The following is a 71316-nucleotide window of genomic DNA, read 5'->3' as shown; positions in this document are numbered from 1 at the left end:
ATCCAAGGAAGAACTTCAGCTCACTCATCATGGACATCTCAAATCTCTTTGTCATAATCCTACTAAACTCATCACAATACACATGATTAGTACTACCAAATATTATGTCATTAACATATATTTGGCACACAAATATATCATTTCCAATTTTGTGAGTAAAGAGTGTAGGGTCGGCTTTGCCTATTTCAAAGCCTTGTTTGAGCAAGAATTCCTTAAGGCATTCATACCATGCTCTTGGTGCTTGCTTAAGCCCATAGAGCGCCTTTTGGAGTTTATAGACATGGTTTGGGAACTTGGGATCTTCAAACCCCGGTGGCTGCTCCACATACACCAACTCTTGTATTGGGCCATTGAGGAATGCACTCTTGACATCCATTTGGTACAGCTTGAAGTCATGATGGGCAGCAAAGGCTAGAAGCATTTGAATTGCTTCAAGTCTTGCCACCAGTGCATATGTTTCTTCAAAGTCCAAGCCCTATACTTGAGTGAAGCCTTGGGCCACCAATCTTGCCTTGTTCCTTGTCACCACACCATTTTCATCTTGCTTATTATGGAAGACCCACTTGGTACCAATGACATTGGTATTTGGCCTTTCCACCAAGTTCCACACTTGGTTTCTCTTAAAGTTATTGAGCTCTTCTTGCATGGCCATGACCCAATCCGGATCTCCAAGTGCTTGTTCTACCTTGAGAGGTTCCAAAGAGGAAACAAACGAGTAATATTGACAAAAATTTGCTAAATGTGAGCGAGTTGTTACCCCCTTTCGAATGCTCCCAAGAATGTTGTCAACAGGGTGATCCCGTTGTATAGTTTGACGTAGCCTTGGATGCTCAACACCTCATTGTTCTTCTTCTGGACCTTCAGTCTCTTCTTGTCCAAAAATAGGTTCTAGGTTGAGCCCTTGAAGTGGTGGAGTAGGAGTTGAAGCAGCTGTTGCTGAGGTGGATGGGGCGGCACTGCCGCCCTACTGATGTTCAATAGGTGAGTGCTGCCCTTATCGATAAAGTACGTCAGCGGAAATTTGTGCAGCAACAGCCTGAGGATCCTCATCATCAGTGGCTCAATCTTCTTGTGGCCTAATGTCGCCTATAGCCATTTGCTTGATTGCCTCACATGGTGGATCCTCCTTTCCTACAACACTTGAATCAACTTGCTCCACTTGAGAGCCATTAGATTCATAAAATGTCATGTCTATCGTGACTTCAACTCTTCCCATGGTTTTGTTGAAGACACAATAGGCATGCTCATTTGATCCATAGCCAAGAAGAATTCCTTCATCAACTTTAGGTGCAAATTTAGAGGTTTTGGGTCTTTTGTTAAGTATAAAATACTTGCACCCAAACACTCTAAAGTATGACACCTTTGGTTTGTTACCAGTTAGAAGCTCATATGAAGTCTTCTTGAGTTTCTTGTGTAAGTAGAGACGGTTGATGGCATGGCAAGTGGTGTTGACGGCGTCACTCCAAAAGAGGTCCGACATCTTGTATTCATCTAGCATTGTCCTTGCCATATCAAGAAGTGTACGGTTCTTCCTCTCTACTACACCATTTTGTTGAGGGGTGTAAGGAGTTGAAAACTCATGCTTGATGCCCTCATCATCAAGAAACTCTTCAACTAGAGTGTTCTTGAATTCGGTCCCATTGTCACTTCTTATCTTCTTGATAGGAAGACCGAACTCCCTTTGTGACCTTCTCATAAATATTTTGACTTTCTCTTGCACCTGGGACTTATCATAAACAAAGAACACCCAAGTGAAACGGGAATAATCATCAATAATAACTAGACCATATTTGTTACCCCCGATGCTTATGTAGGCGACCGGTCCAAAGAGATCCATGTGAATCAACTCCAATGGTTGTGTGGTAGTCATGATGCTCTTTGGTGGGTGAGGTACACCTACTTGCTTTCTGGCTTGGCAAGCACTACAAATCCTGTCTTTCTCAAATTGAATATTGGTTAGTCCAAGAATGTGGTTGTCTTTTAGGAGTTTGGCCAAGTTCCTCATCCCGACATGAGCCAATCGGCGATGCCATAGCCAACCCATGCTAGATTTTGCCACTAAACAGGTCTCAAGCTTAGCTTTACTTTTGTTGAAATCAACTAAGTAAAGCTTGTTCTTGAGGTGACCCGTAAAGACAATTGAGGAATCCTCCCTCTTAGAGACTTCCACACCCTTATCCGTGAAGAGACAATTGTAGCCCATCTCACATAATTGAGAAACGGACAGCAGATTGTACTTCAAGAAATCAACATGTAAGACATTTGTAATTGAATGATCAAGTGTAATAGCTACTTTACCAAGTCCAATCACACCCCCTTTTGAATTATCACCAAATATGATATTCTCATCTGAATTTGTAGTTAGGGAATATGATGAGAACATACTCCTTTCTCTGGTCATATGATTTGTACAGCCACTATCAAGCACCCAACTTAACCCACCGGAGGAGTATTCCTGCAACACAAGTTTAGTTCCTAGTCTTAGGTCCCCAAATATTCGTGGGGCCTTGTATGTTAGTCACAAGAACTTTAGGAACCCAAATAGAAGCATTATGATAAACATTGCGACCATTGCCAACAAACTTGGCAAACACCTCCCCCTTGCTATTGTGCTGCAAAATAAAGTTAGAATCCAAACATTGAGGAGGTGTTTTTGCCTTTGGTTGATAAGCATATCTATTTGGAATGACCCAGATAGATTTCTTTGGTTTTTGAACAACCTGCTCTGGAAGTGACATCTTCTTCTTGGGCTTGACATGAGCAGAGGAGTAGGAGGTGGTCTTCCCTTTTCTGTGGGGAGAGGCACTGCCGCCCTTCATAGCGGCACTACCACCCATAGGCTGCGGTGCTGCTCTGGGCTAGCCTTGTGCCACCTTCTGTGCAGCCCTATCTGTACCTTCCTGCCCTTTGCTCATGAACTGAACACACTCATATCCATTTATTACCTTTCTCCCATTGGTTTTACCTCTATGAGTATGCCCAAGTCCATCTTTGATGCGTGGATTTCTTCCATCTTTGTATTGTGGCCTCTTTGGTTTTTTGCCTTTGCCACCAGCAGGTTTCTTACCTTCCATGCTCCTTTTTCCTAACATAGCATTGAGCCTAGCAATCTCCTTTTTCATGACCTCCAAGTTTGCAAGGTTAGTGGAATAAACTTTTAAGTCAAGATTATAGCATTTTCCATACCCTTAGCTAGTGGAGGGAATAGAAATGTCATTTGTGTTGGAGGGAAGTGGGGTGCTCTCGCATAGAAGGTTATATTGCTTCTCAAGTTTGTTGTGATTTTCAACTAAGACACAATACTTGTCATTGAGTGCAATATTTGCCTTCTTTGTGAGAGCATGTTCTCTTTGTTCTTCGGCCAAGGCCTTGTTCAAAGAGTCCACCTCACTTCTCTCTAACTCAAGAGCTTCCTTGCAGCCAATATACATCTTTTTGGTTTCCTCAAGATAATCATCTCTATCGGCTAGCTCGACTTTGACACTTTCTAGTTCCTCCATTAGATTGATGATGAAGAGCTTAGTTTTAGAATCTAACTTTTTAGTCAATTTAACATATTTCTCAACATCACTAGTATTATCATCACTAGAATCACTAAGTTCACTACTAGAGATGTCACTAGGGGGTAGAGGAGATTTAGCTCTTTGTTTTACCTTCTCACCCTTTGCCATAAGACAAACGTGAGTGGTGAGGTGGTCATCATCATCGGACATGTTGTTGAAGAGACTTGATGTAGAGGATGGCTTTTGAATAGCCACGGTTGCAATCTTCACATCCTCTTCACTTGACTCTTTAGTTGAGTCCCACTCATACCCAATGTGTGCCTCTCTCATTTGCTTGTATCTCTTTTTATGCTCATGCTTGCCCTCATTGTTGTCCCTCTTGTATTTGTTCTCTTTCTTGTCATAAGGACACTTAGCAATGAAGTGCTCCGTGCTGCCACAATTGTAGCAAGTCCTCTTCTTCTTGTTTGAGAACCTTCTTTGCACTATTTTGTACCCATTCTTTTTCAACCCCTTGTGATAGCTCTTCATGAATAAAGCCATGTCATCAATCTTCATATAATCAGCCCCATCATCTTCATCTTTACTTGAGGATGAACTTGGATCATCATATTGTGGAATTGACTTGATTTCCTTGGGTTGACTTGTTGATGCTTGCTTGCTACCCTTTACCTTGTTGGAGATGCCTTGATTGCTTGATTTGTTGGCCTTGAGAGCTACTTCCTTGATCTTCATGCCTTCTAGCTTGGCTTGCAACTCACCAAGTCTTCTCCTCTCATTAGCTTCTTCTCTTTGCATGTCAAATGTCAACAATCTTCCAAGCACATCATTAGGTGTGAAGTGCTCAAACTTCTTCTTATCCCTAATCAAGGTGACTACGGTCTCATTTCTTGGTGAGTAGGCCTCCAACATAACCTTCACCACTTTGTGATCATCAAGCTCATCACACCCATAGCCTCTAATCTTGCCCACCAAGGTCATTAATCTATCAAACATCTCTTGTGGCCCCTCTCCATCTACAATCATGAACCTATTGAGCTTGGCCATTAACAAATCAATCTTTGCTTTCCTCACTTTATCTACACCTTCATGTGCTAGATGCAAAGTGTCCCAAATCTATTTTACAACATTGACATTCATCACTCAGTTGTACTCATTTCCATCCAAGGCACTAAGGAGAATACTTGTGGCTTGGCCATTGAGATGGACAGCAGCTAACTCTTCATTTGTTGGCGCTTCGGGATCTTCCGGTGGCTGCAATCCATTCACCACAATCTCCCAAAGACTGGGGTGAAGACCTACAAGATAGGCACTCATCAAGTGCTTTCCACTTGGCAAAGTTTGTCCCATCAAAATGAGGCAACTTTCCCGTGGGTACATTGACAAAGGACCTTTTGTTATGGTTAGACAAATAAGAATAATTAAAGGATACGGCGGCATATTTGTTCTTGTTGTTGTTGCTGCCCTTATCCTTGTTATCCTTCTTTTTGTCCTTGCTCTTCACCTCCTTGCTATCTTTTGAAGCATGGTATGACACATCATCATCTCCATCGTCTGAGCTACTAGAGAGCTCACTAGATGATGCATCATACTCATTCTTCTCTTGCTCTTGAGTTCTTGCTGCCCTTCTCTTGGCTCTTGCCTCTCTTGTGATTCTTCTTTCTTCTTTTCTCTTCTTCTTGTCTTTGAGACGCTGCTCTTCCTTTTTCTTTTCTCTAGCTTCTCTTATCGAGATCTTTGCGGCTTTTCTTTCTTTTCTTGCCTTTCTTCTTTTGGCATCGGTGGTCTTGGGTTCTTTGATGGTGGCATCACTTGCTGTGGACATGGATAGCTCACTGCTGCTTCCGACATCCTCAACATGCACACCACTTGCGTCCGCAACACGAATGTTCTTCGAACCTTCTCCTTCTTCCATACTTCACATGGTGAAGCGTATGCGAAGCAACCTCGCTCTGATACCACTTGTAGGATCTACAGGAAGATAAAGAAGGCCTAGAGGGGGGGGTGAATAGGCCTATAAAAATTTAACTCAAAACTCTGTTAGAATAGAGGGCGGCACTATCGCTCTACGAAAAATAATCTAACACATTTGAGATTTAACAGATATGAACCTAACCCCACTAGCTGCTTAATCCTGCAATATAACTTCAAGATCCAGTTCGAAGATTGGATACCACAGAAACTTCACACAAATGTGAATCGAGCAACTAAACCCTAACAACAGCTAGCAACAAAGTAAACAGCAAGTATAATAAAGACGAAGCACGTAAGACACAAGATTTATCCCGTGGTTCAGCTCACCACTAAGGTTTGCCTAAGTCTATGTTGTTGAGGAAGCCACAAAAGGCTTGAGCTTGCTACAAAGGCTTGCCTTACCCTTATTCTCAAATCAAGAGAGTGAACTCTTAAAGTGAGGGGTGATTTCTTAGCTTTCGAATGAGGTTACAAACCTCCCAAGGCTACCACACAAGTTGGTAAGCACAAAGGCGATGCCTAGCCGGCTAGGAGCAAGCTCCAAGAGTAACAAACCCTAGAACCGCTAGCCAAACGTGAATCAAATGCTCTTAGACTTTGGGAATCAGTGGATCTACTCTCCAATCGAGTTTTGCTGCCTTTTCTCTCAAGTTTTAATGGTTGGAATCAAGGATTTGCTTGAGGGATGGAGGAGCAACAATGGAGGAGAGGGGTGAGCTTTGGTTCTGTCTGTTTTCGAGTAGAGTGACTCAGTGAAGAAGATAACCATTGTGGGCCAGGCCTGAGGGGTATAAATACCCTCCGAGCCCAACGGTCAGTTAAGGGCGGCACTACTGCTCTTAACAGGGCGGCACTGTCGCCCTAGCTAAAACAGGTAACATGATATGAAATTTGGTTGCCTGTTTTGGCTAGGTGAGATGATGTAGATCTGTGAATTTGAGCATCTGGTTCAATAGTTGACCAGCTGTCCTAAAATCCCTCTTAATAGTATGGCTTTCCCTAAACTCAAATTCAAAACATAAAAGAATTTAAACATCTTTTGAGCTGGGTCTAGCCACCTTTCGTAATTAGGACACCTATAACCTGTACATCATCCTCATTCTTTGATTCCCTACTTGTCATCTCGATAAACCTCATTAGTCCTCTAATTTGGTGATCATCAATGCCAAAACCCACAATAGGGCTTGATTGCACTTACACTTGGCCCATCGGGCAGAGAAAAAGAGGTGAAAGGACACGGTTGAGAGAAGAGTATTTTGGCATCAGTCACCTGCCGAGCACACATGTCAAGGCTGATAGAAGGTGAACGGAATAACTTAGAAAACAAAAAAAGTAAAGTGTCATAGCATCTAGATGCGTCCAAATTTTTTAGTGACATGTAGAAAAAGACCGGTCTTTTTTAATGGTGGACGGGTAAAACCTTGCGGTTCTCCAGCGGACTTTCGAAACCTTGCGGTACAACGATGTCTCTTCGACCCATCTCCGTGATGTATTTTTTGCAAAACGAACCTCGCTGACACCAGAAGACGGAGGCCTCGTCGTCTCATAAGATGATGGGAACGGCTCGTGGCCCGAGGCCGAGACGCTGGCTCTAGCAACGTTGTACGAAGACTCGATGGCGCACGGATCTCGTGTGCCTTCGCGCCGGTGTCCTCACCTTCCACAGCCTGCCGACGAGCGCCCGGTCTCTTCTGCGCGCGAGAGCTCGGTGGCCTCCCGCCTGCCTGCGCGACATCAGTTGCTGCCCCCTCGAGACCAGACCCTAGCGCTCATCGTCGGCTACCAACTCGCGACCCTAGGGACTGCCACCAGCCGCCTGGTGGCCCACCCCCAGCCTCTCGTCGCTCACCTCTGAGCCGTAGATGTGTGCGCGCCGCCGTCTGAGCTTCGATCGACAGAGCTGGAGCAGCCCCCGATGGAGACGGAGCTGGAGCAGCACCCAATATGCGTCATGGAGGCGAGTGCCGTCGGCCGTGCGGGTAGCTAGCGCGAGTAGTGTACATGCATGCATGTCCACCGGATCGGATATTATGGTGGCCTTCGTCTTCGTATATATGGAAGCTTTTGCAGACGCAGGCCGTCCGGCAGTGCTGTGATGGAGCTTGAAGACGAAGTGACGTGGAGTTGACTGGGGTAAAATAAACCTCTCCGCACGCATTAAACAGTTTGCAGACGACCCCTTGTCTGTGGGTTGTACAATCTGTCTTTCTAACTGTCTGTACATCAGATCCGAGGCTCTTACAGACGACATCCCGTCTATGGGTTGTACATGCCCTAAGGACTTCAGGCTTCGTTGCTTCAATATATATATAGCAAAACAGTATAGGACGAGGCTAAAATGCACCTGGGTGCATTCTGTATAGCAAATGCACCCAGCCGCGAGACGCGCGGAGCGCGGTGAGCGCATTCACTCCTATATGCAAACAATCAGCCAGCCGTTCTTACGTGATGCCACCTAACACGCTCCTGCATGTAGGGAATCTTTTGTTGATTCTAAATGAAAAAAATGTGATATCTTCTAAACCATATATCCGATTTTAGTTCTGTTTGAAGTAGGTTGTTGAAAAAAATATGCTTAACAAAATGAGATCCATAAAGGCTATATTTGATGAAGTTTTTTTTTCAAATACGTAATTGCAATATGTTGTACTATGAGTTGCAAGCACTTCTACAACACAATTGCAACTTGGTTGTAGCGTATTAGCACTGATTGCAATCATGGCTGTATTTGATAAAGTTTTTTTTAAATACGTAATTACAATATGTTGTACTATGAGTTGCAAGCACTTCTACAACACAATTGCAACTTGGCTGTAGCGTATTTAGCACTGGTTGCAATGAAGGTTGTATTTGATTTTTTTTTCAAATACGTAATTGCAATATGTTGTACTATGAGTTGCAAGCACTTCTACAACACAATTGCAACTTAGCTGTAGCGTATTTAGCACTGGTTGCAACTTGTTACTACACAATTACTATTAGTTGCAACAAAGTTACTACCCGATTGCAAACCAATTACTACTGATTGCAACTAGTTACTACTCAATTGCAACACAGTTGCTACTCAGATATGATTGCAACTCAGAATTGCAACTTGACGTGATTATAGTGACCAGATGCATATAATACACAGTGTTATAACTAGTTGCAACTAGGTGGTAGACAGAGTTGCAATCGGTAATACATTGACATGCAACTCGCTTAAAGGATAAAAAAATATATCCATATTGAATCTAGTTTTGCTTAGAATATTTTTTTGAGTCGGATGCAACAAACGGTTTGTCAATTGGGGTTACGGTTTAGGAGAAAATTTGTTTCAAAGATTCAAAGAAACAAAAAATTCCATGCATGCATGTATTCGCTGGTTGCTCCAAGTTGGTGCGTCCGCTGGCCTTGGTGCATTCTATATACAGGATGCACCCAGGTATATATATATATATATATATATATATATATATATATATATATATATATATATATATATATATATATAATATATACACTGTGCCGAATAACCTGGGCCCACAGGGCTTGCAATTGCTTCAACACGGGCCATCGTGCTCGCTTTTTTAACGGTCCAGCCCAGCGTTTAAGTGGGCCTAAACTTCGTGGGCATCAGCGCTGCCAGAGCCGAGCGGAGATCATCTGGAGCCGGGGACCCGGCGACTACCCTGAGCGGCGCCAATGGAGCCCGAGGCGGCGATGCTGTCGCAGCTGCAGCTGCAGCTCCTCGCCCTCGTCTCCGAGTTCCGCCTTCTCCTCGTTAGCCAACCGCCCACCCCGCCTGGCCTTCTAGACTCTTCCAGACCCGCGCACTAACAATCGCACCCCATTCCCGTTCGCAGGAGCGGGAGCGCGGCGCCCGTGAGGAGCTCCGCGACGCCGGCCAGGTGAGGGCTTCTCTCGGTGTTTATTATAGGGTCCACTGATGAAGGTTTGTGTGTTCTGGCAATCTAGCGCAGAGGTGGGAGGCGGCGGCGGAGGAGCACCGTAGGGAGGCCCGGGAGCTGCGCGCGGAGGTGGCCGCGCGGGACGACTCGATACGGAGGCTCGAGGCCAGGGTTCGTCCTCCCTCACCATTTCTCTCCAGTTTTTGTCCTTACCGCTTGGGGGCGTCGTTGTTGGATCGTGACTGAGTTCACCTGTGAAGCTGCTGGAGGCCTGCAGTGAACTCGCACTTGGTTTACTGGGCCGCGGCTTCTGGTTTGATACGATATTATGGTTGTCTGTTGGAGATCTGTTCCTCGTTAGGTTATGGTGCCCATTTTGTCTCTATCTCTGGGGTCCTTCCAATGATATGTGTTCCTCGTTAGGTCATGATTCTGGACAGTATCCATCATGTGTGCCATTGCTTCGTCATAACATATGGATAAATCTAGTTGCCGATGCCTTTGATCTATTGGCCTCCTTGTTGGTAATTCCAATTATTGCGCTTCTGTACAGATAAAGTGCCTTGAGAATGAGAATGAGCTGCTGGAGAAAAACGAAAACAACTTGAAAGAAAGCATGGAGGTGCTGCTTCAATCAAGGGAGGCTTTCATAAAACACTATGAGGCAGGTAGCTTCCCTTTTTGTTTGCCCGCTTATTTTGGGCCACTGTTTATTTGCACGCTCTCTTTCTATATATAAACACTACCCCTTCCATTCCAAATTATAAGACGTTTTGGTTTTCCTAGGTACTGTAGCTTTTGATATGCACTTAGATATACACTATGTCTAGATACATAGTAAAATTAATGTATCTGGAAAAGTCAAAACATCTTATAATTTGGAACGGAGGGAGCATTTCACCTACCTTTCCCCAATTCAAACCAAGCAAAGGGATCGAACAAGCTTGCTTGTTCTCTGACCTTGCTAAGTTGCTAGGCAAGAGAACCAGACATGTCTGCATCTTTGATACCAGCTTCAATTTGTTTTTTTGTACAATGGCAATTGCCAACTATAGGTGTTGTAGAAGCATTTATTGGTCAGAATTTGACGAAAAGCGGACACTGTGTACTATCATGGAATTCACATTATTTAATTTCGTTTTTTCAGAGATTTTAGCTTAGGTTCTGAATCAACATGTGCGTGGAAACAAACTGACATTTGGCTCATATACCATGTTCATAGGCAGGACTCTACTTGTTCTATGCAATGGACAATCCAGATGAAGGACAAACAGATTGCTGTAATTTCAGAGAAATTGAATTCACATCTTGTTTTGTTTAGTTCGGTAGAAAAGGAAGTTGCTGCCATGCAACAAGTACTAGGTGATGTGCATTGTCTGGTTGGTGAGAAGGAAAATGTAGGTATGGCTATGATCACTCTTGACACTTGGATTCTCCAGCTATCTGATTGCTCAATTTAATTTTGATTATTATGTGTCACTGCTTCTCTGGTTATTATCTTTCCTTACCTTCACTTGCATTGTTATTTCAGTTGCTGACTTGAAGGATAAAGTCCAAAGGATTTCTGTGCTTGAGAAAGATTTTGTAGGTATTTCCTCTTCTTGTGTCTTGCTTGATGAGATTGTGTTTTCTATATGGGGATCATGGCTACTGTATATGCATGATTTCTTTTTATCTTCTATTATGCAGTAACTCTCATGTTCCATTTATGCAGAGAAACTTAATTTCCTGGAAAGCAAAATCAGTGCATACCAGCTTGAACTCCGTAGTAGGGCAAGGATCATATATGAGTTAAAAAATCGCCTTGAGGCTGAGAAGCTTAACAACGGTTTTCAGTCCGATCTGGAAGAAATATCCATTAACTAAGTCAATAAATTGCATAAGTTTTTTTTTCCTATATCAAAATCACATGGGTTGTTTTCTACCTTAATGACGTTACCTTAAGAAAACTTTGTTGGTGAAGGATGAGATTATTGAGAGATTTACTTCAGAGAATCAGGTGATTCTGTTACCAATATTTCAACTTGCCAGTTTCCTTGAAGATCCAAACTGAATACAGGTTTTTTTTTTTTTTTTTTTTTTTTTGCAGGCAATGCGTTTGGAACTTCATAATATGGAAATTGCTTTACAGAAATTTCAAGATTTATTCAGTAGTATTGGGAATGAGGTAAGATGCAAATATTGTAGTAAAAAGCTTTACTGTTCATATTTTGAGTCTGGCATTATATTATAATTTCTTCATCATGTCTATAGCTAAATACTATTTGTTCTTGAACTAATTGTGTACTAGGGAATGAAGAGTTTTTCAGCAATTTCTGAAAGTCCGGGCATACAGGATGTGAATAATGAGCAGCTTGAAAGGTGAGTGATTCATTGAACATTTATTGTTCCGGTCAACAAATTGAAAAAAAAAATCTGAACATGCTCTATGTTGTGCGTGGTGAAACCATTAGGATTCCAGGTTCGCAATGTGGTCTAGCAAATGAGCATACCTCGGTAACTGCAGTTGTCAAAGAAGGTAAGTCCCCCTTTTCCTCTATTAAGAGCTTGGTTTCAATCCGTCCGTACGAGAACTGGATGTCATTGTCATAATTTATATTTACTCTGCAGTCACACTCTTGGTCCAAAACTCTTAATAATCTTTCTTGGCAGAATAGCCTTTTTGATCCCTCAACTATTACTCGAGGCTCAGTTTGGTCCCTGAACTTTCAAAACGGTTGTTTTAGTCCTCAAACTCTACTTTTAGGCTCAATTTCATCCTAGAACTATGAAGATGATTGTTTTAGTCCTCAAACTTTGCATTTTGGGCTCAATTTCATTTATAACCTATCAAAGTGTATTTTGTTCTTTAAACTTTTATTTTCAACTCACCTTTGTCTACGTTCTATGTGGAACGCTGCACTGTTGCACCTGATTAGCTCCAACACCACTAGCGATTGGAGATAGAAAAATAATATTCATCCAAAAACTCTTTCGTGGCCATTAATAATTCCAAGCTATTATTTTTAGTGTTACCTTATAATGGTACCATTTACATATATCCGACTAAATGATATTTGTGGGAGCAATTACAGTTGCATCGAACACTATTTATTCTTTAAGAATACATGGAAAACAATAGCAGATCTATAATTTTGATAATTTATGGATGAAATTGTGCCTAAAATGTAAAGTTTTCTTTTTGAATAGACAAAATTGAGTTGAAAATAAAAGTTAAATGCACTTTGATAATTTATGGATGAAATTGAGCCCAAAATGCAAAATTTAAGGACTGAAATGATCATCTTCATAGTTGTAGGATGAAATTGAGCCTAAAACTAAAGTTTGAGGACCTAAACGGCCGTTTTGAAAGTTTAGGGATGAAATTGAGCCTCGAGTAATAGTTGAAGGACCAAAATGGCTATTGTGCCATCTTTGTTTGTTCAAGTTCCACTATAGACTATCGAAGTTATCCAGCTTCATATCCAGTTTTGCAGTTGGCATATCATTGTTGGACCAAATGTTAACATAGACAATTTACTTCCACTTTACGTTTCTGATTTCTACTTTGGGCCTTGTGTGTCAAATTGTCAACTATCTATTTCTATATTTTCTACAGCCACCACACAAAATGTAGACCACCAGTTGGAAACTGATCCAGGTAGCATGCAAGTACAAAGCCCAGTGCACTTCAAGGTAAGTCGCCTATTACTTCATTGTTTGTCTAGTCTAGCATGGGTAAGAAAACCAATTTTCCATAGTTCTGTGATCATATACTGAGTTCTCTTCATGCTTGTAGTCTGGTGCCTTGCCATCTCCGGAGCTAGTATCTGCGAATACAGAAACAGGCGACAGCCTTCTTGAACCCAAAGGAGACATTGACATGGTATGGAATCTTACACTCCTTACACTGCGGAGTTGTTTGAAGCACAGGTTTTGTGGAAGTCAAAATTCCTAAAACAGATTTTAACCTAACTACCTGAAAAACGTTGTTTGGAAACTCTCATTTAAAGAAAACCTGTTTTCCCAAAAAAAAAAAAATCAGTTGTGCACTTTGTGAAAAACGATTACAACTGGTTACTTTTGTTTCTTCCTGAAGGCTGACGACTGCTTTAGCCATATTGCTGGTGGCCCGCTCAATTAGTGGTGCTGCTTCACTGAGACATGGGGAGCAGGGGAGGTGCATGGCGGACTGCTGCTTGGCTAGGGCGTGATTAGCAGTGTTCATGTCAGCGAAACAACCACCTAAAGCTGTCTTTTCCAAAAGTTGCTCTTAAATTGTACTTTTCCAAAAGAGATTTGTTGTTCATCAGATCCAAACAACTACTATAAGCCCAAAGCCCCCAAGCATCTTCCTTACATGATAAGTGATAACTTTAAAATACAACACATTATGCTGGTTGACTGAACTTGGTCTTTTGCAGGGCGGTTTATCTCCTGCACGACCGACAGATTGTTTGAATCTGGATCCTGACACGGAGAATCAGTCCTGACCATGCAATTTGTATCCCTTCACACTTGGAATTCGGATACGGATAGTTACTGATTCCATGCCTGGTCGTCGAGCATATTTTCTTACCCCTAGTTGATCAACACCCTTGTTTGCATAGCCCGTTTAGTTAGCCACTAAAGATAGATCAAGTAGTGTAAGGTGTATTTGGTTTTTGGTTTTTGTTCAACTTGGGGTGTCTTGAGAAGTGTCAACAGTATTATTGTACATTGCAATTGTTGAACTTCATTGATATGAATTTAAGTCAACCTTATATTTGGTGATAAGTTAAGTATTTGCTTAATCTTGTAAGATCAAGCATAATATTTGTTTTGTAACTTTTTTTTTGTCAACTGATGTCAGAGAAGCCTTGAAAAGGATGAAAGGGGTAAAGCGATGGGACCTGATGATATCCCAATCAAGGTGTGGAAATGTCTTGGGGATATAGTTATAGTATGGCTAACCAAGATGTTCAACAATATATTTTGATCGAACAAGATGCCTGAGGAGTGAAGAAGAAGCATATTGATACCAATCTATAAGAACAAGAGAGATTTAAAAGTGTATTAATTATCAGTGAATTAAGTTGATGAGACACTATGAAGCTAAGAGAGAGTGATCGAGCAGCGTCTGCGAGGAACGACACAGATATCAATAAATCAATTTGGTTTCATGCCCGAAAAGTTAACCATAGAAGCAATCTTCTTAATAAGACAAGTTATGGAGCGGTTTAGAGAGATTTAGAGAAGGCTTATGACAAGATACCAAAAAATGTCATGTGGTGGGCTTTGGACAAACATAAAGCCCCATTAAAGTACGTGACCTTCATCAAGGACATGTACAACAATGTTGTGACTAGTGTTCGAACAAACGATGGTAATACAGATTACTTTTCGATTAAAATTAGACTTCATCAAGGGTCAGCCTTAAGCTCGTATCTCTTTGCCTTGCTAATGGATGAGGTTACTAGGAACATACAAGGGGATATCCTTGGTGTATGTTGTTCGCTGATGATAAAGTGTTAGTAGACGAAAGCCAGGCGGGAGTAAATAGAAAACTAGAGTTATGACGGTAGACCCTTGAGTCTAAAAGTTTTAGATTGAGCGGAACTAAAACCGATTATATAAGATGCGACTTTGACGAAGCTGCATAGGAGGGAGATGTGATTTTAGAAGGTTAAGTAGTGTCTAAGAAGGATATCTTTCAGTATCTAGGATCGATACTATAGAGGGATAGAGATATTGATGCAGATGTTAGCCATAAAATCAAAGTAGGGTGGGTCAAGTGACAACAAGGTTCTGGCATTCTCTGTAACAAGAGGGTACCACAAAAGCTAAAAGGCAAGTTTTATAGAACGACAATTAGACCGACTATGTTGTATGGAGCAGAATGTTGACCTACTAAGATTCAATATGTTCAACAACTTAGTGTTGCAGAAATACGTTTGTTGCGATGGATTTATGGTCACACAAGAATGGATCGAGTTCGAAACGATGATATACGTGATCGTTTAGGGGTAGCACCAATTGAAAAAGCTTGTCCAACATCGGTTGAGGTGCTTTGGCCATGTCCAAAGGAGACCTCCAAAGGCACCGGTGCATTGTAGAGTTCTAAGACAATTATACGAGGAGAGGTAGAGTAAGACCGAAATTGACATGGGGGAGACAATAAAAATATATTTGAAAGCTTGGAATATACGTTGTAACAGAACCGACCAATTATACGAAATTAAATAAGAAAATCATCCGCCAGAGCAGACGATTTAACAAACTTAAGCCCGTATAACCCGGTAGTCCGTGAAATCACGAAGAATTTCAAACCAACTCACATACCAGCCCAGATCGTAATAAGTTTAGCAGTCACCATCACATATTACATAAAAGTTCGCATCACAGATATATCAGAGTTTAAACATAGTTATTACAAAACGAGTTCAAATAGAAGTAGCGGAAGCCATTTGTTCAAAACCACACACACTCACACGGAGTTCAAATACAGTGCCAGCTAATGATCATCTCCAACAAAAGCATCAGATGAGACGTACGGAATGACCATGCCCATGGTCCTAAGCATCACCCATTGCAGGATAAAGGCAGTTGATACAGTAGCCGTAATACATCTGCCCATCTACAATAAGTGGGAATAAAACCCTGAGTACGAGAAGGTACTTAGCTAGACTTACCCGACATAACCGAAAATAAGGTGACACCAAGGATTATGAAGGGCTTTATAGTAGGGTAGCTGACTCATTTGCAAAAAGAGGCATTTTTAGCATTTCAAGAACCTTTCCAAAAGCATTATTGTCAAGTTAATTATTATTAACCTATCGACTACATTTGTACCTATACTAGAGCAAGCATGTGATTAAGCAAATAATGATAACCAATGATCATTAACAACTTTCATAATGTCATATTCATTATAACTGTCCAAGTGTTCCATTAACATTACTACGATGAAGTCACTCAAGTCAAGTGCTCACTATCCAGGAGCGATGGCGATTCGAATCGATTCCTAACTAGCTGGTGATTTATTCCTTACACAAACCTTACTCACCCGCTAAAGTAAGGTATCGGTCACCGAGTCAACTATCCAGGAATCTCGAGTTTGCTAGGAACCACATGTACCCGGGGGCCGACCGACTGCTCTTTGGTCTTATCTTCGCGCCCCCGTGTCCTACCACACCTGCTCCGGCACAGTGCGCTGCAGGCAATCTACTCGGCCCGAATAATCTCCCAGCTTCGCGGTCGAAAGGTACTTTATTCGGCCAGCTAAATGTAAGGCATGCGTTCAACATGACCTGAGGCCCAATGTCCTTAATCGACACAGACGGAAAGCACTACAGTCCAAAACTCTGTAAGTCTCCGTCCGGTCTCAACTTCAAATTAACACTTAGTTATACCATGACTACATAGTTATCCAAGTAGATCCAGATAACCACCTATAGCTCGCAGGTGACAGGAAATCACCCGACTTCTATCGGTCTAAGCCAGCTAAGCATTGACTCGACTGCAGATACCAGGGTAACAAGGATATAGTATAACAAAGGTAGACAAGGTATAATACAGCAATGGTTGCAAACAACTCCTGAACGTAATGCATCAATTAAAGTAAAGCATTTAATTAATAATTGTAAACCGGGGAGAAAAATGCTCCGGGGCTTGCCTCTCTCGAAGGAGCTCGGGCGGTGATCGGGGCACTCTAGAAGTTCCTCAACGTCCTCCTCGTCTGCTTCGGTCACTTCCTACGGCTGACCTTGAGCTGCTCCTCAGGCTCCTCGGCTATGACGACCGGGCTCTCGGTTTACGATCCTGTATGATGCATGTGTGTAAGTGCTTATGCAAAAAGTGCATTGGATGAAATGAACACAATGGATATGCTTGAATGCAAGGTAGTCAACATCATCCAAGAACATATACTACAAGCACATGTCATCTACTGCATTCTCTTCTACTACTAATATGCTGAGTCAACACATCTCATTAAATGCTTCAAAGATACACCAAAGCTTCACTAATTTCTTAATCATACATAAGGCAACATTTGATTAAACCCAAATTAATAATAGGTTTGAATAGCAACATCTATTTTTATAGCTTAGAAAAATCTTAGCAAATTACCATAGCACAGTACTACCCTAAGTAGTCTACCATCAGATTTTTATGGCATTTGGATAAGTGGAATGGCCTACACAAAAATGACAAGCTAGGGAATAATTATGAACATGAAAATACTTTGTACTGTGAAAAGTGTCAAACAACAGATGTAATATTTTTTCTATGTTCTACACAGCAATTAATCACTGTACAAAAATTATCACATGCATGTTTTATACAAATTTTGCTCTCTAGCAAAAATAACAAAAATCAGCCATTAAAGGCACTTGAACTACATCTCACAATTTTTCTATAGGACATGCATGGCATATATTTTTCCTAGAAAGTACATTACACAAGAAGAATAACACACTTGGAAGAATATTTTTCTGAAACAAATAGGTTTTACTACACATTTTACAAGATATCAGCAAAATTAAGGATTAAATAAAGCTCTATAGAAAAGTATCTCAAAAATGACATGCAATATTTTTATCATGTAGATCTGGTGACAAGGAACCTAGCAAAATTTGTTTCAACAAATTTGGAGCCAAAATGAGTATACAAACATTTTCTAAAGTATTTCTCTTCCCAAATAATAAAAGAAAACCGAAATCAATTTTTCCTATTACTACTGGGCCGGCCCGTGGGAACAACTGGCCCACGGCCACTTTCGGCTTGCGCAACCAAGCGAAGGGGAAGGGCGGCGGCCTAGCTTGGGGCTTCGGCCCAAGGCCGACTTGGCCCAGCTCGGCCGAGGCGAGACGCCACGCCACGCCGACGGTGCGGGCGCTGCCAGCGGGCCGGCGGCCATTGCCGGCCATGTCCGGGCAAGCGGGCGTGCGTGCGGGGTCCGCAAGAAGGTGGCGAACCCGAGCAGGCTACACAAAGGGATGGAGAAGGGACGGGGGGGAAGCTTTCCATGGTGGGGTCAAGCGCGGCGACGCCATGACCGACGACAGCGAAACGCGCAAGACCGCTATACCTTGCTCAAATGGTGTCCCTGCAGTGAGCACCAGGTGTCGAGAAGCGAGGCAGAGCGATGTGTGCTCGATTGCGGGCAATGGTGGAGCACCGACGGCCAATTTTGCTGGTGGGGCTGCGGTGGCGATGGCAGCGCAAGCGGAGCTTGGTGCGGGGCGAGGCAGAGAGGCAGTGCGGGAGAGAAAAATGAGAAGCGTAGAGAGAAACGGAGCTGCGGTGGCTTGAAAATGGCAAGGCGCGCTCACTTGCGGGGGCCATAGGACGCCACCCGGCCGGCGTCACCGGCATGCGCTCGCCACGTGGCGCGGCATGCCTGACACGGTCGGACGCGTACGCGCGCGGGGGAAGAAGGAAGCTAGCGCGCGTGAGGTGGGCTGGGCCGAGGTGAAGGCGCGGCGCGGGGTGGATTGTTGGGCTGGCTTCAGCTGGCGGGCCAGAAGTGAGGCGGCGGCCCGTGAAAGGAGAGAAACCATTTTTCAATTTCTATTTTCAAGGAATTTTCAAATATCAGTTTTCAAATACTCTTTTGAGCAAGAAAATGACTTCTTTTGAAAATGGCCCAAAATAAAAGTTGCTTAGAATTTAATCCTCTACAACTTTGCTTTAGGGACCAACTAAAAATTTTGCATAGATTTTGAATTGGGAAGCAAAAGCTAAATAGAGAGGTTTTTTGACCATTTTCAATAATAATTTCAAATGCATATTTTGTCAAAAGTTTGAATACAAACTTTGCTCCGAAAATTGTGCTAAATAATTCTAGATGATTTACAATTATAGCCAAACATGTTTTACTAACCTAGCAAGCATAATTAGGGCAAAAATAACTCTAAACAAGTGTATGCAACATTCATGTTTCACGAGCATGTTTCATATGTTTTGAAGCATGGTTTCAGTTATTATTTACATGATTAGGCATGTATGATTAGGATGCTTGATGATGCATAATATGCATGATTTGTAGTGCCTAAATGATGGCATGACACCGGGGTGTTACAGCCCTCCCGCCTTATAAAAATCTTGTCCCGAGATTTGGGTTACGAACCATTTGTTATAAAAATCTTCATAAGCTTTTTGTAGATATTCTCCCGTTTCCCAAGTTGTGTCTCCCTCATCATGGTGATTCCACTGTATCTTGTATGTTTTCACCACACTATTCCGAGTAGCATGTTCTTTAGTGTCTAGCACACGGACCGGTTGCTCACGATACACCAAATCTGATTTGAGTTTGATGCCTTGAGGTTCTATCCTTTCCTCCAGAACACACAAACACTTCTTGAGATGTGATACATGGAAAACTAGGAAGACAGTACTCATTGTCTCAGGTAACTCTAACTTATAAGCTACTGGACCTCTTCTTTCCAAGATCTTGTATGGTCCTATGTATCTAGCGGCAAGCTTTCTCCGGACTCCAAACCGTTTCTTCTTCATTGGCGTGACCTTCAGATAAACATAGTCACCAACTTCAAACACAAGGGGTCTCCTTTTGTCTGCATAACTTTTTCTGACGCGATTGGGCCGCCTTCATATTTTGTTGAATAATATGAACTTTCTTCTCGGCCTCTTCTACAAAGTCAATGCTATAATACCTTCTATCTCCTGGCTCAACCCAATTCAGTGGTGTTCTACACTTTCTACCATACAAAGCTTCGAATGGAGCCATCTTGATGCTTTCTTGATAACTATTATTGTAAGCAAACTCAGCTAATGGTAACCATGACTCCCATGATCCCCTAGAAGACAACACACATGCTCTTAACATATCCTCTAGAACAGCATTCACTCGTTCAGTCTGACCATCTGCCTGAGGATGATAAGCGGTACTACGAATTAAACTAGTTCCTAAGCCTTTGTGCAAATGTTCCCAAAAGTGAGCCGTGAACTGTGGAAATATTGCATACATTACCAAGTAGATAATGTCTCCAAATTTTTAGGGCATGCACAACTGCAGCAAGTTCAAGATCATGTGTTGGATAGTTGCCCTCGTGCTTCCTCAATTGACATGAGGCATAAGCAATGACTCTTCCTTCTTGCATAAGGACACAGCCCAATCTAGTTTTCGATGTGTCGCAAAACACATCAAATGGTTTCTCAATGTCTGGTTGTGCGAGAACAGGAGCAGTGGTCAATAGTTTCTGCAAGGTGTGGAAAGTTGCTTCACACTCCTCTGTCCACATGAACGTGTGATCTTTCTATAGCAGACTTGTCATTGACTTGGCAATCTTCGAGAAGTCTGGTATAAAACGACGGTAGTAACCGGCTAATCCTAAGAAACTTCTAATCTCAGGAACTGTGGTCGGTGCCTTCCAATCCATAACCTCTTGCACCTTACTTGGATCAACTGAAACTCCATTTTCTGACAGAATGTGACCAAGGAAAGGAACTTTCTTCAACCATAATTCGCATTTGCTAAACTTAGCATATAGCTTATGATCTCTAAGTCTGGTCAAGATAATTCTTAGATGCTCTTCATGATCCTTCTCGTTCTCGGAGTACACCAGAATGTCATCGATGAACACAACCATGAACTTATCCAATTCTAGCATGAAAATTGTATTCATCAAAAACATAAAGTATGCAGGAGCATTTGTCAAGCCAAAGGACATGACAAGATACTCATACAACCCATATCTGGTGGAAAATGCAGTTTTCGGTATATCTTGTAGCCTAATCTTGATCTGATGATAACCGGATCTCAAATCTATCTTTGAGAACACCTTAGCCTTAGCTAATTGGTCAAATAGAACATCAATATGAGGCAAGGGATACTTATTCTTGATGATTACAGCGTTAAGTGGCCTGTAATCTACGCACATTCTCAACATGCCCTCTTTCTTCTTCTTCACAAATAAGGCAGGACACCCCCATTCAGACTTGCTTGGTCGGATAAACCCCTTTTTCGATAACTCTTCTAGTTGCTTCTTCAGCTCAACTAATTCATCCGGAGGCATCCGATAGGGTCTCCTTGAAATCAGAGCTGTTCCAAGGAGTAACTCAATTCCAAACTCAATATCCCTATCTAGCGAAAGACCAGGTAGCTCATTCGGGAATAAATCTGGAAACTCACACACTATCAGAATTTGATGAATAGGAATGACTTCAGTAGCACATGTCACACTTATAAGGTCTGTTCTCTGAGGCAATGGTACTTGAAAAGTACTAGCACCCAGGGGATCCTTAAGGGTAAGTAACTAACTTCTGGTATCTATAACTGCTCCCCAATCCTTCATCCAATTTATCCCTATAATGACATCTAGAACTAGTCCATGCATAACTATCAAGTTCACTTGAAACTTTCTGCTACCTAATTCAAGGGTTGCCCCTCGAACCATCCGATTAGTCAAAACATCAGCCCCTGCTGAACTTATACGATAACCATAACCCAATTCTATGCATAGTTGTTCATGTTTCTGTGCAAATGCTTGACTCATAAAAGAATGCGATGATCTAGAATCAAATAGAACAACTATAGGGTTTTCGTTGACAGGAAACTTACCAGCGGTTACGGGCTCTCCCTTAGGAATCTCATCCACGGTCGTACTATGCACCCGAGCATTATAGGTCTGCTGCTTCTTCTTGGGCGGATAGGGACAGAACCTAGAGAAGTGGCCGGGTTGATCACAATTGTAGCAGGGTCTCCTTACTGTACCAGCAGATCCCACAACTTCCTTGGAACTGTCTTGTACCGTAGTTACGGCTACCTTGTTAGACTGTATTGCCATCTTGTAAGGCTTCTGGGGTCCCTGGAAATTCTGACCTCTCTGCTGAGGTGGCCTGAACCTAGCGCCAGGTGCAGATGGATGATAGGGAGGACGACCCCCCGTAGGTGCTCTTGCTTAGGACGGACCACCTTCTAGGGCTCTCTTGCGAGTCCTAGCTGCAATGCTGGCATTGTTGTTCTTTTCCTGCTTCAGACAATCACTGATGAAGTCATTAAATCTGGCGCGGGTGTTGGTACCCACATGCTTCATCATCTTTGGATTGAGTCCTGTAACATCCTAATGGGCCAAAGTGGGCCCAATCCAATCCAGTCATGGGCCGGTGGCACTGCAGCAGAGAAATGGGTGGCACGGTAGCATCTAGGCTCTGGTGGTACTGTAGACCGAGTATTGTTCACCCGAAAATAGACCGGCCACATTCGTGGGTACTGTTCACTACTACTATAGCACCACGAAAAAACAGTGCACAACCAGTTTAGTACCATGCTGGAAACTAAGGAATCACTGAATCGACTTAAATACCAGGGCCAAGGACACGTAGTAACCTTTGGTTAACCGTTTTGAACGAAGCGAGGATGAAAGTTCAAGCGGGTTGCTACGCGGGTGGGACCACTCCTCGGAAGAGTGGGCCTAGGCCATGTATGTCGGGACTGGTTATTACATTTGGTATTAGAGCCGACTCTCGAGGTTTCACGGGCACGTGGGGACAACTGCGCGGGGATGTTGTGTGCATGTGTGTGGACCCGTCGTGGACACGGCATGGCATGCACATGTACCGGCATGGGGCCACACAAACATGTTGAAGAGAGGCGGATCCTAGGAATAAATGTCCTAAAAGGGTAAACTGATCTGGCATTCGACGGGGACGTCAAATCCTTAGGGGGGATGATTGTAACATCCTAATGGGCCAAAGTGGGCCCAATCCAATCTAGTCATGGGCCGGTGGTACTGCAGCAGAGAAATCGGTGGTTGCTGTAGCATCTAGGCTTTGGGGGTACTATAGACCAAGTACTGTTCACCCGAAAATGGACCGGTCAAATTCGGGGGGTACTGTTCACTATTACTGTATCACCGCGAAAAAACACTGCGCAAACAGTTTAGTACCATACTGGAAACTGAGGAATCGCTGGATCGACTTAAATACCAGGGCCAGGGACGCGTAGTAACCTTCGGTTAACCGTTTTGAATGAAGCGAGGACGAAAGTTCAAGCGGGTTGCTACGCGGGTGGGACCACTCCTCGGAAGAGTGGGCCTGGGCCATGTATGTCGGGACTGATTGTTACAAGTCCTCTCTTGAAACTAGCGATTCTCTTAGCATCGGTGTCAACCATGTCGGGAGCATAACGACACAAGTTATTGAAAGCATGCAAATATTGTGTCACAGTCTTGGTGCCCTGATTCAACGCCAAGAACTCTCCCAACTTCATCTCAGTCAGCCCAGGTGGAATATAAACTCCACGGAAGGCCTCAACGAACTCTCTCCACGTAATCTGAGCATTTGGAGGGAAGGTTATACGATGGTGCTTCCACCACATTCCTACTGGTCCTTGCAACTAATGTGCAGCATACTCAGTTTTCAATACCTCAGTCATCCTCAACACACGAAATTTATCTTCCATAGTGTTGATCCATTCTTTAGCATCGAGTGGTTCTGTTGCTTCCTTGAATATTGGCGGCCTGGTGTCCATAAAATCTTTGAAGCTACTATATTGATTCACCCCAATGCCACCACCCTGATTGTTACCGCGCTGAACATTGTTGGTGATAGTATGCAAAAAATCCTCTATGTTCTTCTGGGATTGTTCCATGTTGCGCTGACTCCCGAGCAACTGTGCGAGGAACACCTCTAGGGTAAATGGGGGAGGAGGTGGCAAATGCGGCTCATGGGGAGGCACATTGTTGTTGCCGTGGTTTCACCACCACCACTGGTCCCCGCACCGTTAGCACCGGTCTCAGTAGCCTCATAAGTGGTATGGCGAGTATTTGTCATCTGCATATTTCAGCAACAAGTAATGATTGAGTAAAGCTATAATAATTGTGAGTGAATGAAAAATTATGCCAAACTAAATTTACTGGAGAGAATAAATTCATACAATAAAACAGAGGCACAATAATCGCATCCCAATTAAAACAACATCACTAATTAAATTACTTCAAAAGCAAACATCGCGTCCATACAACCAAATTGCCAGCATACATACACTGGACTTTTATGCGTTCAGATATCACATTACTAGCTAAGTTCCAATCACATGCCAAGTCTCATAAGTTCGAAGCAAGATACATTAGGTTACATGCCAACAAAAGAAAGGTCATCACGACAGGACCTAAACACTAGCGCAAGGCAACTAGCCTACTCCTCGGGGCCGTCGTCGGGGTTGGAGACATCACCATCGCCCCTAGATGAAACTATAGGCTCGTCCTCATTGTCGTTGTCGATGTCCATGCCAGCGGCGTCTAGAGGAGCATATGGGCCAACCCCATTGTAGAGCGCGTCAAACTCCTCGTGCAGGTTGACGTTGTACTCCTCTAGCTCATCGACCCTCTGTAGCAGAAGGTCCCTCTTGTCCCAGTCTTCATTCCTCTCCTGAACCAATTGTCCAATCATGCGGTCTGCATTGTTGTTGGCTTGAGTCAACGTATGCACCTGCTGCATAGCTCTATCACCTCTCTCTACCGCCTAGTCCCGTTGTAAGCTCATATCAGCCAACTGCTCTTGTAAACCAGCTATAGCATGTGCCTGCTTCTTCTGCTTTCCTACCTTGAGCTTATCATGACTACATAAGCCAGTCAAAGTCCAGTAGGTACTCTCAAGACCCTCATACGCTCTGATGGCGGTGAACATAGCACTCATAGCATGGTTGTCGCTAGCCTGTCCCTTAGCTAGACCTCTGACCAAGGCACTTCCCTGAGGCTGAACCCAAATAGCATCACGAGGATCATCCCTAGGAAAGGTGCCAGCTAGAGCTGCTGCAAGCTCACTAGGAAATCTGCTCATGATATCTCTGATGACACAGAAAGCTGCTCCCTCTGCACCCTCAATAGGAGTGCGACCCTCAAACTCCAAGTGCCAACCATCCCACTCTAGAGCATCACCAAGAGCAGGAACCATGATTTCTACCACTGCAAGTCCATCCTCTGCTAACTGGCTCTCATTCCAAGAGTACATCGGCTCTTGACCCTCTGGGTACCCCACATCATGGAGCACTCTCCAAAGCAAGGTCGGCATACCAAACTCGCTCAAGAAGGTGTCCGTGGTGTGGTGCTCCCTCAGGGCCAATGGACATCGAGGTGCTCTTCCTCCGGTGGACTTACGGACAGTCTGCTTCATGCGGGCCATCTATAGCAAAAGTTCTTTTATTACCCCATGGGAACATATTTTAGGTGATACAACTTTTATCAAAATAAGATAATCAATTTATAAGGGGAGGAATGCATGACATGAATGAAATGCACAAGTAATATGATGTATGTGCGTGCCGTACGTTCTCACAAACTTATGAAATAAATAATTTCTAGTGACGAATTCGGTGGCATACAAACGATCTCTCAAATACGTATCTAATACGTTCTACACGATAACGTTGTTATGTACCTACAAAAGATTCATTTTAGCCCAATTCCCAATGAATGCATAAAAGCAGTAAGTTTTATCTATATGCTCTACACGAATCCCCAGATACGTGTACAGCGGTAGTAACTACCCAAACCATCATCCTATTGACGGCATCGCCTCAACAGACGGAATACCCACACATGAGATACCTTTGTAAAATATTCATAGAACATGTAATTACTCTAGCATCATATAAGCATTCACCCTAGATCGGCGGTGTATCCGATCATGCTCTCACAACTCACACTTACCGAGGCGTAGAGGCAAATGATCCATACATTACCACTCAAACAAGTGGCACTCATACAATAGCACGCCGTATGAGCGATAAAAGAGAAATATGATGCAAGAATCCCAAGTCAGTACTTAATTAAGCCACCTAGAGTCCTTAACTGGGCATAAAGGATATGACCACTGGCATACTTTTTAGTTTGGAAATCACATTTTTCAATTGCCTTTTTGTTTTAAATACACTTGTGAATAGTAACATGCTAAACCATGCTCTGATGCCAGCTGTAACAGAACCGATCAATTATACGAAATTAAGTAAGAAAATCATCTGCTAGAGTAGACGATTTAGCAAACTTAAGCCCGTATAACCCGATAGTCCGTGAAATCACGAAGGATTTCAAACCAACTCACATACCAGCCCAGATCGTAATAAGTTTAGCGGTCACCATCACATATTACATAAAAGTTCGCATCACAAATACATCAGAGTTTAAACATAGTTATTACAAAACGAGTTCAAATAGAAGTAGCGGAAGCCATTTGTTCAAAACCACACACACTCACACGGAGTTCAAATACAGTGCCAGCTAATGATCATCTCCAACAAAAGCATTAGATGAGATGTACGAAATGACCATGCCCATGGTCCTAAGCATCACCCATCGCAGGATAATGGCAGTTGATACAGTAGCCGTAATACATCTGCCCATCTACAACAAGTGGGAATAAAACCCTGAGTATGAGAAGGTACTCAGCTAGACTTACCCAACATAACCGAAAATAAGGTGACACCAAGGATTATGAAGGGCTTTATAGTAGGGTAGCTAACTCATTTGCAAAAAGAGGCATTTTTAGCATTTCAAGAACCTTTCCAAAAGCATTATTGTCAAGTTAATTATTATTAACCTATCGACTACATTTGCACCTATACTAGAGCAAGCATGTGATTAAGCAAATAATGATAACCAATGATCATTAACAACTTTCATAATGTCATATTCATTATAACTGTCCAAGTGTTCCATTAACATTACTACGATAAAGTCACTCAAGTCAAGTGCTCACTATCTAGGAGCGATGGTGACTTGAATCGATTCCTAACCAGCTGGTGATTTATTCTTTACACAAACCTCACTCACCCGCTAAAGTGAGGTATCGGTCACCGAGTCAACTATCCAGGAATCTCGAGTTTGCCAGGAACCACATGTACCCAGGGGCCGACCGACTGCTCTTTGGTCTTATCTTCGCGCCCCCGTGTCCTACCACACCTGCTCCCGCATAGTGCGTTGCGGGCAATCTACTCGGCCTGAATAATCTCCCAGCTTCACGGTCGAAAGGTACTTTATTTGGCTAGCTAAATGTAAGGCATGCGTTCAACATGACCTAAGGCCCAACAACGGTCGGTCCTTAATCGACACAGACGGAATGCACTACAGTCCAAAACTCTATAAGTCTCCATCCGGTCTCAACTTCAAATTAACACTTAGTTATACCATGACTACATAGTTATCCAAGCAGATCCAGATAACCACCTATAGCTCACAGGTGACAGGAAATCACCCGACTTCTACCGATCTAAGCCAGCTAAGCATTGACTCGACTGTGGATACCAGGGTAACAAGGATATAGTATAACAAAGGTAGACAAGGTATAATGCAGCAACGGTTGCAAACAACTCCTAAACGTAATGCATCAATTAAAGTAAAGCATTTAATTAATAATTGCAAACTGGGGAGAAAAATGCTCTGGGGCTTGCCTCTCTCGAAGGAGCTCGGGCGGTGATCGGGGCACTCCGAAAGTTCCTCAATGTCCTCCTCGTCTGCTTTGGTCACTTCCTACGGCTGCACCTCGAGCTGCTCCTGAGGCTCCTCGGGTATGACGACTGGGCTCTCGATTTGCAATCCTATATGATGCATGTGCGTAAGTGCTTATGCAAAAAGTGCATCGGATGAAATGAACACAATGGATATGCTTTAATGCAAGGTAGTCAATATCATCCAAGAATATATACTACAAGCACATGTCATCTACTACATTCTCTTCTACTACTAATATGCTGAGTCAACACATCTCATTAAATGCTTCAAAGATACACCAAAGCTTCACTAATTTCCCACGTTTTAATTGGCGGGCTATAGAAATTAGAGGCAGCCTGTCCTGGCCGCTATGCGCCGCTATACCCACGCTATAGCGGCAGCTATATGACATAGCGCCAGATAGCTTAGCACGCTATAGTGGCGCTATAGCGCGCTATTTAAATACATTTAGACAATAGCCAAACAGGCAAACAACTAAACACTAAACATATTTCCATGATAATCATAAGTTCATAATCATAATAATAATAACTCACAAAGTGATAAAGTCATAACATCCATGATAAATTGATAACATATTCCCATGATAAGTCATAAGATAAGAGCAAACGGCACACTTAAGTACTTAACATCCGCACAGTTTTTAAAAGACAAAAGCCACAACTCACAAAACACATCGGCTCATTAAGTCTCAGAATCAGAACTAGAATCAATGCCATCATTGGCATTCTCTCCATCAGAAGATGAAGCAGATAAGTCATCATCCTCAATAGTGGTAGTGGTAGGGATCAACCTCTTTCTCTTCCTGGTCTGGGTACCTGCCTTCCTTCTTTCTTGTCCTTGAGGTGCAGCTGCAACTCCATGTGATGATGTTGCAGTTTCTCCTTCCTGCTCTGGATCTACTTCTATTGGCTCAATGCTAGTGATCCACTCATTGTTTTCATCTTCTAAAGCATCAAGAACAGGTTTCTCAAGGGGATCTCTGTCCTTTTTGTCCTTCTTTTGCCTTAGTTTTGAGTTGAACTTGACAAACACAAGATCCCTCATTCTATCATGAAGCAGCCGATTGCGTCTCTTTGTGTGGACCTGCATAGGTTTGATTTTATATTTTTATTATTTCAATAAGAGGACTGAAGAAGGGATTGCAGAAACAATGTAATGAAATCAGATTCATACTTGTTCAAAGGAACTCCAGCATCTCTCACAAGCTGATGAACTGCAAGTCAAACTTAGAATTCTAGTAGCTAACTTCTTGAGGTTTGGTGCACTACTTCCATAATTGAGCCACCACTTAGCTAAAAAGTGAAAAACAGAGGACATGATTGAGACACCACTTAGCTAAAAAGTGAAAAGCTGATTGTGCTAGATGACAATTTTTCATACCTGGATCAAAATTAATATTTTTGCACTGCCTTTTAGCAATGTCTTTCCCAAAGGATCCTTTAGCATCTTGAAACTTTTGAAGCTCTTCAATAATCTTGTCCTGAGTGTCTTCATTTGGAACAAGCTTTGTAATGCACATTATTACACCATCTCTAAATGATTCATTCTCCTCTATAGCCACCTTGTTTTGATAATAGTAGAAAGGGTTCAGGTAGTAACCAGCCTTATGTAAAGGTGTCTTTAGCTTACTGTCCCACCTTTTATCAATGAAGTGAAAAACTTCCTCAAACTTTTTCCTGTCATTGTTGAACCTCTTAGAGATTTCATTCTTAGCCTCTAGTAGATACCCATATAAGAACCCCATTGCTGGCACATCACTGTCCATTCTCCTCAAGACAGTAGCTAATGGCTCAAAGTAATTAACAACAGTCTCAACATCTTTCCAGAAAGTTTTAGACTTGACAACCTTGTTTGCTTTCTTCCCTTTGACACTCTTTAGGTAGCCTAGTTCATTGAGCTCATCTTCCCTAAAAAGCCTCTGCAATTGCTTCTTGTTTTCTAGCAAGCTCTTCAAGTTGAGATAAGTTGTAGCAAACCTCGTAACACCACACCTCACCAAATCTCTAGAAAGATACTTCCTCATTAGGTCCAAAACTCTAGTATGGGCATACAGAAAAACAGTCAAGCACTTTGCTTTGCTAATTGTTGCTGCAACTTTTGGCATCTTTCCTATATCTTTCAGCATTAGATCAATGGTATGGGCTGCACAACCATTCCAGAAAATAGAGGGGTACTTTGCTTTCAACAAACTAGCTACTGCCTCATTTGGTATTGCATTGTCAGTCACAACTTGAACTACATTTTGCACCCCTATTTCCTCAATACATTTATCAACCAGCTCAAAAATGTATCTGCCATCTTTCTTCACAGCTAAGCAATCCACTGAATCAAGAAAACAAACACCATATGCACTGTGAACTACCAAGTTCATCACACCTCTACCTCTCTTATCTGTCCAAGCATCTATCATAACTGAGCATCCATTTAGCTCCCAAGACTCTTGGTGAGACTTCAGTAACTCCTGCACTTTCCTCTTCCTTTTTTGCAAGAATTTCCCACTCATCTCATATGGAGTTGGCCCTCTCAAGTTCTTGCCAAAGTCTCCAATAGCCTCAAGCATGAGATCAAAGCTAGGAAGTGTAATAGTGTTGTGTGGGATGCTAGCTTCATAAAAAAACTGATAGATGTACTCACATGCTCTGCCCCTCTTCTCTTCCCTTTTTTCAGTTGACAACTTGGATTGAACCTTCTCGGCAAGAACAGAGTTGCCCTTCCTTGTAGCCACTATTTCTTCTGGTGTTAGTTTACAGAACTTATCAATAGGACCTAAAGAAGCACCTTTGCTAGTCACCTTCTTCAACACAATAACTGAATTGCCTTCTGCATCACTGTGTTCCTCTCCTTCAAAATGGCTCAAATCAACTATAGCTCTATCCTCTTCTTTCTCCTTACCCTTCCTTTGCTTGTTATCCGTCTTCTTTGTCAACAAGTTAACCATTTCTTTTATCACATCAGATGAAACTTTTGTACACTTTGCAACACCACATTTAGGAACTTTAGCAAGGTGGTACTTGATTCTAGTTATTCCACCATGATAAATGTTGTCACAGTAGTTGCACTTGAGAGAACCTTTCTTGTTCACATCTGGCATTGTGCAGTGCTTCCAAGTTGGGTCAGATGCTTCATTAGATAGGTTTCCTGTGGATGCAGTGCTAGATAAGCCTACAAAAGTGGACAACCATATGAGAATGGCAAACATACAGTAGCAAAATGTATGGTGCAAAAATTTAGTAGCTAACAAGTGTTTGTTACAGTGTTTGTTAACAAGTATAGTAGCTAACAAAAATTCAGTTTCAGTAGCTAACAAAAATTCAGTAGATAACAAAAATTCAGTAGCTAACAAGTGTTACAGACTTACAGTAACAAATTTCAGTTTTTAACATCATATTCATAATTTCATATATAAAAAAACCTAAGATCTAATTAGACCTGGCATTGGCAAACCGTGCAAGCAAGCAACCAAATGCTATCATTTAGAATTAGAATAAATGAATAATTGGAATTAAGAATTTAAGATGCAAGCAAGAAAGCAAGCAAGCAGGACCTAAGTACCTAACTTATGATTGCAGAATAATTGGAAGCAACCAGGACCTAAGGACCTAAGTACCAAAAGCAAGCAAGCAAGCAACCGGCTTTGTTATGATTTTTACTCTGATGGTTTTCATGTCGCAAGCAACCGTGCAAGCAAGCAAGTGTAGGCATGCCTCGCGTCGACGTGCCAAAAGCAAGTTTTCAGGACCTAAGTACCAAAAGCAAGCAACCGTGCAAGCAAGCAAGCCACAAGTTTTGAAGAATAGGAGAGAACCTGATTCGGGTGATTGGATTCCTATAATCCTATCTAATCTAGATCTAGCATATGCATCTCAATAACCAAAGAACAGGGAACAAGAACAGGGGAGAAGAAATTACCCAGTGTTGGCGCACTGCCATCATCGAGACTTTGAAAGGTTTCACTTGGCTCAGTCATCACGATGTGCAGCCACCGCCGTCGCCCTGGCCCCCAACGTCGCCCTGGCCCCCGACGTCACCCAGGCTACGCCCGTCGCCCAGCGGCCGCCGTCACCAGGAGGTCGGGTCGAGTGGTTTGGTGAGGAACGACTAGGGTTCCAGGCTTCCAGCACTTGGCTCATGTTTGTTTCACTGAATCGGGCCCTTAGTGGGCTATATTTGACCAGGCCGATTTTTTTGGGTCAGCCAGTGAAACACGAATAGCGGCTATTTAGCGGGCTACGGCGCTATAGCGGAAATAGCGGCGCGATAGCGCGCAATAGCGGCAATAGCAGCAATAGCGCAACAAAGAGCAATATCATCGCGGCAAGCTATCTGGGGCACTATAGTGCCGCTATAGCGGCAAAATAGCGCGCTATTTTTTTCGTGGCTAATTTCTTATTCATACATAAGGCAACGTTTGATTAAACCCAAATTAATAATAGGTTTGAATAGCAACATCTATTTTTATAGCTTAGAAAAATCTTAGAAAATTATCATAGCACAGTACTACCCTAAGTAGTCTACCATCAAATTTTTATGGCATTTGGATAAGTGGAATGGCCTACACAAAAATGACAAGCTAGGGCATAATTATGAACATGAAAATACTTTGTACTGTGAAAAGTGTCAAACAACAGATGTAATATTTTTTCTATGTTCTACACAGCAATTAATCACTGTACAAAAATTATCACATGCATGTTTTATACAAATTTTGCTCTCTAGCAAAAATAACAAAAATCAGCCATTGAAGGCACTTGAACTACATCTCACAATTTTTCTACAGGACATGCATGGCATATATTTTTCCTAGGAAGTACATTACACAAGAAGAATAACACACTTGGAAGCATATTTTTCTGAAACATATAGGTTTTACTACACATTTTACAAGATATCAGCAATATCATGGATTAAATAAAGCTCTACAGAAAAGTATCTCAAAAATGACATGCAATATTTTTATCATGTAGATCTGGTGACAAGAAACCTAGCAAAATTTATTTCAACAAATTTGGAGCCAAAATAAGTACACAAACATTTTCCAAAGTATTTCTCTTCCCAAATAATAAAAGAAAACCGAAATCAATTTTTTCTATTACTACTGGGCCGGCCCGTGGGAACAATTGGCCCACGGCCACTTTCGGCCTGCGCAACCGAGTGAAGGGGAGGGGCGGCGGCCTGGCTCGGGGCTTCGGCCCAAGGCCGACCTGGCCCAGCTCGGCCGAGGCGAGACGCCACGCCACGCCACGCCAGCGTTACGGCGGTGCGGGCGCTGCCAGCGGGCCGGCGGCCGTTGCCGGCCATGTTTGGGCTAGCAGGCGTGCGCGCGGGGTCCACAAGAAGGTGGCGAACCCGAGCAGGCTACACAAAGGGATGGAGAAGGGACGGGGGGAAGCTTTCCACAACGGGGTCAAGCACGGCGGCGCCATGACCGATGGCGGCGAAACGCGCAAGACCGCTATACCTTGCTCAAATGGTGTCCCTGCAGTGAGCACCAGGTGTCGGGGAGTGAGGCAGAGCGATGTGTGCTCGATTGCGGGCAATGGTGGAGCACCGGCGGCCAATTTTGCCGACGGGGCTGCGGTGGCGACGGCGGCGCGAGCGGAGCTTGGTGCGGGGCGAGGCAGAGAGGCAGTGCGGGAGAGAAAAATGAGAAGCGCAGAGAGAAACGGAGCTGCGGTGGCTTGAAAACGGTGAGGCGCGCTCGCTTGCGGGGGCCACGGGACGCTACCCGGCCGGCGTCGCCGGCATGCGCTCGCCACGCGGCGCGGCGTGCCTGACGCGGTCGGACGCGTACGCGCACGGGGGAAGAAGGAAGCCAGCGCGCGAGGTGGGCTGGGCTGAGGCGAAGGCGCGGCGCGGGGTGGATCATTGGGCCGGCTTTGGCTGGCGGGCCAGAAGTGAGGCGGCGGCCCGTGAAAGGAGAGAAACCATTTTTCAATTTCTATTTTCAAGGAATTTTCAAATATCAGTTTTCAAATACCCTTTTGAGCAAGAAAATGACTTCTTTTGAAAATGGCCCAAAAATAAAAGTTGCTTAGAATTTAATCCTCTACAACTTTGCTTTAGGGACCAACTAAAAATTTTGCATAGATTTTGAATTGGGAAGCAAAAGCTAAATAGAGAGGATTTTTGACCATTTTCAATAATAATTTCAAAAGCATATTTTGTCAAAAGTTTGAATACAAACTTTGCTCCGAAAATTGTGCTAAATAATTCTAGATGATTTACAATTATAGCCAAACATGTTTTACTAACCTAGCAAGCATAATTAGGGCAAAAACAACTCTAAACAAGTATATGCAACATTCATGTTTCACGAGCATGTTTCATATGTTTCGAAGCATGGTTTCAGTTATTATTTACATGATTAGGCATGTATGATTAGGATGCTTGATGATGCATAATATGCATGATTTGCAGTGCCTAAATGCTGGCATAACATCGGGGTGTTACATACGTAGAGATCTATGTTTGAATAGGAGTGCTTGAAAAGTAGCTATTGAAGTGTCTAAACCGTGAGTTGGGGTTCTTGGTGGGTTTTAACTCTAGCCTACCACAATTTGTTTGGGACTGAAACGCTACGTTGTTATTGTTTTTTTTCCTACCCTTTGCACGAAGAAAAAAAATAACAAAATAAGAACAATACTATTATATTTTCTTTTGAGCGGACAATTTCAGTTTTTCTTGAATTTTTTTATGGGGGCAAATTCGTTTTGATTCTTTCGAGAGGAATAGAATTGTTTACATTCAGCCTAAAACCTTTTTATTAAGAAGACGAAGGGGCCTAAAATAGCGAAGTCTCATGAGGCTGCTGTTGGCTGTCTGTCCTCTGCAGTTGCTGTCTTTAAAATGTAAACGTTCTTGGTTGTGTACTGCTTATCAAGTTATCCGACACTGCTTTATCTTTGATTTGGCTAAGAAGTATGGTTAAGAGCAATGGAAATGTAGTGTGAGTTCTCATCTGGTTACAGTTTTGGTACATCTGTATCTGAATTAGGATATGCTGTCACATTGGGAACTAGTTACATGAGTTGTTTGAATGCTTGCTGCATTGCCAACATGAGCCAAATTGATGTGTTTCACTGTCACAACAAATCCAAATATTTTGTTTGGTTATGCCCTGGAATGGACTAGCTGCATGATTGTTGCTTCACTGTCAAAACAAATCTTTTTTTTTCATTCAGTTGGTTAACATGATTTGCTTTTGATTTATGTGCAATCTGAGAATGGTTTCACTGAAGTGATACCTCATATTTGCTCTTTCCATGCACTTATAAAACAGCAAGAGCTTGCCCATCAACCTATCAGTACCATTACAACGGCATTACCCAGTGTTTGCCAAATGTTAATGCTGATCCTTCTATCCTCGTCTACGTGAAGGAGCATGCTATCTCACATTTCCCTCAGTTAAGTATGCACAGTCAGCATCAGCATCATTCTGCCGTGAAAGTGAAGAAGCAAGAAAAAACTGAAGGAAGCATGCATGAATCTCAAAAGTCAAAACGCGGTCCAAGTTGCACTCCTCTGCCTGGGCTTGAGCGACGCGCGCACGCCGTCGCCGTCCGCCATAAGAGAGCCACACTTGGCCGCAGGGATGCTGTTGGGCGTGAGCGCGCCCGGCCTGGGCGACGGGAACCTCGCCGGCCTGCCGCCACCGCCGCGGGGCGACAGGCTGACCTCCTCCAGCGCCCGGAACTGGAGCTCGGACGGGTAGTCGCGGACGCAGCCGATCCGGGGCCCGGCGCCGGTGCTCCAGTGGAAGTGCAGCTGCTTCCCGAGCTGGTACGAGTGCATGGCCCGCTTGGAGTTGATGCGGCTCAGGATCAGCGCCTCCGGTACCTCCGCGAGGTCGTCCAGGTAGTGGTCCTCGTACCCGTCCTCCGCGAACAGGTTCCGCTTGCAGAAGTCGAGGCACTCGCCCAGCATGGCGGAGTCCGGGTCCACGTCCTTCACGCCGGGCGACGGCCTGGCGTTGCTGCTGTGCGTGGCGGGCGGCAGCGGTGCTATGTTGTTGGAGCTGATCAACAGCCTGGGCGGCCGCTTCCCTTGCAGCCTGTTGTCTGAGGAGGCCTTCCTGATCGTCGTCGTCGGCGTGCTGCAGGTCTCTGTAGATGTTGGCACGGTGGGTTCGTGGCTGCAGGTCTCGGCTTCGGCTTCGTCTTTGCCATGGCGTTGCGCAGATTGCGCCTCCTGTTCTTGGCTCTCCTCTTCTTGCTGGCAGAGTTGGGTCAGGTCCAGCTGAGAGTGGCTGCCCCTGAGGCTGAAATCGCCGTCTTCTTCACCTTCTGATGGGCTCAACTGTACCAAAACCGAAATGCCAGCAGAATACCAGTATCAGCTGAAGCGTCTGGGATCATTAGCTAATCTACTTACATAGGATTCACAATATATTAGGCTCCTTACCATCACATTGGTAAGATCCACACTCCTCTCCTTGAGGAAGTTCATGAACTCCTGAAAGTTCTGCTCCGTCGGCCGATAATGCCCACTGTGAGGCCACACAGCCTGAAATGAACACATCTCTAACTTGAGCAGGAGAGAAAAAACAGTAATGTTGGGATGAATGAATCCCACAGTACAAATTTCTATGCCACACCTTGAGAATTCCATCCTCCACAACCAGTCTTCCTGCAGCAGATGTGGCTCCCCCTGCAAGGAAGCTTGAGTGCTGGAATACGCCCTTCTGCTTCTGCAAACATGTCAAAGTTTCCGTCTCACTTCAGTCACTGAATTGCTCTCGGTGTTCAAAAGAATTCCATCCGAACTTGTCAGGGAATCATCATTCACCTGGCCTATGTAAAGAGTCTTGCATGTACTGAGCACGAAGATCCACTTGGTCCCCTTGGCGCTTCCGGTTGTGTCGACTATCTGACGGCTCAGCTTGTACATCAGCCTCTTATCCTCGACTATCACTTCATAATTTTCCCTTTCTTTCTGCACGAGCATGAGACGACATATTTGGTTAATGTGATAATATGACATATGCAACCTAGCAGGTTCTACTGCCTGAATGTTTCTTTTTTCACTTTGAATCAGAGGAGGAACAAACAGTGGAACTTACAGGGCCAAGGTACTTGATACATTGCTTGTGCAACTTTGATCTAGGGCAATGTTCCTCTAAGTTGACATCTTTCCCTTCTCCTACATCCAACCTGTCCAAAGAATTACAGAACCGTCAGTACTCGATCAGTAACTATGTTGTTCATTGGTTCAGACACATGACTTTTGCTGTGTGTGTGTACCAATAGAAGAATGGCTGCTTGCTCTGGCAGTGGAGCCAGCGGTGGTAGTAGAAGTGCAGGTTGTGGCCATACCGATGTCGAGGGTCAATCTGACAATCAGAAATGGATCAAAATGCAGTTTTTGATTGCTCAGAGCATAATCTGACCAGCATTATATTTATGGAGACATTTATGTTCTTGGTACATAACATACCGCCTCGAGCCAGTGCTGCAGGGCAAGTTTCTGGGCCTTTTCATCCTTGGAGAGACCTTTGCCAACCTAAATGCGACAGCAAAACTACACCTCTGTCAGGAATGCAGTATATTACAAGAAAAGAAAGACTGCTGATACAAAGTTGGTATTGCACTGTACAAAATTCATAATGCTGATTGCTGAAGTTATGATGGTATATCTAAACAGAAGAATACAATTGGTACCTTGGCAGCCCTCATTCTTGCCCGGGACCATTTTGAGACAGCAGTCTCAGGCTTCTCTATATCAAAGAATGACACCGAATTCCGCTTGAGCAGTGCAAAATCAAGCAACTTCCACCTGCATTTTATATAGGATCATCATAAATAAAATTCAGAAAAGCACCACCTTGATGGCTTGATGACAAGAACAAGCACACCCAACCCAATAAATAGCATAGAACAAGGCAGTGTCCTACCATCGTTGTTCCACAAGAACAGCACAATCCGCAAGCTGCCGCCTTGTCCTGAAGCTCTTGTACACCTTCTGCAGCCTGACGGCCGCGGCCTGGTGCTTGGGGCTGTCCATTCCGACCATGGGGTAATCATAATCTGGTGGACGGTCCCCGATTGGCCCGAATCTTGATGACCCAGAAGTAGCAGCACCGGCACTGATGATGTTGCAAGCTTCTCTATCAGGAGGTTTAGGACTCCTGATGGACAACACATTCTGCATCTGAATGCTGTCAGCCTCTCTCCTTTTGAAGCTCAGGGAGCCTTCTATGATGAGCTTCCCGGAGCCAAAGGCGGGGGGCAATGCCGAAGGCGAAGACAAAGGTGACTCAGCGTCGGCCTCCATGTCGTCGAAGCTGAGAGACCGGATGAAGAGCCGGCCCATGTTGTCCTCCACTGCTGGCAGGTAGTCGTCCGGTGGGTATGAGATTGACAACCCCATTTCCCCTGATGCCAAGATGTGGTGCCACACACACAAAGGCCTTTCGCCGTCTTTCCTTTTTCTCTGATTGGATTAAATTGGATTCGGTTGTTGGATCTCACAATCTGCAGTCCGTCTCAGCCAATCTGCATGTGCCAAGAAAGAATGGACACCAAGTTCAAGTTTTGTGAATGGGCAAGAACTGTTTCAGAAGAACACATTTGAATCCCTTTTGGGGTTGGGTTCATACTGCTCTTTGCAAACAATTTCCCATGTTCAGGAACAGATTGCAGGTCAGGATGCAAGGAGTAGAGAACAATCAAGGAAGGGAAATACACCATGCAACTCAACAAGAACATATCCTCCATCTCCTTCAAACTTTGTTTCTTCCTTGTAAAATCTGAAGGACCTACTATCTATCTATAAAACTAAATGGTACAAACATATATAAACCAAGAAATCAAGAAACAGACCTTGCCTCCAAAATCCAAATCCTCGTGCCAAGCAAATTGCAACCACCTCAGAGGCAGGCTCCTTGATTGTGAGACAGACAGGCTTGCTGTGAGGCAGAAAGCTATTTTGTGAAGCATAGGGGCCGGCCAATGGAGAGGAGATTTAGGACGAACAGCATCTAAATGGGGCGGTGGCCATACGGGGAAGGCAGGTGGCAGGAGCTAGCCCAAAAGCCCCTGCACTCTATAAATAACAAACAAAACTTGCGGTGTCCTATCCTAGCTAGTTCCCTGATCAAAAGTCTGTCACTGACAGATTTGATGAGTTATAAAAAATAATACTACATAACTACAGGTTAACACACAGGTTATTGTCTGATACAAGGAGCTTTCACGCTGGTCCTCCTTGCCTTGAAGAATGCGTTCTGAAAGAATTGAAAAGGGGATCAAGAGTGTGCTGGCAACAGATGGCCGGTCTATTCTGTCTCTTTTTTTTTTTTTTTTTGCCCTGTTTGTTCCTCCTCTCTAAAAACTAAAAAGGGTTCAAGTGAATGAATCCTACTGCTTGCTTACTTGTAGATAATAAAGAAAATGATGGAGGTTTGTACTGTAGTCGTCTCTACATTATTTCAGGGCGATATTAGCATTTTCGGTCCAAATAAATACCTGTATAGAACCTGACAATTTGTGCGTAGCATCGTGTCTCGATTTTTGTTTTGAATCTCATGAAGAGAGCCATTAACCCTTTGCCAAATGTTAGCACGGGAAAACAATAATAAGCTGATTAAAAAGGTGTCCACAAGTCTGCTCCAGCCAGCTCTCCATGACCAACTCCATGACAGGGCAATCTTGAGCTGAAATATCATGAGGCCTAGCTTTCTAATTCCCTTTTAAAAAGGATCCAGCTCAACACTTTAGCCCATTGCTAATTTAACTTTTGCCCATCACAACTGGACAGCGACTTCTCAGACGCAAAGTAACTGAATGACCCACACGTTACGTTCTCGAGTATTCCGGCACTTTAAATTATAAATCGTTCTAGTTTTTTCTAGATATATATTATGTTTAAATACATAGTAAAATGCTAAGTATCTAAAAAGTTAAAACAATTTATAATTTAAAATAAATGAAGTATATATAGGCGTTTGTATTCTAGAGGAAGTAATAATCACTGTAGAATAAAAGTCGCTGTATATATGAAGAAAGAGCATATGTAATGACAGAATATTAGAAATGGAGTAGAAAAAACCACTCCTGTACAAACAAGAGCTCGCAAAGTCTTGTACGAATAAATAATGAATTTAAAAATGGCCCAGACTGAGATGGACGACCGGCCAGGACTCAGGAGTCAAAAAGCGAGACAAGGCCAGCTGGCAAGGCGTCGGAAGGCAGATCCGATTCTGCAATCCATCACCGGAACGCACGTACACGGCCGTACATGCTAGCCGTACAGCATGCTGCAGTCAACCATCCCAGTTACGTGCTTTGCTGTCCTTGGATTTTCTTAGCATTAAAAAGAATTGCACGCTGGATCATACAGCTCGATGGGCTGCAGCAATCCATACCACCGGGTTTTAGGGAGTGTTCGGCTGGCCTAATAAGCCAGCTTATTTGCTGGTTTATAAGTCACGGTACAATATTTTTCTTTTTAAAAAAATTAGCCATACAAATCAGCACCAGTGGCTTTTCGACCAGCCGAACACTCAGAGCATAGCGCATTTAGATCCATTAGTAATAAAAATTAGCTATAGTACTAAAAATTTGGGTCGATCTCTGTCCGATGTAACAATCTAGCTAGTAGTACACTAGAGAGAGTGAGCTTTCATGCAAATCTTTACCGACCCCTAGGGCGTCCGAAGGCGTATTGTATTGAACTATTTCTCTACCTTAATATAAAGATGCGTAAACCTTTTGCATGATCGAGAAAAAAATAGCTATAGTGATGAACCCAGAGATTGAACAGAGCCTACGCAAACCTTAAATGGTTTATAGGGTTGCAGACAAAGTTGTAAACCAACTGAAAGCTAATATATACAGGTGAATTTAGTTTTGTCATCCACCAAGGGAGGCATATGGCCATCTCCATTAGCTGACTCATGAGCCAACATGGCATCTCATGATTCCACTCTTCAGCAATGGAAACAATCAAACCTTGCACTCACACAAGAATGGACTCTAGTCTTTGCATCAATACATGCTTACAAAAATGATTCAAGATATATACAACTAGATTTTTTTAATTTCTTCTAATGATGTGGGATTCTTCTAGTGTTTTAGCATTCAACATTTAGTATAAACTTTCCCTACCAAATGTCTCATAGTGAGGATTCCCATGTGCTATGACTAGTGGTAGCATTTTATTAATATTTAAAAACACTAGGAGAACTTCATAATTTTGATAGTGATATTGATAAAAAAAACTATTTGTCGGTGTTTCGGACCGGGGGTCCTCAACCAACCAGTGAATTTGAACTGCATGCCCCTAATCCCGGATGGTGATGCAAAGAGACACAAAGTTTATACTGGTTCAGGCAATCGATGCCCTGCGTCCAGTCTGAGAGATCGACCTTGTATTCCTTGCACCGAAGTGCTTGTAGTAGGGGGTTACAAGCTAGGGGAGAGAGGGAGCTAGTCCCAGGTCTCGGCAAGGTGTCGTGTGGGCTGCTTGAGACGTTGCTCTCAGGCGGCTGGGATGTGTGCGCGTGTGTGTGTGTGTGTTACAAGGTGTTCTTCTCTGTCTTTCTAAGTGGCCCAAGTCCTCTCCTTTTATAGTTGAAGGGAGGACAAGGACAGTACATGTGTTAACTATGCGGCGTCGTGCCAACAGGGGCGGCATGTCCGAGCCCTGTGGCCTGTTCCTGTGGCGGCGTGGTCGTCGGAGTGGTCCGTCCTTGGAGCACTGGGGCGGCGTGCTAGTCCCATCTGATCCTATGCATCGTGGGAGCCCCGGGACTGCCTCGGAGTGGGTGCGGCGGTGGACATGCAAGCCGCTGTGGATGGACTATGCGCGAGGCCGAGGCTTGGTCGGTGCCGAGGCTGCACCGCGGTGGGGGGGTCTCGGCGGGCACAAACCCCGAGATAGCCGAGACCTTGGTGCACAGTGCCGAGGCCCCGAGTGGGCGGCTGATCTGGTGCGCCAGCTTGAAGGCGGTGATGACCCGGGCCAAGTTGTCCGTGCGATATTATTTTTGAGGTGGGGATCGCGGGACACAGTGTAGGGTGGGCACTGATCGTGGGCACAGCGTTAGAACACAGTGGCCGGTAATCCCCGCCGTGCCCTATCCCAGCCAGTATGGCGCTGATGCGACCTCAGGTCCCGTCGACCATTCTGTGGCGTCGAGCCATCGTCCGGCTGAGATTGCGGGAGTGGTTGAAGTATTAATGAGACGTGACGTGATGTCGGGCGGGTCGGTCGAGGCGGGGGGCGACGGGCTGCTGACGAACTGGCCTCGAGCGACATGGAGAATGTGGCCTCACGTGAGACGGAGAGCGGAGCCTCGCGCGAGACGGAGATTGTGGCAGAACCTCCTAAGTTATAGGGCCCACATGCACCTGTCATTGTCCGATGACCTTTGACATCTATGCATATGTTTCCATGAACTTAAAAAGACTGTCGGGTGTCCTCAGGAACCCCGAATCATCCATGATTTCCGAGCAGGATCACGTTACAGAGTCATTGTAGTATTACAACATTTATTCAAATATCAAAACCAGAGTAAAAACAGTGGAAGTCTTACGATAATATAGTTTACAAACCAGTTGTTTCAAACCTTACAAACTAAGTTCGATAATTATTACAAACCATAGTAGTAGTGGAGTGGCATAATTAATATAGACATATCACACAAAATAAACATCATGCCCAAGGATCACACATTTACTTCTCATCGTCAGAATGAACGATAGTCATGCAGCACGATCCAAAACAGATCTGCTCATGAGGCTCACCTGCAACAAGGGGTCAACGAACCCTGAGTACAAAAGTACTCAACAAGACTTATCCAAAATATTAACTGATAAACTCAGTAATGCAGGCTCAGGGATTCAAGGTATAGCTTTAATAATGATCAAAGTTCTTTTGCGTAAAAGCTCTTTTAACAACATTCTTTATATAGAAAACTTCTCAAGAATTATATACAAAGCTAACACGATCCGCACTGAGATCATGAAACTTCATATCCAACACCTTCACAAGCCTTATTCAAGTTCCGGTTATTAATTCTACGATGATGAACAGTGAGTTGAGTCTCCTTAACCGAGGAGCAACGACGATTCGAACCGATTAAGCCCAGCTGGGGATTCCAGACCACACGACATATGTAGGTCCCCGACCTATATATACCAACCTACCCTCTGATCCCCTAAAACAAGAACGGGTCTGCGCCACCCGAGAACATAGTACTCCACCATTCCAGCCCATGGCCACGTGGGTACACGCTATTCCCGCCATCTCCACTCCTAGTGCGCAAGTAGCCATTCTCGTAATAGAATTGCCAAGTTCAGGCTTACCAAAGTATGTGGTTAGTACTACAAATTCTCACCTCATACAATTCAACAACGGACGTGCCTTAATCGACATAGGCGGAAATAACCCGCTCACAAGACCTCCATGTCTTGTGGCTCACACACACCGAGTCCGCCCGGTCTAGATTTATTACTCCACATTCCCATATCACATGCTAACATAATTAACCAATGTTCCATTTGTTACTTGCAGGTGGCAGGTAGTCACTCGACTTTCATCGTTCTACGCATAGCTAAGCAAAACTAGGCATATACGAGTTTTAGACTGGTAATATGGTAAATATAGAATAACAAAGGTGGTAATACACCAATTAGGCTCTTACTTAACTCCTAACCACTTAATGCAGTAACAGAAAGCAAAAGCGAAATTAATTTGAAAAATACAAGGTAGGGTTGTATGCATCCGGGGCTTGCCTTCATTGACGGAAAAGTCTGTTTCCTGTGACGTTACACAAGTACTCGATCCGACCTCAACAGACGGATTAACCTCTTCAATAGCTTGATTAACTACCACGTTTTTACCTTCGTTCACTACACGTAATAACAATGTCATGTTCAACATGATGCGGAATACTAAATATGATGCTCGATGATGGATACAAAAATTAACAATTTGAATACAACTTTCCTTTGCGGTACAGTTGCAAGTCAAACGAACTAAATCTTTATCGTAACACATATATCAATTGCCAAGGATCATTATCAACTAATGACCCGAGGTCATCACTCAATCCAAAATTACAGACAAAACCTAAATCACTAAAGGTTACTATTTGCTTTTATGAATTAATTATTTAATTCAAAATTATGAAATAAATCAACTTATTCTAATTGAGCTCAAAATTTTAGTACATGTTCATCATATGATAAGTAAGTGGCAAAACAAATTTCATAATTTTTGGACAATTAAATAAGCCTAGAAAAATCATGGAAATCCATTTATTAATAAATTGAGCAATTTTTACCACATTCAAAAAGTACTGAAATATATTATTTCATATTTTTATTAAATACTATACATCATAGAGAAGTCACTCAAAATTTTCATAATTTTTGGAGCTCTAAATAAATCTACACAAAAATAACAAAAATAGACACTATTCATTTAATTCTGAAAAATAGAAAATCCACTTAGAACGCTGAGTCACTGACATGGTGACCCCACCTGTCATCCCCTTCCTCGCGCTCTGACCACGATGGCGACGGCGCTGACCGACAATTTCTCGCTGACGGCGAGTCCAACGGCGATGGCCAACGTATCAAAATGATCACCAAGACTAGGCGCATCGATTGACGTCCCTATCAGCACTGATTACGGCCCTATACTAGCTCGTCGTCGGCCATGGCGGACACGGTGGCACGGCGACACAATGCCGGTGATACAAATCTGAAAATGGGGAAACAGAGGGCATGGGAAGGTCTAGTAGCTCACCACGAACACACTAGAGCAAAGAACGAGACCGGATAAGCTACGATGACACGGGTCGACGTTGACAGCAGTCACGGCGGAGCAAAACATCGTCGACGATGGTGTACCGGCGACTGCAGTGGTCAAAATGAGCAACCAGCTATGGATTAAGTACTACATCATCGAGACAAAACAGAATCAACCAAAACCAGGGACGGAGATGCACCGTGGAGCTCTGGCCGCGACGAATCATGCTCGGCGGAGGAGTTGCCGGCCGTGGAGAAGAAACACGACGAGTGACGATTCCTAGCGAAATTAAGCAGAATTGATGGGTTGACTGAGCGCGTAAGGCTAAAGCGGAGCTGGGACTAGCTTATCAGCGACGGTGGAGCACGACAACAACGGCACGGGCTCGCCGGAGTGGAGCAGCGGCGATGGGAAAAACAGAGGGCGAAGGAAGAACAACGACGACGGCGTCGGAGCTTTATAGGGCGGCCAAGGAAGCAAGGAGAAGCCATGACGATGCCTTTCCCGCGCCAGCGCGAAGCCAAGGCCGCCACGCACGCGCCTGGAAGCAAGCCGAAGCTCGTCGGCGGTGTAGCGCAAGCGGTGAACACTGTTCATCGAAATTACAAGTTTACTATTTACCAAAATTCACAAATTACTCCCAAATTTTCATAACAACTCAAAAATCTCCAAAAACAAAAGTTGCTCAAAATCAAAAGTTCTACAACTTTGCTTTTATAACCATCTCCTAATTCGGTCTAGATTTTGAAATGAACTTTTGAATTTGAATAGAGAAATTTAACGAATTACGCCTTTTTGAATTACTCAAAATTTTTTTAAACAACTTGAAAAACTCCAAAAACAAACTTTGTATAACTTGCCAAGCTCTACACTTTTGCTTTTGGGCCCAACCCCAAAATATGCTTAGATTTTGAAATGGATTTTCAGGGTAGGGTTTAAATGTTGAAAAGCGGGGTTTTCTGGAAAAAAATTCAAAATCCAAACAAACATTGACTTGAGTCAAACAATACAATGCAACACATACCACATAAATATAAACTTATTTTAGTGTATGCATCTCAAAGTTTCACCAAATGCCAAATGCTTTGCAATGCATATGATGACATGTCAGATTTTAATATTTAAACACCTGAGGTGTTACAATCCTTCCCCCTAAAAGAAATCTCGCCCCGAGATTCAAAGCCATAGGGTAAGTAATGGAAAAGGAAATATGTCGCGAGAACACATACAAACTCTATTCATAAAACTGCCAAGGTTCCTTTACAAAACACAATTTGTACTACCGAACTCAACTTACATTACTCTATTCTATTTTGACGCTAGAAACTCTGGAAACTTTTCTAACAAGTAATCTTCTGATTCCCAAGTAGCTTCCTCTTCTGAATGTTGATTCCATTGTATTTTATAGAACTTGATTGTCCATCTTTGAGTAACATGATCTTTTTGATCTAACACTCGGATAGGATATTCGGAATAAGTTAAATCCGGTTCTAGTTCTACTCCTTCAACTTCAACATTCTGTTCAGGCACTCGAAGATACTTTTTCAATTGAGAAACATGGAACACATCATGCACATCTACAAGATGTTCAGGTAACTTCAAGTGATATACCACTTTTCCATACCTCTCCAAAATTTGATATGGTCCAATGTATCGGGGTGCCAACTTTCCTTTAACACCAAAACGGGTAACTCCCTTCATTGGTGATACTTTCAGATATACAAAATCTCCTTTGGTAAATACCAATGGTCTCCGTCTTCTATCCGCATAACTCTTTTGTCGAGATTGAGCTATCTTCAAATTACTCTGTATTTGTCTAACCTTGTCTTCTATTTCTTTCACAAGGTCAACTCCAAAGAATCTTCTTTCTCCAGGCTCAGACCAACTTAATGATGTCCTGCATCTACGACCATAGAGTGCTTCAAATGGAGCCATTCTAATGCTTTCCTGATAACTATTGTTGTATGAGAACTCGGCCAAAGGTAAGCACTCATCCCACTTATTGGAATAGTTAAGGACACAACACCTTAACATATCTTCAAGTACTTGATTAACTCTTTCAGTCTGTCCATCGGTTTGTGGATGATAAGCTATACTATACAGAAGTTTGGTACCCAATGAAGAATGCAATTGTTTCCAAAAGTTGGAGACAAACTATGTACCTCTATCTGACACAATAGTCTTGGGTACTCCATGGAGACTCATGATTCTTGCTAAATACATCTTGGCATATTGGATCGTAGGATATATTGTCTTGACTGGAAGAAAATGTGCTGATTTAGTGAGTCGATCTACAATAACCCATACTGAGTCAAATCCCTTTGATGTCTTGGGTAGACCAACAATAAAGTCCATACTTATGTCCTCCCACTTCCAAGATGGAATAGGTAATGGTTGCAATTCACCAGCAGACCTCAAATGTATAGCTTTCACCTTTTGACAAGTATCACACTTTGCTATGTATCTAGCAATCTCTATTTTCATTTTAGTCCACCAGAATCTTTGCTTCAAGTCATGGTACATCTTGTTACTTCCTGGATGGATTGATAACCTAGTAGCATGTGCCTCATCTAGAATTGACTGCCGCAACTCAGGAACTTTTGGTACCACTAGGCGATCCTTGAACCACAACACATCTTCATTGTCAATACTAAAGCATTCCGCTTTTCTATTCTTGACTCTTTTCTTAATATGGGCTATACCCTTGTTTTCCTTCTGAGCAGCAATAGCTTAATCTCGAATAGTGGCTTCAACAATTATGTTGGTCAAACTTCCTTGTTGAATTACTTCTACATTCAACTTTTCCATTTCTTGACATAAATTCAAACCCATTGTTCTCACTGTTAGACAATTGCAATAACTTTTGCGACTGAGGGCATCTGCAACTACATTTGCTTTACTAGGGTGATAATGTACTTCCAAATCATAATCCTTAATTAGTTCTAACCATCTTCTTTATTGCATGTTCAACTCTAACTGAGTAAAGATGTACTTTAAGCTTTTGTGGTCTGTATACATATGACATGTATTACCAAGCAGGTAATGCTGTCAAATCTTCAGAGCATGAACCACAGCTGCTAACTCCAAATCATGAGTCAGATAGTGTTCTTCATGTTGCTTAAGTTGCCAAGATGCATAAGCAATGACTCGGACTTCTTGCATCAACACACATCCAATACCAATACCTGAAGCATCACAATAAACATCAAACGGCTTCTCGATGTTAGGTTGGGCTAATACTGGTGCAGTGGTTAATAGTCTCTTCAAAGTCTAGAAAGCCTTCTCACAATCTGATGACCAAACAAACCTAACTTGGTTCTTCAACAATTCAGTTATGGACTTTGATATCTTTGAGAAATCTGGAATAAACCGACGGTAATATCCCGCCAAACCCAGAAAACTCCAAACTTGATGAACTATGGTTGGCGGTTTCCAATCAAGCACATCCTTTACTTTGCTTGGATCAACTACCACTCCTTCAGCTGACAAGACATGTCCAAGAAATTGCACTTCCTTAAGCCAAAAATCACACTTGCTGAACTTGGCATATAGTTGATGTTCTCTCAAATGGGTCAGAACAATTCTGAGATGTTCCGCATGTTCTTTCTTATTCTTGGAATATACTAAAATGTCATCAATAAACACTACTACAAACTTGTCTAGCTCCAGCATGAATACTGAGTTCATTAGATACATGAAATGAGCTGGAGCATTTGTCAAACCAAAAGACATTACCAGGTATTCATATAACCCATATCTTGTGGTAAATGCTGTTTTGGGAATATCCTCAGGCTTTATCTTGATTTGGTGATATCCTGATCTCAAATCTATCTTGGAGAAAACTTTGGCTCTGGCCAATTGATCAAAAAGCAGATCTATCCGAGGTAATGGATACTTATTCTTGATGGTCACTTCATTCAATGGATGATAGTCAACACATAACCTCAGGGTCTCATCTTTCTTTTTCACAAAAATTGCCGGGCATCCCCAAGGTGAAGAACTAGGTTGGATAAACCCTTTCTCAATCAATTCTTGTAACTGAGTTTTCAACTCGGCCAATTCCTTAGGTGGCATCCTATAAGCTCTCTGAGAAATCGGAGCTATTCCAGGTTGTAACTCTATATTGAACTGTACATCCCTATCAGGTGGTAGACCGGGTAAATCTTTAGGAAACACATCCGGAAATTCACACACTACCAGAATATCTCTAATCTCTTTGACAGCAGTTGCACAAATCTTGCCCACTGATCTTCTTAGGGTTGGAAGTTGGATAAGAAGTTGAGAATTACTATCAGGCAAACTCACTCTTAAGGTCCTATTCAAAGCGTCTATAACAGCCTTATGCTGATATATCCAATTCATTCCCAAAATTACATCTATATCCTAATCCTTAAGGATAATCATGGTAGTGGGAAAAATATGCCCACCCAGGTTTACGGGTACCTGGTATACCATTTCCTTAGTACATAGATGTCCCCCGGGTGACTGTATAAAGAAACTTTCCTTTGTTGCCCCAATTGAAATTTCATGCTTCACGACAAATGTTCTATTGATGAATGAATGCGATGCGCCAGAATAAAAAAGTATAACTGCAGGGTGATTGGCAACAGGAAACATACCCATCATCACTGGCTCCCCTTCCAGAATTTCCCCAGCTTAAATATAGAACACCCGTCCTGTCTTCCTCTCATCTTTGCCCTTCTGAGCATTCTGATTGGGGTTCTTGTTTGGTGCCTGACCCTGTTGTTGATTAGCAGGGGCCATCTGATAATTTTGATTAGCCTGCCTAGGATATGGACATTCCCTGGAGAAATGACCAGTCCTTCCACAATTGTAGCACGGATAGTTGTGACCCTGGGATGTTGGAGCATTGGTTGATTGTGAGTTCGGATAGGTTATAGCAGGACGGACATTTGACTGTTGCCTGGCTTGGAACTACGGCGGACGATAAGGAGGATGATTATGATGTACTGGATGACAAATCACCCTCTGCCTCTTTTGATTTCCCCCAAAAGATCCAGACGGCACACTCTTTTTCTTTTTGAGCTCCTTATGCTACCGATACTTTGACTCTGAAGCAATTGCAATATTTACTGCCTCATGATAAGTAACATTAGTGCAAGTGGTCATCATAGTCTACAACTTGGTATTCAGGCCTCTCATAAACCACCTCTTCTTCTTGGCATCAGTATTGACATGTTCAGATGCATATTGGGACAGATGATTAAATCTTCCCACAAACTGCATCACGGTTTGATCTCCTTGTTTCAAAGCAAGGAATTCATCTAACTTCATAGCCATCACTCCTTCAGGGATATAATAGGCTCTGAAGGCAGTACGGAACTCAGCCCAGGTTATTGGAATGCCAGCAGGTTGCATAGCCACTAAGTTTGCCCACCAAGCACTTGCTACTCCTCTAAGTTGTTGGGCAGCAAACGTAGGTTTCTAATACTCCGTGCATGGGATAAGGTCAAATTTCTGCTCCATGGTTCGAAGCCAGTCATCAGCCTCCAATGGTTCATCTGCCTTGGTGAACACTAGGGGTCTTATGTCTGTGAAATCAACATATGTAGCCTCCTGTCGGTTATGGTGGCGTCCATGGTTTCCGTACATCTGATTCTGATTACTCTGAGCCATCTCATGAAGCAAACAAGAATTTTTAGCCGTCACATTGACAAGTGCAGTTATAGCATTAGCTAAATTGGTTGGAACTGGTGGCAGATCTGGAATACCTTCCTCATCTTGTGAAGTTCCCGGAATAAACGAACCCTGCGTACGACGCATCTGCTCATAACAAACCAAACTTTATTCACATGTCTTTATTGAATTGTACCAAAGCTTACTCTAGACACATTACACAGAGTTTACTAATGTACAATCAAACCCACGAGTACGAAAACAGAACTACATAACTTAACTAGAGCTACTATTATACAACTCTACTCTTTTCCTCTATTTCTTCAAACTTCAGGCTCGGTATCCATTTCGGAATTATTACCGCCTTCACCATCACTTTCATCGATCATTACTAATTCTTTAGGATCTTCTTCTTCTTCCTCTCCCGATTCATCATCATCGGCAAGGATGACACCGGGGTCCATGGCATTAGCTTGAGGCTCATGATTTGGATTCAGTAGATTGCTAAGCCTATGAACCTCCTCATGTAGATATGTATTATGTTCTTCTAAATCTTCTACATAGAATTCTAGCTCATGAGTTCTAGCTCTAGCTACATTTTCCCTGTGCCAAGCTTCATTTCTTCCTTCCACCGTACGAACTAACATACTTTCACAGTTCCTATGCGTGGTGGTGAGCTGCCTCAATTGACCCTGTAATTCTCCTATTTGTATAACATCCAAAGCTCTATCTCTAGTAGATTGTGCTAACTCTATAGAAACCCTCGGTATCTCTGCCTTGGGATCAGGCCTAGTACTGCTACTGCTAGCACCGTCATTTCTAGGGGCAAGTTGGTGACGGGGAACTCCTTTGGGTCTGGTGGACTTACGGGGTGTCATCTTGGCACGAGCCATACTGTAGGAAGCCAATTGAATCCAAGTAAGACCATTTAATCAAAATCCAAAAAGTAGCTAAGATGGATTACATTCCTCAAACTAGACTCACTACTTAACTCTAGACTAAGAGGTGAAGGAAGTAACGAGTGAATCATTCATGATGCATGAATCATTCTTACGAACAAAAACATCAAAGTTAATAATGCACATAAATAACATTTATTTTTATATAGGGCATAGTAATATTACTACTCCACCACACAAAACCTTTTTAATCAAATATGGAATGGTGAGAAAGAAATAAGATAAGTCAGAAGCAATTTGGACTAAATTACCAAGTTAAATTTAGTCATCCAAATCATTTTGAAGTTTTTGTAAAACAATACAACAAAAACCTTGTAACGATAGCTCTGATACCATTCTGTGGCAGAACCTCCTAAGTTATAGGGCCCACATGGACCTGTCACTGTCCGATGACCTTTGACATCTATGCATATGTTTCCATGAACTTAAAAAGACTGTCGGGTGTCCTCAGGAACCCCGAATCATCCACGATTTCTGAGCAAGATCACGTTACAGAGTCATTGCAGTATTACAACATTTATTCAAATATGAAAACTAGAGTAAAAACAGCAGAAGTCTTACGATAATATAGTTTACAAACTAGTTGTTTCAAACCTTACAAACTAAGTTCGATAATTATTACAAACCATAGTAGTAGTGGAGTGGCATAATTAATATAGACATATCACACAAAATAAACATCCTGCCCAAGGATCACACATTTACTTCTCGTCGTCAGAACGAACGATAGTCATGCAGCACGATCCAAAACAGATCTGCTCATGAGGCTCACCTACAACAAGGGGTCAATGAACCCTGAGTACGAAAGTACTCAACAAGACTTATCCGAAATATTAACTGATAAACTCAGTAATGCAGGCTCAGGGATTCAAGGTATAGCTTTAACAATGATCAAAGTTCTTTTGTGTAAAAGCTCTTTTAACAACATTCTTTATATAGAAAACTTCTCAAGAATTATATACAAAGCTGACACGATCCGCACTGAGATCATGAAACTTCATATCCAACACCTTCACAAGCCTTATTCAAGTTCCGGTTATTAATTCTACGATGATGAACAGTGAGTTGAGTCTCCTTAACCGAGAAGCAACGACGATTCGAACCGATTAAGCCCAGCTAGGGATTCTAGACCACATGACATATGCAGGTCCCCGACCTACATATACCAACCTACCGTCGGATCCCCTAAAACAAGAACGGGTCCGCGCCACCCGAGAACACAGTACTCCACCATTCCAGCCCATGGCCACGTGGGTACACGCTATTCCCGCCATCTCTCCACTCCCAGTGCGCGAGTAGCCATTCTTGTAATAGAATTGCCAAGTTTAGGCTTATCGGAGTATGTGGTTAGCACTACAAATTCTCACCTCATACAATTCAACAACGGACGTGCCTTAATCGACATAGGCGGAAATAACCCGCTCACAAGACCTCCATGTCTTGTGGCTCACACACACCGAGTCCGCCCAGTCTAGATTTATTACTCCACATTCCCATATCACATGCTAACATAATTAACCAATGTTCCATTTGTTACTTGCAGGTGGTAGGTAGTCACCCGACTTTCATCGTTCTACGCATAGCTAAGCAAAACTAGGCATATACGAGTTTTAGACTAGTAATATGGTAAATATGGAATAACAAGGGTGGTAATGCACCAATTAGGCTCTTACTTAACTCCTAACCACTTAATGCAGTAACAGAAAGCAAAAGTGAAATTAATTTGAAAAACACAAGGTAGGGTTGTATGTATCCGGGGCTTGCCTTCGTTGACGGAAAAGTCCGTTTCCTGTGACGTTACACAAGTACTCGATCCGACCTCAACAGACGGATTAACCTCTTCAATAGCTTGATTAACTACCACGTTTTCACCTTCATTTACTACATGTAATAACAATGCCATGTTCAACATGATGCGGAATACTAAATATGATGCACGATGATGGATACAAAAATTAACAATTTGAATACAACTTTCCTTCGTGGTACAGTTGCAAGTCAAACGAACTAAATCTTTATCGTAACACATACATCAATTGCCAAGGATCATTATCAACTAATGACCCGAGGTCATCACTCAATCCAAAATTACAAACAAAACCTAAATCACTAAAGGTTACTATTTGCTTTTATGAATTAATTATTTAATTCAAAATTATGAAATAAATCAACTTATTCTAATTGATCTCAAAATTTTAGTACATGTTCATCACATGATAAGTAAGTGGCAAAACAAATTTCATAATTTTTGGACAATTAAATAAGCCTAGAAAAATCATGGAAATCCATTTATTAATAAATTGAGCAATTTTTACCACATTCAAAAAGTACTGAAATATATTATTTCATATTTTTATTAAATACTATACATCACAGAGAAGTCACTCAAAAATTTTCATAATTTTGGAGCTCTAAATAAATCTACACAAAAATAACAAAAACAGACACTATTCATTTAATTCTGAAAAATAGAAAATCCACTTAGAACGCTGAGTCACTGACATGGTGACCCCACCTATCATACCCTTCCTCGCGCTCTGACCACGACAGCGATGGCGCTGACCGACGATTTCTCGCCGACGGCGAGTCCAACGGCGACGGCCAACGTACCAAAATGATCACCAAGACTAGGCGCATCGATTGACGTCCCTATCAACACTGATTACGGCCCTATACTAGCTCGTCGTCGGCCATAGCGGATGCGGTGGCACGGCGACACAACGCCGGCGATATGAAGCCAAAAACAGGGAAACAGAGGGCATGGGAAGGTCCAGTAGCTCACCACGAACACGCTGGAGCAAAGAACGAGACCGGATAAGCTACGATGACACGGGTCGACGTTGACAGCAGTCACGGCGGAGCAAAACGTCATCGGCGATGGTGTACCGACGACTGCAGTGGTCAAAATGAGCAACCAGCTATGGATTAAGTACTACATCATCGAGACGAAATAGAATCAACCAAAACCAGGGACGGAGATGCACCATGGAGCTCTGGCCGCGGCGAATCGTGCTCGGCAAAGGAGTTGCCGGCCGTGGAGAAGAAACACGACGAGTGACGATTCCCAGTGAAATTAAGCAGAATTGATGGGTTGACTGAGCGCGTAAGGCTAAAGCGGAGCTGGGACTAGCTTATCAGCGACGGTGGAGCACGACAACGACAGCACAGGCTCGCCGGAGTGGAGCAGTGGCGACGGGGAAAACAGAGGGCGAAGGAAGAACAACGACGACGATGTCGGAGCTTTATAGGGTGGCCAAGGAAGCAAGGAGAAGCCATGACAATGCCTTTCCCATGCCAGCGTGAAGCCAAGGCCGCCACGTGCGTGCCTGGAAGCAAGCCGAAGCTCGCCGGCGGTGTAGCGCAAGCGGTGAACACTGTTTATCGAAATTACAAGTTTGCCATTCGCCAAAATTCACAAATTACTCCCAAATTTTCATAACAACTCAAAAATCTCCAAAAACAAAAATTGCTCAAAATCAAAAGTTCTACAACTTTGCTTTTATAACCATCTCCTAATTCGGTCTAGATTTTGAAATGAACTTTTGAATTTGAATAGGGAAATTTAACGAATTACACCTTTTTGAATTACTCAAAATTTTTCTAAACAACTTGAAAAACTCCAAAATCAAACTTTGTATAACTTGCCAAGCTCTACACTTTTGCTTTTGGGCCCAACCCCAAAATATGCTTAGATTTTGAAATGGATTTTCAGGGTAGGGTTTAAATGTTGAAAAGCGGGGTTTTCTGGAAAAAAAAATTCAAAATCCAAACAAACATTGACTTGAGTCAAACAATACAATGCAACACATACCACATAAATATAAACTTATTTTAGTGTATGCATCTCAAAGTTTCACCAAATGCCAAATGCTTTGCAATGCATATGATGACATGTCAGATTTTAATATTTAAACACCCGATGTGTTACAGAGATCGGACTCCCTGCCGAGGCCTTCCGTGAGAGGCCTCGCGCGATACGGAGAATGCACCCCCTACCGAGGCTTTCTGTGAAGAGCCTCTCGCGAGGCGGAGATTGCATTCACTGCCGAGGCCTTCCGTGGGGAGTCTCGCGCGAGGCGAAGATTGCGTCAGGACGCCAAGACCTCCTGTGTGAGGTTCGAGGCGAGGCGGAGAGCCTGGCGGGCTCGGACGTGGCGGGTGAGGGGCCCACGGCTTACCTTCTAGCTTTGTTTTTTGATGGGGCTTAAGTGACCCCTTTGATGTTCGCTCGGGGTACCCCATTCTAAGGTACCCGATAGTAGCCCCCGAGCCTCCGGGGGAGTGCGTGCACTCTCCCTGAGGGTTTGCCGAGGCTTGGTTTATACCTGCTCCCATAGGAATTGGGTTTTGTTTCTTGAGGTTCCGGTGGGTGCGCGCGAGCACACCCGCCGAGTGTAGCCCTCGAGGCCTTGGAGGAGTGGAGTTACTCCTCCAGGGGCTTTTTTCATTTTCGCGTTTGAGCGAGTAGTTTTTTTCGCATTTGCCGAGCCCATAAGCGCAAGTTCGGGTTGCGGGGGTCTCGACGAGGCTGCAGGAAAAAGCCCTCTAGCCTTCGCACGGAGAGAAAGGTCCGTCAGGGGTCCCCCTGACTTTGGGTACGACCCTCACGCTTCCTTTTCGCTCGGAAGGAGGGGTGGAATGTGCCAGGCTACCCTCGATGGGCACGAGCGTGGGCACTTCCGGTGAGCTATTATCGGGTGAGTCCGAGTGGAGGCCCGTACCCCATTCGCTAGGGGACGGCTAGTGGTCCAGAGACACACTCCAAGGGTACTAGAGGGTTTCTCTAGTGGGTGCCGAGGCTGTTCACTGGACCACGGTGGCTCGGTGCCTCCCTACGGTGGGATCCCATTCGGAGACTTCCCTGCCGGTCTTGAACACGACTTAGGACACCCTGAGCGATTGTTCGCTCAGGCCTCGGCCATTCGTAGGCTCACCCCAAGGTCGTCCCTAACTCTGTTGCCCTAGGGCGGCTGTCGAAACCTCTAGAGGCCCAGCCTTCGAACCCCTTGACTGTAACGGGCTCGGTGCCCTTTAATGTATTTGTAACAAAACTTCCAGCATGGACTTAGACTGTTTGTCCTTGTCTTGGGTGCAGCAGGGGACCCCGAGCCTCTGCTAGGAGCGGGAGGGCGGTCAGGGGTCCCCTGGCTTTTTCATCCGACCCTCACATATCCTTTTCGTTCGGACGAAGGGTTTGTTTGCCGAGCCCATTTTGGTCTCGGCAAGGTTGCAGGAAGAGCCCCTAGCCTCTGCACGGAGCAAGAGGGCCGTTGGGAGTTCCCCTGGCTTTTTATACGCCCCTCGCATGTGAGGGTTTGTTTGCCGAGGCCCCTTTAGGCGCGAGCCTGGGTCATGGGGTCTCGGCGTATCCGTAGGAAGAGCCCCCTAGCCTCTGCACAGGGCGAGAGGGCCATTAGAAGCTCCCCTGTCTTTTTGTACGACCCTCACGCTTCCTTTTTGCTCGAAAGGAGGGTTTGTTTTGCTGAGCCCCTTCGAGTGCGAGCCGGGGTCGCTGGGTCTTGGCAAGGTTGCAGGAAGAGCCCCTTAGCCTCTGCATAGAGTGAGAAGGCCGTCAGGGGTTCCCCTAACTTTTTGTATGACCCTCACGCTTCCTTTTCGCTTAGAAGGAGGGGTGGAATGTGCCTCGCTACCCTCAGTGGGTACGAGCGGTGGCACCTCCGGTGAGCTGTTATCGGGTAGTCCGAGTGGAGGCCCGAACCTCGTTCACTAGGGGACGGCTAGTGGTCTAGAGACACACTCCAAGAGTACTAGAGGATTTCTCTAGTGGGTGCCATGGCCGTTCGCTGGGCCTCAGTGGCTTGGTGCCTCCCTATGGTGGGATCCCATTCAGAGACCTTCCTGCCAGTCTTGGACATGACTTTGGGCATCCCAAGCGTTTCGCTTGCTTGGGTCTCGGCCCCGTATAGGCTCGCCCGTGGTCGTCCCTAACTCTGTTATCCTGGGGCAGCTGTCGAAACCCCTTGGGGCCCAGCCTTCGAACCCCTAGACCGTAATAGGCTCGGAGCTTGGTTCCTTCATACAAAAGGAATAGGCCAGGGAGAATATCTTCCCTATTGGCTCGGCAATAGGTGGCGCGCCTTTTGAGGTGGTTTTCTAGGGAGGCAAAACGACACCTGCTGCCATAGTGGCCGAGCACGACATGGTGGATGGGACGTAACTATTCTCACATTTAATGAGGAAGACGTGGGCGCGTGGGCAGGCGAAATTGGCTCGTGGTTAACTACGCCGGATCGGGGGGGAAACTTTCCCAATTTCGTCGCTCGTTCATTTTGCTTCCCCCCTGTATAAATACCCGAAGAGTCTTGCCCCTCCTCGTCTTACCTTGCCTGCATTAGCACTGCCTCCGTCGAGCCATCGCTAGAGCAGCGGGTGCTGGGAAGAAGAGGGGAGAAGAGCGAGCCTAGGGAGAAAGCGAGAAAAAAAGCGAGAGTGTGGGAGAGAGAGAAAAACTCACCGCCGCACCCGATTCCTCCGTCGCACCCATGGTCGACGACATCGTCATTGTCGAGGCAGACCCTTGGGATCCGTTGGACGTCACTAAGGAGATGCTTCAGTCGCTTGTCGATGGTGGACTCCTCCGCCCAGTGACAGACCCCACCAGGCCAGAGTGGATTGCTCTGTACGGTGAGCCAGAGCCGAGGCCTCATGATGGCTATGTCGTTAGCTTCATCTCCTTTCATGAGCACGGCCTCGGTGTCCCGGCGGATCGGTTCATGCGGGCGCTCCCGCACTACTATGGTGTGGAGCTCCACAACTTCAATCCCAACTCCATCACTCAGGCGGCTATCTTTGTTGCTGTCTGCGAGGGGTATTTGGGGATTGCTCCCCATTGGGAGTTGTGGCTCCACCTATTTCGGGCGGGGCACACCACCAAGCTGACGGGCATGTCGGGTACGAGGAAGGCGACGAGGGCTGGTGGCTGCACTCTCCAAGTGCGCCAGGACCGCCTGCACCTCTATATCCTGGCCCAACTCGCGTCCTCCAATCGCTGGTGGTACACGAGTTGGTTCTACCTTTGCAACGACGATGGAGGACTTCCCCCCCTACACTGGGCGGATTGTGGGGAGTTGCCCGGTGGGATGGAAGTACGGCGTCCCAAAGGACGACCAGCCCAAGCTGCAGCCGCTTCTGGAGGGGCTGGCGAGTCTATGGGGCCACGGTCTCACCATGGCTATGGTCGTGGCCACCTTCCACCGCTGGAGGGTGCTACCGCTGATGGCTTAGCGGCGGCGGCTGTTCGAGATGAAGCCGAGTGAGCCCATTGAGGGCACCCGGATGTCCTCCTCTACCCTTTCCGATGAGGAAATTCTTCGTCAGGTGGGGGAGACGGTAGAGGTGAAGTTGAGGGGTGGCAACTTGACCCCTATCGCGATGCAACCATCATGGGGGTTCCTCTCGATGGTAAGTCGTGTGCTGCTGTAGCCTCCGAGCCTCCTCAATCTCCCCTTTCCCTTTGCTTCCTTATGCACATCCGTCGTTCCTGCAGGGGATGAGGGACGTGCGCTCCTCTTCGCCACCTGTTCCCGAGGACGCGAGGCAGCGGGCGATCAACCGCATGCATGCCGACGCATAGAAATAGCAGAAAGATGCCAAGGCGGCGAAGCACACGAAGCAAATCCTCGCGCGCGAGGAGCTGGATAAGCACCGCCATCAACAAAGGAAGGATGGTCTTCCGCTGGAGGAATCCCCGTCGACGTCGCTATCGATGGAGGCCTCGGACGGGGATGACAGGGGCGAGGTGGGGTGAGGTCCCCTAGACCACCTTCCTAACGTAGTGGAGGTGGTGCCCGGGGTGTTGGCAAGCAGCCCAGCACTCCCGGGAGGAGGAGGAGAAGCGGACCCAGGGTCGGTGGCTGCCTGCTCCGGGGCTGAGGCCAACACGCCCGAGGCGCGAGCGTTGGGCAAACACGCCATCAGCCCGGTGGGCTCGGCGGTCGTGGTGGAACAAGCGACGGTGGAGGTGACGCCACCACCCCCATAGAGGACCGAAGGGGCGTCGGGGTCCATTGAGGACCGACCGGCGCCAATGGATATGGAGGCGACGCCTCTATCGCCGCCTCCACTGTTGTAGATGAGGTTTGCCATGGCGAAGCGGTTGCCACCCCATTCAAGGTAAGTGTATTCTTGGTAGGGTCATAGTGCCTTTCGTTCGCCTTTTGGTATTGCGCTGACCCTGTAGGTTATTTTTCCTTAGTCAGAAGCGGCCTACGGACGAGCTTCCCTTGGTGCCCCTTAAGGCGCTCAAGGCGAGCCCCGGCTCCTCTGCCCACTGGGTGGCGGAGGCACAAGCCGCTATCCAACGTGGCGTAGCGTCGGTGAGGGCCGACCCGATGGAGCCGGCCGCCCAAGGAGGGGCTACCGAGGCGACCTCTACACAGATGAGGGAGGGAGTGCTTCCGCCCCACGAGGGTGAGGCTCACGAGTCGGATGGGGCCGGCATGCCCTTGGTTTCCAAGGCCCTCGGGGTCTTCGAGGCTGAGGCGATGGAGGCCAGGGCACCCAAGGCCATCGAGACCGCAGCGGCCGCGGTCAGTGTTTCTACGTTCACCGAGGCCATGATGGTGGAGGCTGGAGCCCCCAAGACCGTTGAGGCCATAGTCTCGGAGGCCAAAGCCCCCGAGACCACCAAGGCCGTTGTGATGGCAGCGAGGCCGTCTGTCCAGGAGGTGGAGATGAAGGCGGCGGAGGCCTCGGTGGCACCCTTGGTTCAGAGGCCGTCGTTGTTGCGAGAGAGCGCCCGAGAGGTGGAGGTCTATCCGATCTTCTCCGACGATACTTCCCGGGCATGGGAGGTGGTCGACGCCGAGGATGCCAGTGCCGTGGAACAGCCGGTGCCGATCTTGAACGAGGGAAGCTCGGCCCTCGTGCGGGCGTGACCCGAGCCTCGTGGGTGGGATCACCCATGGGTACTGTGGTGGAGCCGGGTTGACCCTAAGGGGGAGCCTCTGTTCACCCTCGAGGACGTAGCTGAGGGCGGGTGCTGGGGCACCTTCGAGCAATACCACTAGCTAGCGGAGCAGTCGTTACGGACGGCCTTGTCCGTGGTGGCTGACGAACTGCTCGGAGTCGCCTAGGTTCGCGTTTTCCTTTCTCGCGCGACATTGTCCTTTTCTGGTTTTGTTGCAATCAATGACCCCTGTTCTGCTTCCCTAGGAGCTCGAGACCCGGTCCCTTGGAAAGTTGGTCTTTCTTCGGTAGGAGAGGGGCATTTGGGACTAGCTTCAGTGGCAGAAGGGCCTTCTTGCCGGTGCCAACGAGCTCCTATCGGCATGGAGCGCGGAGGTAGAGGACCTTCACCTTCGTTGTGCCAATGTGAAGGTCGAGGCAGCCACAGCCCAGACGCAACTCGCCCCTCTGGCGGTGTGGGTTAAGGAGTTGGAGGAGGAGCTCACCCGCGCGATCAGCGACCGGGATGCCTTCAGGGGCCGAGCCATTGAAGCAACGGCCTCGGCCATGGCTCTCGTGGGGTAGCTGGGGGTGGAACAGAGGGTGCACCAGCTGATGAAAGGTGCCTTGGATGAGGCCCTTGCTGCAGCTAAGGCCTCACAGACCGAGGCTGTGGTTTAGAGGGGGGCGGTCGAGGGTGAGTTTTAGTCCCCTTATTTTGTTTTCTTTTCCTTATGTTCGCTCCCTAACTCCCTTGTGTGATGCAGAGCTAGGGAGTGAAGCTTCCAGGGTGGCCGAGGCTTCTCGGGTCAAGGCCTAGCACTTGAAGGAGGAGGTCGAGGCTTCCAGGGCTGAGGCCCTGCGCTGGAAGGAGAAAGCCGAGGCCTACCAGGTCGAGACTCGACACTGGGAGCTGAAGGCCAAGGGTGAGTTCCGTGGGCTTCCTCTCCTAGTTTAGGTTGTTTTTTCCCTTGCTCAACCTTACTCTATCCTCCATGGTGCAGAGTTAGAGGCGGAGGTTACTCGAGCAGCCGAGGCTTCCAGCGCGGTGCAGACGGTGCTCGAGACTGAGATCGGGGAGCACGAGGCGCTGAAGTGTGCTGCCCTTTCCGCCTATGAGGCCTTGGAGGTTGAAGGGGTTCAGTCAGGCAGCTCCCTAGGGAGTCGTTTGATCGTGCTGAGCAACCAGATGCGCGAGCGGCTTCGAGGAGTGCTGCACATGGGTGTCAAGCGCGCGCTGGCCATCATCTCTTCTCACTACGTCGACGTTGACCTCCCGGCCATCAGTGATGGGTATGTCCTGCCTGATGATGACGAGGAGGCTGACGCGGTAGTCACAAAGCTGATGGAGGCGGCGAAAGGCCCTGGCACGGCGTTGGCGACGCTCTTCGAAGAGGAGGTGGTTCCTCTCCTACCATCTGCCGGTGCTGAAGGCCCTGAGCCTTGATCTAGGCCCTGAGGGCTATGTAAAAATAGAGTAGGAGTTATTTTTGTATCGTAATGCTTGTGGCCGTCGAGGCCTTTATTTTTGAAGTATTTGTGTTTCTTAGTTGTTTTTCTTATGTTTCCGAGCCTCTGCCCTCTATTGCTCCTGATCAGATTTCGTTTGCAAAACACCCCCTTGGGGCCTAAGCTGTCCCTTGGGCGAGAGGTAGTGAGGGAGTGCCATAGCCCAGAGGCGTAGGCCATCTCGCAACTCTACCGGCCTCTTGCTTAGGAAACAGACCTTGGTCTGAGGGGTTTTTACAACTGATTCGTCAGAGCCTGCTAGAGTCTTGGCGTAGGAATTTTTGCGAAAAACAACTAAAGAATGGTGTGTGGGACCTAGGGGGAGTCCCCCATCTAGCCCTCGAGGGAGGCTTGGTTCTGTCGAGGCAGAGCCAAGTCTCCCTTGCCGTGTTACTGTATTGCCGAGACCTACGATGGGCTCGAGGGGTTTCTCAAAAAATTAGACCAACTAAAGAACGCTTTTTAATTGTATTTCGAGAAACGACATATACAATGCTTGGAAATTTAGGGATAAAAGCGACGTAGCTGTTCTATATTCCAAGCATTGGTGAAGACTTCGCCCTTCTCGTTGGCCAGCTTGTAGGTCCTGGGCTTTAGTACTTGGGCGATGATGTATGGTCCTTCCCATGGCGGGGTCAGCTTGTGGCGGCCCTTGTTGCTCTATGCTAGCCTCAACACCAGGTCGCCTACCTTCAAGTTTTGGCCTCGGACGCGTCGGGCCTGATAGCGCCATAGGCTCTGCTGGTATTTGGCTGAGTGTAGTAGCATGATGTCTCGGGCTTCCTCCAGCTGATCAAGGGTGTCCTCTCGGGTGGTGCGATTACTTTGTTTGTTATAGGCTTGTAGCCTCGGGGAACCATATTCCAAGTTAGTGGGGAGGATGGTCTCGGCCCCATAGACCAGGAAGAAAGGCGTGAACCTCATGGCTCGGCTTGGAGTGTTCCTTAGGCTCTAGATGACCAATGGGAGTTCGGCGAGCCATTTCTTGCCAAACTTTTTCAACCGGTTGTGAATCCTTGGCTTGAGGCCTTGTAGGATCATGCCGTTGGCACGCTCTACTTGGCCATTGGTCCTTGGGTGTCCTACGGCCGACCAGGCCACACGGATGTGGTGGTCATCGCAAAACGTTAGGAACTTTTTGTCGGTGAACTATGTCCCATTGTCGGTGATGATGGTGTTGGGGACCCCAAATCTGTGGATAATGTCAGTGAAGAACAGCACTGCCTGCTCGGATTTGATTCGATTGATCGGACGAGCCTCGATCCATTTGGAGAACTTGTCGATTGATACCAGTAGATGGGCGTAGCCCCCGGGGGCCTTTTGCAGAGGCCCGACCATGTCGAGCCCCCACACGGCGAATGGCCATGTGATGGGGATGGTTTGCAGGGCCAGGGCCGGGAGATGTGTCTGCCAAGCATAGTACTGGCAACCTTCACAGGAGCGTACTAGCTTGGTAGCGTCGGCGACCACCATCGGCCAGTAGAACCCTTGGCGGAAAGCGTTCCCCACGAGCATCCGAGGCACCGCATGGTGCCCGCAAGCGCCTGCATGCAAGTCCCAAAGCAGGGCTCGGCCCATCTCAGCAGTGATACATCGTTGGAGGACACTTGAGGGACTTCGCCTGTATAGTTCGTTATTGTAGAGGATGTAGGTCTTGGCTCGGTGCGCAAGCCGTCGTGCTTCGGTCTTGTCGCCAGGAAGCTCCCCCTGATCAAGCCAATCGAGGAACGGGATTCGCCAATCCGTGTCCTGATCAGTCTACGGAGGCTCGGTGTTGACTTCCATGACCTTGGGCTTGATCGAGGGGGTCTCGGCAGCAGAGGGGGCATCGAGCTTTGTCGTGGGTCCAATAGGTGGGCCCACCTCTGTCGTCGAGGTGTAGTCAATGGAAGGTTTGTGCAGGTCTCTGGCAAAGACGTTTGAGGGGACCGGGGCCCGTGCCGAGGCCATCTTCACTAGCTCGTCAGCGGCCTCGTTGTATTTCCGCGCGACGTGGTTTAGTTCAAGGCTGTCGAACTTGTCTTCTAGGAAACGTACCAATTTGCAATAAGCCTCCATTTTGGGGTCAAGGCAATTTGACTCCTTCATCACTTGATCCACGATGAGCTGCAAGTCGCCTCGAACATCAAGACGCCGTGCCCCAAGTTCAATGGCAACTTGTAAGCCATTGATGAGGGCCTCGTACTCGGCCACATTGTTGGAGGCGGCAAAGTGGAGTCGCACCATGTAGCGCATGTGTACTCCGAGGGGCGAGATGAAAAGCAGACCTACGCCTGCCCCGATTTTCATCAGGGATCCATCGAAGTATAGGGTCCAGCACTCCATCTAAATTTGAGCTAGTGGCAATTGGGTGTCTGTCCACTCAGCCATGAAATCAGCCAAGACCTGAGACTTGATCGCTTTTCGAGGTGCAAAAGTCAAGGTTTCTCCCATAAGCTCGACGGCCCACTTGGCTATCCTGCCTGAGGCCTCCCGGTTATGAACTATCTCACCCAGGGGGAAAGATGACACCACAGTCACTGGGTGAGACTTGAAGTAGTGAAGCAGCTTGCGCTGGGCCAGGACCACGGCGTAGACCAGCTTCTGGATGTGGGGGTAGCGTGCTTTGGTCTCGGAGAGCACCTCGCTGATGAAATAAACAGGTCGTTGGGTGGGCAGAGCATGCCCCTCTTCCTGCCTCTCTACTACTATGGCAGCGTTGACCACTTGGGTCATTGTGGTGACATAGAGTAAGAGGGCCTCATCCCTAGTCGGGGGTACTAGGATAGGAGGATTCGCAAGCAGCGCTTTGAGCCTGTCGAGGGCTTCTTCGGCCTCAGGGGTCCAAGAAAAACGCTCGGATTTTCTCAAGAGTCGGTACAGAGGTAAACCTTTTTCGCCGAGGCGCGAGATGAAGCGGCTTAGGGCCACAAGGCATCCCATGACCCTCTGTACTCCCTTGAGGTCTCTGATTGGTCCCATGCTAGTTATGGCCGAGACTTTCTCTAGGTTGGCCTCAATGCCGCGTTCCGAGACTATGAACCCCAAGAGCATGCCTCGGGGGACCCTGAACACACACTTCTTGGGATTGAGCTTGATGCCCTTCTCTCTAAGGCATTTGAAGGTTATCCTCAAGTCATCGATGAGATCCTTGGCCTTTCTGGTCTTGACTACGATGTCATCTACATAGGCCTCGATGGTCCACCCAATGTTGTCGCCAAAGACCTGGGTCATGCACCGCTGGTACATGGCACCTGCGTTTCTGAGGCCGAAAGGCATGGTCACATAGTAGTACATGCCGAATGGTGTGATGAAAGAAGTCGCGAGCTGATCTGACTCTTTAATCTTGATTTGATGGTAACCAGAATACGCATCAAGGAAAGACAGGGTCTCGCACCCTGTAGTGGAATCAATGATTTGATCGATTCGGGGTAATGGAAAGGGGACTTTTGGACAGGCTTTGTTCAAACCGGTGTAGTCTACGCACATCCTCCATTTCCCATTTTTCTTCCTGACTAACACGGGGTTAGCCAACCACTCTAGGTGGGACACTTTGATGAATCCGGCCGCCAAGAGTTTCTGTATCTCCTCACCGATGGCCCTACGCTTTTCCTCGTCAAAGCGGCGTAGGCGTTGCCTGGCTGGTCTAGATCTGGCCCAAATGTCCAGGGCATGCTCGGCGACCTCCCTCGGTATGCCCAGCATGTCCGAGGGACTCCATGTGAATATGTTGGCATTCGCACGGAGAAAGTCGATGAGCACGGCTTCCTATTTGATGTCGAGGGTGGCGCTGATCCTCAGCGCTCGGTCGTCGGGGTAGGCGGGGTCGACCAGGACGAGTTTGATGGCTTCCACGGGCTTAAATGCCCCCATGCGACGCTTGGAGTCAGGCGCCTCGCCACTGAGTTGGTCGAGGTGGGCGATGAGGGTCTCAGCCTCCGCAAGAGCCTCGGCGTACTCGATGCACTCAACGTCGTAGTCATATGCATGTTCATACGTGGACTCAATCGTGATGATACCGCTGGGGCCTGGCATCTTAAGCTTAAGGTAGGTATAGTTGGGGACTACCATGAACTTGGCGTAGCACGGCCGCCCCAGGATGGCGTGGTAGGCTCCTCTGAACCCGACCACCTCAAAGGTAAGGACTTCCTTGCGGTAGTTGGAGGGGGTGCCAAAGCAGACAGGAAGGTCGATGCGCTCGATGGGTCACGTGCGCTTCCCTGGCATGATGCCATGGAAGGGTGCGATGTCACCTTGGAGCCTCGACCGGTCGATCTCCAAGAGCTCTAGGGTATTGACGTAGAGGATGTTGAGGCCGCTGCCTTCGTCCATCAACACCTTGGAGAGTCGGGTGTTGCCGATGATCGAGTCGACAACCAGTGGGTACTGCTTGGGATTCGAAACATGGTCAGGGTGGTCGTCTCGATCGAAGGTGATCGCCTCCCGAGACCAGTCGAGGTACTAGGGGGTGGCCACCTTGATCGAGAAGACCTCTTGGCGTTCCCTCTTGTGCTACCGTGCCATAAGGCACATCGAGGGTCCACCGAAGATCATGAAGGCGTTGCGTACCTCGGGGAACCCATCGTCCTTGTCCTCGTCCTGGTCGCCGGTGTCCTTCTGCTTGGCGTCATCGTCGGGGAGCCCGAGCCTGGCATAGTAACATCGCAGCATGGAGCAATCCTCGAGGGCGTGCTTGACCAGGCCTTGGTGGTAAGGGCAGGGTTTCTTAAGCATGTCGTCAAAAGGCCTAAGGCCTTTGAAGCCTCGGGGATTCTTGCGCTCTGCGGCCATGACCAGATCGGCCCCCAAGATCTCCTGCTTCCCTAGGCGCCCCTTCTTCTTTCTCTTGGGGAGGCGAGAGGCCTCGGCCTCGGGGGCCTCGTCCCTCTACTTACCCTTAGCATCGGCTCCAACAGCCTCCTCACCCGAGGCGAAGTTGGTGGTGATGTCGAGGAGCGCGGCAGCTGAGCGCAACACGTTCTGACCTAACTCTCGAACCAAGTCCCGGCAGGTGGTGCCGGAGAGGAAAGCCTGGACGATCTCCGAGTCGCCGACGCTGGGCAACTCGATGCACTGTTTGGAGAAGCGCCGGATGAAGTCTTGGAGAGACTCGTCCAGCTTCTGGCGATAGCTTTTAAGGTCCTAGGAGTTCCTAGGGCGCACGTATATGCCTTGGAAGTTCTCGACGAAGATCCTAACCAAGTCATGCCAGTCGTGGATTTGTGAGGGAGGAAGGTGCTCGAGCCAGGCTCGCGCTGAGTCTGACAAGAGCAAGGGGAGGTTGCGGATGATGAGCAGGTCATCGTCCGCACCACCTAGCTGACAGGCTAGGCGGTAATCGGCAAGTTAGAGTTCAGGGTTGGTCTCGCCGCTATATTTCGCGAGATTGGCTGGTTGCCGAAACCGGGCCACAAAAAGGGCGGCGCGGATGGCCCTGCTGAAGACCCGAGGGCCTGGCGGTTCAGGAGAAGGACTGCGGTCCTCCTCACTGTCATAGCGGCCGCCTCGGTGCGGGTGGTAACCCCGAGTGGGCCCCTCGTTGTCGTGGCATCGTCGCCTGCTGACCACCTCATGGTCTCCCTACACCTCGCGTCGATTGCCGAGGCGGTCCAAAAGCATGGGGACCCTGTGGGCTATTGGTGCTCGAGCGGGCTTAGGACGAGCCGAGGCTTCCCTGTCCTGCCGAGGCAGAGCCGTGGGCAGGTTCGAGACGCCCCCGTGCCGTCGGGAGGTGGAACTCTCGGCCTGCTGAACTATGGCGGTCTCTAGGAGATCCCGGAGCTCACCGCGGACCCGCTGCCCCTTCGTGGTAGAAGGCTCGAGCATTGCATGGACCAACATTGCCACAGCCGCAACGTTCTGGCTAGCGCGATTGAAGACTGGGGGTTGCTCACTCCCTTTGTCGTCATGGATGCGGTGATGCACATCGCGGGCCCTCCGTTGGGCTCCTCCGCCTTCACCGTGACCTCGCTGTTCCTGTTCGAGAGAGTCTCGAAGCTGCTGCAGAAGAAGTTGGTCTTGTTCGACCTTGGCCTGGAGCTCACGGAGCTATTCCAAGTCTGGGCGCTGAGGTCGCGCAAGAGCGACGTTCTCATTTCGTGCGGCCGATAGGGCAATGCGTGGAGGTGTGGCGGCGCCTATACCTGGGTGAAGCAGGGAACGGCTGCCCGCCCCCTCATCCTCCTCGCCCGCTCTCGGCATCCTGAGCCTGATGTGAAAACACTCGCGAGTGGGGTGGTAGGTGCCCTCGTCGTCGAAGTCAGACTAGCCTAAGCAGTAGTCGCTTGCGGCCAAGAACTGGCGCATAGCCCTAGGGTCATGGAGTCCGGAGAAATCCACTCCGGGCCATGCCTCGTCCTCCTCCAAGGAGTCGGCGTGGGTGCTCAGGTCGAGAGTGAAGCGCTGGCGGTGTTCTGATGGATCCTTGTGAGTGGTAGCATAAGCGTAGGCATAAGAGGCGGCGGCATTTCTCAACCCAAAGGGGTATGGGGATGGTGCCATCGCCAGACTCTGCTCCGCCGGGATCGGCTCCTCAGGGAGTGGTGGAGTGGAGCTTGACGACTGGGCATCGCCGCGTGCCACCGGTGATTTTCCTTTGTCCAAGCTCAGGCTAGATAGGTCCCCAGCCAGGGACCCCGTGCTAATAGCTGGTCGTAGGATATCGGTGGGGAGCGGCGTGCCACCTCGGATTCGCGTAGCGTCGGGGTGGTCTTGCTCGCGTCGTGCCTGGCGAGCGTGGTGAGAGCGGCCGCTCGGGCATCGCCTACGCCTAGGCTGCCTGTGCATGACTTCATCATCGGTTGGTGGGGCTCGAGGAGTGAGGAGTACCATGTCGTACTCATGCCCTAGAGACATGAACTCTAGGCTCCCAAACCAAACCACCGTGCTGAGACGCAATGGCCGTACGGGGTCTGCCATCTAGAACTTGCTGGGATGACGAAACTGACACGCAGAGGCCCCTACCTGGCGCGCCAACTGTCGGTGTTTTAGACCAGGAGGTCCTCAACCAACCAGTGAATTTGAACTGCGTGCCCCTAATCCCGGATGGTGATGCAAAGAGACACAAGGTTTATACTGGTTCAGGCAATCGATGTCCTACGTCCAGTCTGAGAGATCGACCTTGTATTCCTTGCACCGAAGTGCTTGTAGTAGGGGGTTACAAGCTAGGGGAGAGATGGAGCTAGTCCCAGGTCTCGGCAAGGTGTCGTGTGGGCCGCTTGAGACGTTGCTCTCAGGCGGCTGGGATGTGTGCGTGTGTGTGTGTTACAAGGTGTTCTTCTCTGTCTTTCTAAGTGGCCCAAGTCCTCTCCTTTTATAGTTGAAGGGAGGACAAGGACAGTACATGTGTTAACTATGCGGCATCGTGCCAACAGGGGCGGCATGCCCGAGCCTTGTGGCCTGTTCCTGTGGCGGCGTGGTCGTCGGAGTGGTCCGTCCTTGGAGCACTGGGGCGGCGTGCTAGTCTCATCCGATCCTGTGCGTCGTGGGAGCCCCGGGACTGCCTCGGAGTGGGTGCGGCGGTGGACGTGCAAGCCGCTGTGGATGGACTGTGCGCGAGGTCGAGGCTTGGTCGGTGCCGAGGCTGCACCACGGTGGGGGGTCTCGGCGGGCACAAACCCCGAGATAGCCGAGACCTTGGTGCATAGTGCCGAGGCCCCGAGTGGGCGGCTGATCTGGTGCGCCGGCTTGAAGGCGGTGATGACCCGGGCCAAGTTGTCCGTGCGATGTTATTTTCGAGGCGGGGATCGCGGACACAGTGTAGGGTGGGCGCTGATTGTGGGCACAGCGTCAGAACACAGTGGCCGGTAATCCCCGCCGTACCCTGTCCCAGCCGGTATGGCGCTGATGCGACCTCAGGTCCCGTCGGCCATTCTGTGGCGTCGAGCCATCGTCCGGCTGAGATTGCGGGAGTGGTTGAAGTATTAATGAGACGTGATGTGATGTCGGGAGGGTCGGTCGAGGCGGGGGGCGACGGGCTGCTGACGAACCGGCCTTGAGCGACACGGAGAATGAGGCCTCGCGCCAGACGGAGAGCGAAGCCTCGCGCGAGACGGAGATCGAACTCCCTGCCGAGGCCTTCCGTGAGAGGCCTCGCGCGATACGGAGAATGCACCCCCTGCCGAGGCTTTCCGTGAAGAGCCTCTCGTGAGGCGGAGATTGCGTTCCCTGCCGAGGCCTTCCGTGGGGAGTCACGCGCGAGGCGGAGATTCCGTCAGGACGCCGAGACCTCCTGCGCGAGGTTCGAGGTGAGACGGAGAGCCTGGCGGACTCGGACGTGGCGGGTGAGGGGCCCACGGCTTACCTTCTAGCTTTGTTTTTTGATGGGGCTTAAGTGACCCCTTTGATGTTCGCTCGGGGTACCCCGTTCTAAGGTACCCGACACTATTCAAACCATACATTGGAGTATATATTTTTTTTTGTGCAATGCCACGTAACTTGAGTACGAAAACTATGGCCCCGTTCGCTAAGAGGAATTATGAAGGATTCTGAAGGAATTTAGATGAATCTGGAGGAATTTGTGAGAGTAAAACAGTGTTCTGGATGAAAAAAAGAAGCGGATCAAGTCGGGTTTAAGGGCACGCAAACGGAGCCTATATCATAATTTTTGAGTTGAGATTGTCCTAACAATACATCATTTTACTATTCTCCTTGTGTAGCGAAATAGCACGCACACAATATAGTGTGCTCTATTGATCTAATTTAAGCACCGGCTTTTCACTTAATTAATGACCTTCATTCACTAGGCTTTTCTTCCTTCACACATCATTTTGGAACTACTCTTAGCATCCAAGTTGGGCAACACGTACGTATGTTACTCACTCTGCCAAGGCAGAAGACAAGAGCTGCTAGCATCTAGTATTTGTGTGGTGATCTCTCTGACTCTTTTGTGTAGTTGCAGCGACCGGGGAGCCCGGGCAGTCACCCTCATGCAGGTCGCCGGGCCCATAAACTATTAGCATTTATTGGAATGAAATTAAACCCAACTAATAATTATCAGGTTAGTTAACACATTTGTTTGGATCGACTAGTATTAATTGTAGGTGCTAATTTATAGTGCTGATGGATACATACATGCCCTTAGGTTAAGGTTAAATAAGTTTTTACACACTTCGCAAATATAGTACTTCAACCTAAAGTCGACCATGCAATTGCATGTTTAGATCAAAAGGCTATGAAAGTGAATATGGTCTCCTAGTCAGGGGCGGAGACATGACCAATGTTGTCGGCACTACAACACCGGTCCTAATCATAAATTTTCTTTATACTTTTTTTTTGCTCCGGCTGCTAAAATATTGTTTCTTATGTTTGGAATTAACACATGTTGGAGGTGACAATAGAGCTAGCTCCCTCCCAAGCCTAAGTTCTAGCTCCGCCTCTGGTCCTAGTGACTTTTGGTTGGTTAATGACAATCAATTTAGAAACTAATCATGTGTATTGAGCTTTATAAACTTGTTAATTTAACTACAATATGTCACATTTGCCTAGGCCGCCTACATGTAGATGACAATGCTGATGATGTTTTTGACGAGGATGTGCTTGCAGTACCAATTGATAATGTAGGTAAACACATGAAAAAATAGATAAAGTCATGTTTCTTGCAGCTGTCACATTTGCCTAGCCGGCAATGACTGCGTGGTTCATAGAGGTGGGTGGGAGAGAAATTGGATGTCAATTCATAAATTGGGGATGGAGAGAAAAACAGAGAAAATTGTACAAGTATGTGTTGGATAGGTGCTTTTTTTTAGAAAACCAAGGGACATGGGAGAATGGG

The 71316-nt window shown here is 46.1% G+C and overlaps 3 protein-coding genes across 4 annotated transcripts; 1 reads left to right on the top strand and 2 right to left on the bottom strand.

Moving 5' to 3' along the window:
- The first annotated feature begins 9102 nt into the window (after positions 1 to 9102).
- Positions 9103 to 14654, top strand: LOC136539113 (uncharacterized). 2 transcript variants are annotated; one of them, XR_010779549.1, is made up of 15 exons: positions 9103 to 9239; positions 9323 to 9367; positions 9440 to 9538; positions 9921 to 10031; positions 10594 to 10768; positions 10899 to 10955; positions 11082 to 11218; positions 11307 to 11366; positions 11457 to 11534; positions 11658 to 11728; positions 11821 to 11885; positions 12966 to 13042; positions 13146 to 13232; positions 13446 to 13574; positions 13771 to 14654. XR_010779549.1 is itself a non-coding variant. In XM_066531049.1 (14 exons), the coding sequence occupies exons 1-14, from the start codon at positions 9162 to 9164 to the stop codon at positions 13837 to 13839; spliced, it is 1209 nt and encodes a 402-aa protein (XP_066387146.1). In that variant the 5' UTR covers positions 9103 to 9161; the 3' UTR covers positions 13840 to 14646. The 2 variants fall into 2 exon arrangements, 1 of the variants encoding a protein (XP_066387146.1); XM_066531049.1 differs by lacking the exon at positions 13446 to 13574 and having other exon boundaries at positions 13771 to 14646.
- Positions 14655 to 28479: 13825 nt separating this feature from the next.
- Positions 28480 to 33096, bottom strand: LOC136536711 (uncharacterized). The gene is made up of 4 exons (XM_066528914.1): positions 33000 to 33096; positions 29179 to 30960; positions 28972 to 29090; positions 28480 to 28881 (listed from the first exon to the last, which is right to left on the bottom strand). The coding sequence occupies exons 1-4, from the start codon at positions 33094 to 33096 to the stop codon at positions 28480 to 28482; spliced, it is 2400 nt and encodes a 799-aa protein (XP_066385011.1).
- Positions 33097 to 35050: 1954 nt separating this feature from the next.
- Positions 35051 to 38806, bottom strand: LOC136539112 (IQ domain-containing protein IQM2-like). The gene is made up of 10 exons (XM_066531048.1): positions 38616 to 38806; positions 37688 to 38288; positions 37455 to 37569; positions 37231 to 37296; positions 37038 to 37126; positions 36857 to 36947; positions 36583 to 36729; positions 36392 to 36484; positions 36199 to 36300; positions 35051 to 36093 (listed from the first exon to the last, which is right to left on the bottom strand). Exons 2-10 carry the CDS (start codon positions 38161 to 38163, stop codon positions 35293 to 35295), a joined length of 1980 nt encoding a protein of 659 aa, XP_066387145.1. The 5' UTR covers positions 38164 to 38288; positions 38616 to 38806; the 3' UTR covers positions 35051 to 35292.
- Positions 38807 to 71316: the final 32510 nt, after the last annotated feature.

Source organism: Miscanthus floridulus, chromosome 2 (genome assembly GCF_019320115.1).
Source record: "Miscanthus floridulus cultivar M001 chromosome 2, ASM1932011v1, whole genome shotgun sequence".
NCBI classification, from domain to species: domain Eukaryota; kingdom Viridiplantae; phylum Streptophyta; class Magnoliopsida; order Poales; family Poaceae; genus Miscanthus; species Miscanthus floridulus.
The sequence above is the reverse complement of the archived record's forward strand: the minus strand, read 5'-3'. Positions and strand labels throughout refer to the sequence as shown.

Bases quoted from the DNA above. Each gene is read 5' to 3' on its own strand.
- LOC136539113 (XM_066531049.1), top strand. From the start codon at position 9,162: ATGGAGCCCGAGGCGGCGATGCTGTCGCAGCTGCAGCTGCAGCTCCTC. The intron at 13,043-13,145 runs GTAAGTCGCCTA...TCATGCTTGTAG, and splicing joins AAAGCCCAGTGCACTTCAAG to TCTGGTGCCTTGCCATCTCC. The intron at 13,233-13,770 runs GTATGGAATCTT...GGTCTTTTGCAG, and splicing joins CCAAAGGAGACATTGACATG to GGCGGTTTATCTCCTGCACG.
- LOC136536711 (XM_066528914.1), bottom strand. From the start codon at position 33,096: ATGGCCGGCAACGGCCGCCGGCCCGCTGGCAGCGCCCGCACCGCCGTA. The intron at 30,961-32,999 runs GTCGGCCTTGGG...CCACTTTTGTAG, and splicing joins CCTCGGCCGAGCTGGGCCAG to GCTTATCTAGCACTGCATCC. The intron at 28,882-28,971 runs GTATGAATCTGA...AAACCTATGCAG, and splicing joins GCTGGAGTTCCTTTGAACAA to GTCCACACAAAGAGACGCAA.
- LOC136539112 (XM_066531048.1), bottom strand. From the start codon at position 38,163: ATGGGGTTGTCAATCTCATACCCACCGGACGACTACCTGCCAGCAGTG. The intron at 36,301-36,391 runs GTGTGGCATAGA...TGTTCATTTCAG, and splicing joins TGGAGGATGGAATTCTCAAG to GCTGTGTGGCCTCACAGTGG. The intron at 36,094-36,198 runs GTAAGGAGCCTA...GTTTTGGTACAG, and splicing joins TGGATCTTACCAATGTGATG to TTGAGCCCATCAGAAGGTGA.